This window comes from Monodelphis domestica, chromosome 4, assembly GCF_027887165.1.
Source record: "Monodelphis domestica isolate mMonDom1 chromosome 4, mMonDom1.pri, whole genome shotgun sequence".
NCBI lineage: Eukaryota > Metazoa > Chordata > Mammalia > Didelphimorphia > Didelphidae > Monodelphis > Monodelphis domestica.
Genome location: NC_077230.1, coordinates 161,146,636 through 161,218,724, shown reverse-complemented (window position 1 = coordinate 161,218,724; position 72,089 = coordinate 161,146,636).

Here is a 72,089-nt window from a genome sequence, read left to right as displayed (position 1 = left end):
TGGATTGGTAATTGGGAAGAATTAATCAAATGAGAGAAGAAGAACCTGCTGGGTGAGAATGGTAGCAACCAGGGAGAATAAAAGAATTTTGGAATGTTTTGACCTCTTGGAGGGGGAAGATGATAAAAAGATGAGTTAGTATAGTTAACTGCATTGTCTGAGAAACTGGTGGACTTGCTAGTTGTGTGATGGAGCCAAAAGTGTCATCCAGAAATCATCAATCAAGAAGTGTCTTTTAAATGCCTACTGTGTACAAGACATGTTCCCAAATGTCAACGCCTAGAGTATTTAGACCAAAGAATGAAACAATTCCTTTTCAAAATGAGTTTACATTAATGAAGAAGAGCTAGAAGTTGGAGAATAAATAAAATATACCATCCCCCTTATCACCGTATCTTGAGTAGCAGGAAGCAGCAAACCAAGCCCCTGTGCATGTAAGACAGACAGACAGAGAGGGAGACAGAGAGGGAGACAGACAGACAGACAGAGAGGGAGACAGACAGACAGACAGAGAGGGAGACAGACAAAGAGAGAGAGAGAGAGAGAGAGAGAGAGAGAGAGAGAGAGAGACAGAGAGAGAGAGAGACAGAGAGAGAGAGAGAGAGAGAGAGAGAGAGACAGAGAGAGAGAGAGAGAGAGAGAGAGAGAGAGAGAGAGAGAGAGAGAGAGAGAGAGAGAGAGAGAGAGAGAGAGAGAGAGAGAGAGAGAGAGAGAGAGAGAGAGAGAGAGAGAGAGAGAGAGAGAGAGAGAGAGAGAGAGAGAGAGAGAGAGAGAGAGAGAGAGAGAGAGAGAGAGAGAGAGAGAGATTTGTATTGGAGAAATGTGGCTTAGGATTTATATGTATCTTTAGAATAATGGCTGCTCATGAAAGATTTTCTTTATAATTTTCTTCTATGATATTGTAGTGTCTATGCTTGCACATGGAGAAATTGATTTTTGTATACTGGGGGAATACTAGGTATACATTTTCTCAAGTTTTCTAAGTGAGGATTAAGAGCCAGAAGAGAATAATAAAATCTCCTGAAGTATTCTTGGGATATGTGAGCTATGAGACAGTTCAGATATGACAAAACTACAGGTAGAAGAAAGATTTTCAGTCTTGATTTCGAGGTATCTTCAGAGTATTTCCAATTATTTCAAGGGAGTGTCTCTCAATTCTCCAAAACATAAAAATGAAAATGTAATTTGCTTTTATTTAAGGTGAATTTGGAAAGGGGCCTATGAGTGGTGTCAATAAATCAAGCTAAAGACAAGGTGTCATAACTCTGAAAATTTTGAGAATTATTGAGTTGGAAATAGAAGATAAAATCATGCAGCACCGGTTGAGCCCCAATACATAAAATTTATGGGTACATGTAACAAACTATATAGATTGAGAAAGTGAATATGTATCCAAACCTTTATAATATATGTTGACATGGAATATGTAAAAATTTTAAAAAGCTATATATTTAAAAAAAAAGGCAGAGAAATACATATGTAAAGGCTTGAGGTTTTTGGTATAAATAGAAAGCATGTCATCTTAAGAGTATACAGAGTTCAAGGATGCTGATGGCAAAAAGCACTTTTCAGGTAATGTCAGTAAAAATCCTTCATCCACAAAAGAGGTCCAAAAGGTCATTATCTTAAGGTCAACATTACCAGGGAGCAGGAAAGAAAATAAGAGCAGCATATTCTAAACAGAACTGAAGTCCATTTATGTTGGCATATCAGGGGTCATCAGGATTATTTATAGCAGACCATTTTTAGTGACTTTGTATGATGCCACTAGAGATCATAGAGCTAGTTTGCCTAGTGGATAGAGTGCTAGACCTGATGTCAGAAAGATTCATCTTCTTGAGTTCAAATCTGGCTTCAGACACTTATTAGCTCTGTGACATCAAGTAAGTCACTTAACACTGGTTATCTCAGTTTTCTTAGCTGTAAAATGATCTGGAGAAGGAAATGATAAACCACTCCAATATTTTTTGCCAAGAAAATCTCAAATGGGGTGATGAAGAACTGTACATAACTGAAAATGACTGAAGAACAACAAAATGACTCCACTAAAGCATAGGAGCACATTTTCTCTTTTGATAAAGAAAAGTAAAAAATCAGAGTCCACAGATACTGACAAACATATCGGATATTTATTCTATTCCTATACCTTATAGGTCTAAACTATTGGACACCAGGTTGGATGCCCCTCTTAGCTTCTGACTTTCTGAACATCAACACCATGCCTCTTCTATAGTCTCACCTTGCAATATACAATCTATCCAGGTGACCTTTTCAATTATCATTCTTCTCTGGCCCCTTTTTCCCATTGATGAATTCCTCTTGGGATCCCCATTTTGAAGAGGGATTCAGACCAGCCAATTTTCATTCCCCTGGCTGCGCTACTGATTTTCCAGACTTCAGCATCTTTTCTCTTGTGTAATCTCACTTTGGAACATTCATCCATCCCTGTAGCCTTCTCATCCTGGAACATTGTTATTCTATGTCAGTCCCCTTCTCCCTTTGGGTAGCTTCCCCTAGCTTAGGGTCTCCATTTTGGGGAGTGGTCCATGTTGGCTAACCTTCATTCCTCTCCTGTCTCTACTTCTGACTTTCTGTTCTTAAATACCATGCTTTACATGGGTACCTTTATTCACCCTCTCTCCTCCCCCTTCTAGCTCCTTTTTGAATATTGTCTTTCCCACTAGACCAAGAGAAGGCACTGTCTTTCTTTTTGCTTTTATTTGTATTTCTAGAACTCAACACAGTTCATGGCATGAAATATGCATTTAATAAATGTTTATTACCTTATCTTGACTATCAGATTTACTGTGAAATAATTGTACATTAGGAAAAAATTTAATAATAGATATGGATAGATTAGTGGTAATGGCCACTGATCTTTCTAAGCTCCCCATACCAAGATGCCATAGGAAACCTTGAAATTATGGATTGTCAGCTTGAGAGTAGAGGAGTTGCTGATGGAATTATCAAAGTATTAAATAGTTAGAGCTAGATGGAATCTAAGGGTTTATTAGTTTAACCTCCTCATTTTACAGATGAGGATACAGAGGTCAAGAGGGTTAAATAACTCACTAGGACACAAGTAGCAAATGGCAGAGCCAGGATTAAAACCCAGATTCTCTGACTCTAAACCCAATGCCCTTTCTTCTATGCCACAAGATAAAATAATATTTTTTATTTGAGGTAATTGACCCTAATAAAAATGGAGCCTACTGCTAAATATTCCATGATTTTCTATATATGGTTGACTTACTCTTAAGGTAACTGATGATGCTTATTTTGGCTCATTCCATAAATTGCTCCTTAGAGAGCCAAAAGAAAGTAGAGAGTGCATTTTAAATACAAGTTGGCTTTTACTGGAAATTTTTTTTTTACTGATTCATTGGAGAGGCCAAATTGTCAAAGGTTCATCTAGTACTTGTGCCAGGCTAAGTATGTACCCAGCAGATTGTGGAAATGTGGGTGTGCAAAATGTGAGTTTGTCCCAAAGTTATGGAGGCCTACCTAATTGAGAATTGTGAAAGTGATAAACATAAAAGGACCCTATCTCTACTGGAGTCTTTGAATGATAGAAGCTGCCATTTATTGACCCCTAAATTGTCATTTAGTGACACTCAAGGCTGCTTCTTACAAATTATTGCTTGAGTTAATTTAAAATGTCTTCCCCCATCTTGGATGACTGAATTGGCTTCCATTTCATGGAATCCTCTGGATATATTTACCTTAGTGAACTGTGGCCTGACCCAAGTAGTAGCATTTTGGTTATCTTTCCAGGTCACAGCTTGGACTACATTCTCCCCCTCGTCTCCATCCTTTTTGTCTGTAATTGCTATTAATAACTCATATTGTTATTTATCCCTTATTAACCCCATTCCCATAGGAGTGGGGATCCAACAGTGAGAATTACTAATTATACAAGAAAAAACTGGTTTCCTCCTTTTTTTGTTATAGCATTATAAATAGGTTTAATCTGAATGAGAATTTTTCCAAGACTGCTTCAGATTTCATTTTTACATTTTTCGCTATTAATTCCTCACCTCTCTAAGATGGATGATAATTTCAGTCATTTAAGAAGTAGAAATAGGCATGGAAAGGTAAAATGATTTCACTGAGTCAGTGAAAGGCAGGGGACTAATGGCACTAGAATCTGAATTCTTGGTCTATTGATTATAACATTGATCCCTTGGCCCAAGAATCTCCAGCTATTCTTATTAGCATTATAGAGTCTTTAAGCTGAAAGTTCCTCTAGAGCAAATCTAATTTAACCTCTCATCCAGTGTGAGACACCACTATCAGATAGATGGCCAACGAACATCTGCCTGAACACCTCCACCATTGGTGAACTTACTCCTTTATGACACATTTATTGTTGGATGATTCTACTTGTCTGTGGTCTTTTCCTCATATTGAGTTAAAATAATCTTCTCTATACCTTTAGAGTAAGAGGTCATTAGAAATTTCCTCCAGATTGATTTAGTTCATTTATCAATATTCATTGGGTATCAGTGAAATTGCATGTTGGTTATGGGAGGGGGTGGGAGCAGGAGAGAGAAAGAACATGAAACCATGGAAAAATGGTCTAAATTAATTGATTAAATAAAAAAATTAAGACTAAAAAATAGTTTGTTTTTCTGAAAAAAAAATATTCCTTGGGTATAATTGTTCAAAGTCATATATATAGAGGTAGTTAGATAGTATAGTGGATGGAGCACTTGACCTGGATTCAGGAAGATCTGAGTTCATATTCTGCATGAGAAACATATCAGCATCTTGATCCTTTATACTTAACCTCTGTCCACCCTTTTCTGTAAAATGCTCCCTTTCTGTAAAAATGCTATCATTAATCTCTTAGGGTTGTTGTGAAGACAAAATAAGATGATATTTGTAAAACACTTTACAAATCTTAAAGCCTTATATAAATGGTAGATATTATCATGTATTTAACAAAGAGTTATATAATACTTTAGTTTGGTGTTTTGGTTTAGTTTGTCCTCTCAACAGTCTTATATATCGCAAGTATTATTATCTTCATTTTAAAGATGAGAAAACTTAAGCTCCAAGAAGTCAAAGGGACTTGTCCAGTGTCTCAGAGCTAACCAGTACTATACTATGATCCAGTCCACATTTTTCTGTTTTGACTATTCAAATAGGAACAGGGTCCTTTAAACTATATATAAGGATCCCAGCACCTTGATTTTGACTTAAAAAAAAAACTTTACATTATCTATGTTCTATTATGTTATAATTTAGTTGGTTAAATATTTTCCAGTTTTACATTTTAGTTTGCCTTAGGCCATTCTCAGGATTCTCTGCTGGGCAGAGGGTTTAGACTGATCTGTGAGACTTTGCATATCTGGAGACAGTATAGTACCATAGAAAGAGTCGCTGGCTCTGAGTCGGGAGATTTTGGTTCAAATCTCACCTTTGATGTTTATTACCTTCATGACTTTATTGTCCCTGGGTCTCAGTAATCTTATCTGCAAAATGAGATAGTTGAGCTAGGTAACCTTTGAGATTCTTTCCAGCTCTATGATTTTTAACAAGATATATTAAGATGTCTTCAGTATTTTCCTGATCTTCCAGTCTAGTAAATGTATTTAAAAAGGAAATGTGATTTGTTCTCAGTGAGCCCATTCTACCTCTTAGTGATCTCCTCTGCATTATTTGTGATTATAGACTTGTAAAATATTAGATCTTACAGGAACCATGTGATTTAGTTCAATTTCCCCTTTTTATAGATGAAGGAATTAAGTCCTTAGAGAAATTTGAGGTGACACTCTTAGGGTCCAGCTACCTAGATAGTTACAATCTATTTTTTTTATCTTGTTATAGGAAAAAGGGCTAGGACTGAAAGGCTCTGGTAACTAGTAACTGAAGAGAAAAAAGAAATACTTTCGAGAAGAAAAAGAATACAGAAAGAAGTTGGAGATCCTTAAGGCATATTTTGCTTATTTTCTATTTTTTTCTTAGGTGCTTCTGTTTTGACTTTCACTAGTGTGTGGTGTTATTTAGCAATATACTGAGGCATCTTCCAGCCTTCTGTCCCCTCTCTTGTTCTATAGTATTCCTTGAAGGTAATGTACCTATCGCTCTCCTTGCACATTTACAAAATATTCCTGGGATGTGTTTTAATGGATTTGTAGACTTATCCATGTGGGTATTCCCTACTACTGTGGAATTCCTAGCCCATCTGTGACCTTGAATTCTGAGTTGCTCTTATCCTTCTAAAGTTCCCTTATAAAAAGAGTCTATTCAATGATTGGGGGAATGTTCTTTTAAATCTCTTGGCATTATACGCATGGTGGTAGAACACATAAGCTAAACCCTGTGTTATTCTTCATTCTTACAACATAAATACCCAACTCCTTTTCCAGTTGTACATTTCCTTGATAATATTGGTGATGCTTTTTCTCCTGTGTAGTTGTCACTGGTAATATGTTACAGCTTACTCACTTACACAATTCATCCTTCTATTGCCCTTTGGGTGAACTAGAACTTTAATTATTTGGAGATTTTGGTTTTGCATTCTTCATAGTCATTTGGCATGAGCTGAAGACCACTGATGTTAAAAAGGGGGGATTTTGTTTAAGGGAGAAGGTTGAAGTCATTGAAAGTGACACATCATTTCCCAAATAAATTCAACCTATTTTTTCTCCTATTCAATTCTGGTTCCAGTTTACATATCCAAGGCACTTATAGATAAGTTTCAAGGCTATTGACTGAACTATACATTAGACTGGTAGGCATTCTTCATCCATTAAGTTTTTTTCTGTGTGGATAAGTTAGGTTAAACTCATTTGAGTGATAATGGTCATCCTTTAAGAGGTAAAAACAACACAAAACTTAATGCAGTCAATATGGTGTCATTTACAAATATGAATATCTTAAAAATCTCAAGGAATCTATGGAGAATTTTAGAGTCATAACCAGGCTGGGGTAATGAGGGCTTTGGCCTAAGGGGTTAAAATGTAAAAGGTAATGATAACTCAAGGCTTCTATCATAGGATCATCTTGTTTAGTCAAGTCAGAGTTGATTTAATTGCATACCATATCCTTTCATTTTCATTTTTTTTCTAATTTGGTATTGATTGTAGTTTTTTTCTTTAACAATATGATAGTGTGACTATTTATAGTAAGAGATAATTTGGAAATGACTACCATATAGTCTGTGCCTCCTGACTCTCTTCTTGAAAAAGTATTTATAATATCTACAGATGTATTCTATAAGCTTTTGGTTCATTCATTTCAATATTTACTCCTGTGCCATATTTTTCTAGCATGTTTTTCATTGTCCTATTCTATAATTGCCTTTGCATTAAAATCACCAAGTATTAAAGTAAACTCAAGTGGGTCTGTGATCTAATCAATGTAGATGCTCCTTTCAGTAGATGATCACAACTATTCATTGCCTGTCTATCCTCTGTAATTCTTGTCCATGCCCTGACTTAAGTTCAGCACAACTGTCTAACCAACATTCTTGAAATTCTTCTATGCTTTCTTCTGACTCTGTCAGGATACTGGTAGAAAACACTGGCTGCCATCCTTGCCCTTACCACATGACCAATTCTTCTTTTCTTCCTATTATATGCCCTTTATTATTGTCTTTTGAAGTTCCTCAATGGAATTTGCTTTTAATTGGAGGACCTTACTGAGTTCTTCATGGAAATTGCATAACTCCTTATCTTTTACTATATATATTTATATTTATATACATATCATACATATATATTATGCAAGCTGCCAATTTTCATGGTAGTGTTTTTTCAAATATTTATCACAAGCATTACAATAAAAATAACCAAGTGTCCTATGAAAACATGCTTCATGCACGATAAAACCAAATATGACTGTTCTTGTATTTGCTTCTCTGGTGAGCTATCTTTTCCTTTAGCTACATGCTCCTTTTGTAATCTAATTTCATTCATAGCAAAAATTTATTTTTTCACTTTTGAACTGTTTTTATTTATATTTTTCCTATTCAATAATATTTTATTTTTCTAATTATTCCAATTCCAACAAATTTTAACATTAATTTTCTAACATTTTCAGTTTCAAATTCTTTCCCTCCTTCCTGCCCCTCCCCATTTCCTGAGATGGTAAGCAATTTGGTAGAGGCTACACCTAACATAGCAAGAATTTCAAGATCAATGTAATTCAGTTCTTCTAGCAGTCTGTTCACTTATTGGTCACTGTATAAATACCTAATATTTATAGTATCAGGAATTAAATTATCATTTATAGGTTTGACTTCTTTTAAAATGGTTAGCTATTCTTATTCTCTCACCTTTCTTGGGCTTCAATTTCCTTTTTCTACATTACCACATACTAATTTAGATAATATCACTCATGTTATGCTACTTTGGGAATGACAAAAGATGAACCAGTTTTTGAAACACATACATTTCCATCAAATATGTAGTTGGATGAGTTATGCATATGTGTATACATTAAAATTTGAAATAATAAGCATTTCCCCAAATGAGGCAAACAAAATTCTGCTCAACCTGGGCTGATCTAGAAGCCATGGAAATAAGCATTTTGTTATTTGAGTACATTCTATTCATAAGTTATATCTGGTGATTTCAAGCATTTCATTATCTCTGTGGTAAAGGGTAGGCTGGAAAATATGGTAAACTTTTTACTATATGACTTTGAATTGAAAGAAACTATCCATTTGAAAATTGGTAAATCCTTTCTAATATTCATATTTTTGTAGGTACAACTAACTAACTGCTTGTGATTTATACATATTCAGTTAGCAAGTAGAAATGTTGTAAAGACGCATCAAAATGTTATCTTTGTACAATATCATTTTATCTATCTTTATATTGATGTCTTTATATCATCTTGGATGATTTTACAGGTTGTGTTGGCAGAGGGAGGCTTTAAAATGGGAGTTTTCTATACTGTGGAAATCACAAATCTGTATTCTCATCTCAGCTTCATCAGGGTAGGGAGAAGATAAACATATGCAGATTAGATTATGCATATATCCTACTCAAACATTTGAAATAAATTGAATGATAGAGAAGGAAGAAAAAAGAGAGTTGGAGGAAAAAGGAAAAGAGAGAATTAGAAAGAAAGAACGCATGCAGAGGAAATATGAGAAAGAAGTAGAGAAGAGAAAGAAAGAGGAGGCAGCCAGAGAAAATGATGTGAGTTTTGGCAGGTATGGTACAAACCCTTAAAATATAGCCACTAGTAGAACTCATTTAGTCACAACAAAGCTGGGAAATAATGACTAGGAAGGCTGAATTGGGACAACATGCTTTTCCGTCAATGTGAAAAGGAATTAAAGGTATGCATCATTACAGTGGGTCTCTCCTCACAAAATCTTCAACCAAAGACTGAGATTGAGTATTATAATGAAGAGTCCCTCAGTTTCTAAGTCTGTAAAATGAAGCAGACTAAGTGACCTCTATGGTACTTCCTGCTCTAAATTTATAATCCTATTATGTTGAGTATCTTATAGAAGGGTTTCTTGTTTAAGTGTGGGCTGTATTAGATGCTCCTAAAGTCCCTCTTCACTCTGAGATGGTGTGATCCTACTTTGATTGTATATAGTTAAATAGAGATGAGAGTCTCTGTTTGGGGGCTACCAGAGTTCCTTTGCTAATATCAGAATTGACTGTTTTCCGTGTGACTATTTAAGGAAGATGACTGCTTGCTCTGCCAGGTTCATGTGCTGGTTGTTGTGAAATTACAGATGTACACAGGGATGGGTTTGTGCAAAGATGAACTTTCAGTGAAGAATAGCTCTAAAACTATTAGGAAACATGAGAAAAAAGCTCCTTCCCATTAATGGGAGAAGTGTCTGGCATCCTTTCCATTCTGAAACCTTAATTTTAAGGGTTTTTCAAATTTAGCTCTTGTAATTTCCAACAGGTTGGAAACTGGCAGCTGTTTCTCAGACCAGATGCAGTTTTCATTAAAGGAAATTTTGATTGAATATGGTTCTGTTTAAAAGTAACAAAAAAAAGGAGAGGGGAGGAGAAAAAGAGTTGTAATGACATTATTTGGTTGATATTTAAGTTAGGAAAAGGCTCATATATGGTTCCATTCCACTCAAACAAACATTTATTAAATGTATACTATGTGCAAGATATTAGGGATATATTAGGCAGGACAGTGGACAGCTCCAGGAATGCAAAGATAGGTCAGGAAGATCAGGGAGAGGTTTGGAAATAAAAGTCAAAGATGAAGCAAGGGCAGTTGGGGACAGCTGGATGGCTCAGTGGATTGAGAGCCAGGCCCAGAGACAGGAGGTCCTGGGTTCAAATCTAATCTCAGACACTTTCTAACTATGTGATGCTGGGCAAGTTACTTAATCCCCATTGCCTAGCCCTTACTGCTCTTCTGCCTTGAAATCATACACAGAATGGATGGATTCTAAGATGGAAGGTAAGGGTTAAAAAAAAAAAAGGAATTGGCTGGATCTGGGGAAGTATCCAGAGAACCTCTCTGAAGTCTGTAGCCAAGGTAAGGCTGATGAACAAGAATCAGGAGAAGAATTTATCATCTGTGCCCATGAGTGTATCAATCATTCAAACAACAAGCATTTATTCAATTATTATTATGGCCAGGAACTGGAATTGGCCTTGGGGAGAAAAAGCCAAAAAAAAGAAGAAAAGAAAAATGAAACATCCTTCATGCTTCAGAAACTTGCATTCCATTAGGTGAGACAATATGTGAGTTTACAAGTATACTTACAAAGCAGATATACAGAAAATAATGCCAAAAAATACAAAGTAGGTAGGAAGAATAGTTGATGGGATCAGAAAAACCTCTGGGCAGATAGTGATGCATGATTTGAATCTTGAAGTAAGAGATTTTATTCAGGTGTGGGTTGGGTTAGACACTCTTAAAGTCCTTTCAAAATCTGATATATTGTGATTCTGCTTTGATAGCACACAAATAGACAGTCTTCTCCCTTAAGGGGATAACAGAGTTCCTCTGCTAATATCAGCATTGACTATTTTACATGTGACTATTTAAGGCACATGACAGCTTGCTCTACTGTGGCATACTGGTTGGTGTGAAATCACAGAGGTACACAGGAATGGAGGTGAGGAGGGGGTACAATCTAGTTGTGGGGGAATAGCCAGTACATTGGAAGAGAGATGAAAGATGGAGTTTTGGCAATGAGAAACAGAAAGCCACTTTGACTGAACTTTTGATTTTGAGAAAGACTAATTTATAACGGGACTAGAGAGATAGGTAATACATATCTTTTTAAAATCTTTAAAAGTCAAAAGAGAATCCAATATTTTAATCAAGAAATCAATTAATAAACTTTTATCAAGCACCAGCTATATGCCAGGATTGGCAACCACTGGAATTTGTTGAGTAGGGAGATGAGATGGATAGACTTCTTCCTAAAGGAAAGCACATTGGCGACCATGTGAACAGTGAAAAGGGTACATAGATGTGTGAGATGTTATAGAAGTAGAAATGGCAAGATCTTGCAATTAATTATATGTGGGGAGAGGAAAAGTGAAGGGATGAGAATAGCTTTAAGGTTATAAACTGGGGAGACTGAAGGATGATGGTACCTTCAATAGAAATAGGGGCATTTCGTAGAGGACTGAGCCTGGGAGGAGATGGAGGAGATAAGTCCTATGTTAGAGGTATTGAATTTGAGATAATGATGGGATACTCAATTTGAAATATTGGACCATAAACTAGGGTCTTGTGTATGAACTCAGAGTATGGAAGACCAGAGAATGGACAAAGGGATAACTTCAGATTAAACATTCATTTGCTTCAATACTCTGTTGGGGTATTGAAACTACAAGGTTTTCTTGGAACTATTCCCTGTATCTATGGAATTTCCCCTCACTTCCTCATGAATGTCAGTCTTGGTTTTTGAACCAGTTTTGGCATATAAACTCAACATTCTGTCTCTTTATCATCACTTTGATGATACCTGTTGGTATTTGAGCTCTTTCAGTTATCACCATCCAGACTGACTCTGCATGGAGAACTGTACCTGCATCTTATGTTCATTCAGTGTCTCAGTCCTGCCCAAGTGTAATCTAAAGACCTGAACCCATTGTATAGATAGGATAGTTCTGATCCACTTCAGTGGACTGGAAGATCTCAAAGCTATACCTCTACCCCTGATGGAAAATATAATTTATAACTTTTTCCCCTTCTGACTGAGGACAATGTCATTTTAAGGTAAGATTCTTAACCTTTATTTTGTGTCATCCATCCCTTTGGTAATCTGGTGAAGCCTGTGAACCCTTCTCAATAATGTTTGTAAATAATTGAAGGAAATGGTAAATTTAAGTTAGAAGTAAGTAAATAGAAAGATGCAGTTATTTTTCTCATCCAAGTTCACATTTATCCTGAAATCTATTCACAGATCACCATATTAAGAGCCCTTATTCTAAGGGCACATTTCCAGTGTTTTACTTTTTCTCCAGAAAGCTAATGCCTCAGAAAAATTTGGCAGATTTGATTGGCAGACCTACTGATCCACTGCCTCACCCAAGTCCAGCTATGTATGTAATTATAACCAGTAAAATAACTGTTCAATCTAATTTAGAGTATAGAATTATTGAAGATTATAACTAGTTGAAATGACTTATAGGTTGAAATGAGATAAAGGAAGCTCCTTAGTTTGTCATTTAAAGCCCCTTCCCAATCTGGTCCCAGGTTACTTTTCCAGGTTTATTTGATACAACTTTCCTTCATATATTCTATATTCCAGACAGATTGATCTATTTGTTTTCCTCTGAACTCAGCCTTCCTCCCATCTTCTGCTATTCTCTCCCCATCTCTATCTCAGTATTCTCAACTACTTTTAAGGTTTAGCTCATGGGCCCCAGAAACCTGTCCTGATTCTCCCAGTATCAATGTTATCTTCTTCCTCCTGAAACAATCCTGTATAGATTATTTACCTGAGTATATGTTATATCTCCCAAGTAGAATGTGGGTTCTTAGAGGGTATAGATGGATTTTCAGCCTGTACCATCAAGGACTGGCATGGCACTTCGCATAAAGTAAGGGCATAACAAATGTTTGGTTGGTCTCTGAATAGCCATGTCTTCCATAAACTCAGCTTTTCCCAGCAGATCTCTCTTCCCCCATCTCAATCCCATTACCTATAGGTGAGATCAGGACAGGAGCACACATGATGCCTAAGTGAGAGAGATACAGACACAACACATGGCTGCCTTCCCACTTACCAACATGCTGGGGAAGACATATGGAGATGTACTCACATCTGGGAATTCTCTCAGGAAACCCAGACAACGCCGTCATTTCCTTCCCAAGATCTGGAAACGACACTAGGTCTTACCCTGACTCTAGAAACTAACAGATCCAACTAGGGGCAAAGTTGCAGCCAACATAATTATCTACCAACATCTGTTAAGGATGCTTCATTCTTCCTAATAATGTAGCTTCTGCATGTTAAGTAATATATTTCTTGGAATGTGAGCAATGTCATCATTTGCAATGCATGTCATCTGGTCCCTTCATGTCCAAGGGTTTTTTCATTTTATGGTACTAACAGTTGGCTTTAATGCAAGATGGTGTGGTGTAGTGGAAAAAATGATGGACCCAGAGTCAAGAAAGAATATTTGGGGGGCAGCTGGGTAGCTGAGTGGATTGAGAACCAGGTCTAGAAATGGGAGGTCCTAGGTTCAAATCTGGCCTCAGCCACTTCCTAGCTGTGTGACCCTGAGCAAATCACTTGACCCCCATTGCCTAGCCCTTACTGCTCTTCTGCCTTGGAGCCAATACACAGTATTGACTCAAAGATGGAAGGCAAGGGTTTTTTTAAAAATAAAAGAAAGAAGATTTGAATTCAACCATTCACACTGCATGTCCATGGGTGAGTCATTTAACCACTCACTTTCAGGTTTTGTCATCCGAAAAATGAAGACAATAGTACCTATAAGAACTTCTTCTAATGGGTGCTTCCAGGATTAAAGTAGATAATGCATCTAAAGGGCTTTGAAGATAAGTGCCATGTAAACATCAGGCTTAAATTATTATTATTATTTCCTGGTCTTTACTTGGTTTAAATTTCAAAATCAGCTCATACTCAGTTTATAGAACCAGGTAGTGGGTCAGTGCCCTATTCTGAAAATTCAAGTTTCAGTTGCTGTATGAGTTGAGACTTATTTGCCTAATACTCTAAGAATACTTCATGCTACTCTGTTCAACCTCAGGATCTAGCCATCATTTGGGAATTAAAATAGAGTCACTCATCTATAGGGGAGAGATCCTGACCAATAGGTAGATACTTTCCTTTTGTTCTTTGACATTAGTTAAGTCCTAGTCTAGTAGTGATTTTATTTTTGAGTATACAGACTCAAATATTTTCAGATCTTGAGATGACTGATAGACCTGTCAAATAAGATCATTTATATGATTTCCTAATCCACAACAGTTTAAAAACAAATTAAATATAAGGATGAAGAAGGCTCCTGAAGGCATGTATGTGGACAATAAGTAGGGAACAAAAATTGAAAGTATAGTAGTGAAGACCCAAAAACTACGAAAACTAGGCATAAGAGATCAAAAAGGCCAACAGTTAGGAACAAAATGAGTAGAAGAAAATAGTCTGATTACTGAAATAGGGCCCAAGGACATTATTGTTATATGATGTTATATGACGAGGGTCAGGTGAAGTAAGGAAGGTTTTCAGTGAGTATAGAGAGGGGCAGGGAAGTGGCCTGAGCACTCTGCTCCTCTCTAGCTCTGCCACCTGTGAGCCACCCACCTTACCCACTGTACACTCCCATTGGGATGCTGGGCAGAGGAAAAATGGCATCAGGCATGGTGGAGAGGGGGGAAGTGGAGGAGGTGTCCATGTGCCCACATAGAGCTCTCTGTGTGCCATCTTTGGCACTCATGCCATAGTTTCACCATCACTGCCCTAGAGAGAAAAAAATAAACCTCCATCAATAGGTTGACAACTGCTCTGAAACCTGGAGTCTAGAAAGCCTGCTGTCTGGGCTACAGAGAGATTTACTGGTGTCCCCAGGGTCACATAATGTCAAAGAAGTGACTGAGTACTTTATTACTACAAAAACTGACATTTTTAGGAATGGCACCCAGGGAATTCTTATTTCCCATCTAGCTACTTTCCTGGACTTCATGACCTACAGAAACACATCATTCTGTAAGATGAAGTCAACTCAGGAACTCAGATCTCCTCAAATCATTTCCCCTATTAGCTGCATGACTTCATCATGCCCCTCCCTTGTCATCTTCTTTTTATATGTTGCTTCCTCCATTAGATTGTGGGCACTTTAAGGGCATGAATTGTCTTTTGGCTTTCTTTGTATCCTAAACTCTTAGCACAGTACCTGGTACATAGGAGGCACATATAAATGTTTCTTGACTGATTCTGATTCAGGGTCCAGCCATCCTTTCTTCCTTGTGCTTTCTTTGTACATAGTATGAATCAATAAATGAATGAATTAAAAAATATTTAATAAGATATTGCTGCCTGCTAGGAATAGAAATGCAAATGCTAATATAATTCCTGTTCTCAAAAAGCATACATTCTAATATAGAAAACAACACACATAGGGGAATAGTAGTTAAGGAGGAATATTTTGCTTGGAAGAGTTGCAGGGATGAGGAATGGAGTCACAGTGAAGTAGACAGATTCATATTTTCTAGTAGCAATGATATATATGTATATATGCATATATATTTTAAGTTTTCAAAGCATAAAGTGGGTGCAGTGAGGAATTGAGGGTATAGAGGATAGCAAGGTTGCTGCTGAGAAGATAGCTGGGGAACAAAGTGAAACATGACTTGAGCCAGCTTATTTATAGTGTGTCATGGCTGCTGCTGACTAGTTAGAAGAGTGGATCCTCAAAGTGGGAGTTCTGGATGAGAAAGAGTTAACTCCTTCAGGGCATGGTTTCTGATCTGGGCTTCATGTTAGATGTTTAATAAATATTTGCTGAATGAATGAATGGAGTGACTTGGCAAAGGTCTCATTGCTAGTTAGCTGCAGTGCAGATGCTTGAAGCCAAGTCTCCTGACTCTTAATTCAATATTCTGTCTAGCACACTGGACTGTCTCTCCACTGTTCTTTATTTCTTGGCTAAGAGTCTGGCTGACTAAGGACTTCTGCATATTTTGTCATGTTTGTGATGGGTTCATTGCCCTCAAAGCTATTAGAAGCAAGAGACTCCCCTTCTCTGCCAGGACATCACTTTGCACAAGGGGAATTTTTAATCCTCTTACATTTTGATCCTGGTGGAAGTTTCTTTTTAATGGAGGGGCCAGGTCATATTGTAGTGCTCTGGAAAAAAAAAGAGCTTAGCTTTGTTTTCTAGAGTCATGTCCTCAGTTTCTCTGACTGTAAAGAAGAAAACTGGAAAATGAAAGGAACCAACAATATAGTTGTGCTGGAGGTAAGGGATTAGTTTTGAATGGAAGCCATATGTTCTAGTTCTTTGTTTTCTATTCTTAGAAAGAAGAAATAATTAAATCTGATCAAATGATATTTTGTTCAGAAATTTTAAGTTTTTTGGGCATCAACTTTGCCTTTATGTGCCATCAACATTTTCAGGTCATGATGTATTATCATAGGCTCACAGGAATCATAAATTTAGAGCTAGAAGGAGTCTGAAAAGACATTCAGTCCAATCCCTTCATTTTTAAAGATGAGAAGTTTGAGGCTGAAGATTACTTAATTGATTTGCTATGTTTACAGAGCTAGTAAAGATCAGAGGTAGGATTTGAACCCAAGTTTCTCTGAGTTGGATTTGGAAATTAAGAGGTCAATGGAAAGAACTTTAAGCTCAGTGATGAAGTCAAAGTCAGACTGTAAAGAGGTGAAAAGTGAGTGGGAGATGAGAAAATGGAGACAACATAAATGGAGTTTGCTTTTTAAAGGAGTTTGACTATGAAAGGAAGAAGAGATCTTGGATGATTAACTTGAGGGAATGGAAGGATCAATTTTTTTTTTTTTGAGAATGAGTGAGATGTGAGGATGTTTTTAGATAAAAAGGAAGGGGACAATAGGTGCACAGTCACTGAAACATGAGCATGAGAAGAAGGAAGTGATAGAATCAAGGTCACGGAGCCCCTCTAAGGAGATAGGTATTAAGTTAAAAATGCTATGTGGTCATCAGTACCTATTACTAATGCAAGGTCTGAGATCTCACTGATCAACCACAACTCAGACCTCTCTCTTGTTACATAACCTTTTTTTCATCACCTTTTTCTATTGATATTTTTTCTATTTCTCTGATCTTTTACTTTTTGGTCATTTTTTTGGGTGTAATCTAAAAGTTCTAAGTTTGCTACCTGCCAACAAAACCAGTCAAATAAAAATTGAGATATTCATACAAAATAAACTCTAAATTATTTTTAATTTGTTAAAATATATAAATTTTAATGAAATAGAAAACGTTTTCCCATGTCACTTGTTGATCTTTTTTATTCTATTTAAAAAGTGTCACTATTTATATTCATAACAAATATGATGAATTATAATGAATATAATAATGTATATTAAGACAATAGTCATTATCATTATTTATATGATCAATGTACATTATTTTGTACATTATTTTTCTGATTCTCCTTGCTTCACTGTATGTAACTTCATATGAATTTTCTTGAACTTCTTGCATTTATCATGTTATCAGTTATGATATAATAATATCCTATCATGTTTGTATAACTGTTTAGTTATTCTCCAATTTTTTAATATTAGAAGGCAAGTTCCTTGAGGTCAAGGGCTACTTTTTTTTACATAGTAAGCATATAGCAAACACTAGATTTATTGACATATAATTTGTGGCTAGGGTTTTTCTATGACAAATAAAGCTGCTATGAATATTTCTGCACAGCTAGATTATTCTCCAATTTTAATAATATCATCAGGTTATAATTCTAGTAGTAGAATTCCTGGGTCAAAAAGTATAGTCAGGTTTTATATTTTATTATATATTGCCACATTGATTTCCAAAGAAAAAGATTTCACCAATTCCTAGCTCCATCAGTTGTTTAATATTGTGCCTTTCTACTCAGCCAACACTTATAAGTTGTTTTTTTCATTTTTAACCATCTTTGCCATTTGTATAAATATAAGTTGTTACATCATTTTTGTTTTAATTTATATTCCTACGATTATTAGAAAACTCAAGCAATTTTCAGATGAAACTCAAAGAAAAACTTGATTTTGGATGACAGATTTATATTAGATATACGTACTACAGATTCTTTCTAGACTTTTTCATTATTTATGTCTAGTTATTTTCTTTCTTTTGTCATTTCCTACATTTTTCTCTTTTGTACTCAGAGTTAAATAGTCATTTGTTCATATTCTCCACTGAATTATTAGGGTGAGCCATCATCTAAACCTATCATCAGTAAGAGAATCTACTTAAAAGAAAGCAACTTATTGGCTGAGGAGCAAAACAAATATGCCAAAATAAGTATTATCTTGTAGTATGAAGACCAATCATTTTAGTAATTATTGTACATTTCCTCAAAATGCTATAATGCTTATATGTCCTTTGTTGATTATCATAAAGCTTTCAATTTGGTTCTGAAGTTATAGCTTATTTATGGGTTGCAAATGTATAAAATGGGCCTAAAGCTAGTGACAAACCAAGAGTATTTGATTTCCACAGAGAAAACTGTTTTCCATTTAGAACATGCTAGCAATATAATAATGTCAAGAAAATTTGATATAGGGTCGATTATAGTTTTGTCTAGCCTTAAATGATAATTACTTCTAAACAGAATTAAATTTGGCTTTCAAATTAAAAAGAGAATAGAACAAAAGCATCTTATTAGTCATTGGTTATACATAGATGAAATCAAGTTATATGACTTCACCACAAAACACATTAAAAAGCTCCTTCATCTCAGGGAATCTTTCTTTGATAACATCAAAATGTCACTTGGACACCATAAATGTAAATTCCTAATATATTTCAAGGAAAGATAGAGGTCGAAGACTTCAAATTTGACTTTAGAGATCAAATTGTATAATTATTAATATCTTCGTTTCATCCATTCAAGAGACATTGAATGTATCGATATTAAAAAGAAGGTTGTGAATGAACAATAAATGATTTACTGGCATCCTGTAATCGATGCTGAATAGGAAGACTATAAAGTAACTATCTGCACATTACCAGTCTCAATGTACACTTATGGAATAGTTAAATGGACCATAAGGATTTTTAGGAAGCATCTTAAGAAAAAAAACAAACAAAAACCAAAACTGAACAATGTCAATGAAACAATTATATGAAGATTAGCACTTCTTCACCAAGAAAGAGAAAGAGGATTCATAGGCATTCTCAAGTATGTAACAGAAATTCTTGTGGAACAAAACAGCTTCACCTTACCATGCAATAATAGTAAAAGCTTATAAAAGGTTCATGCCACTAGATTTACTGAATATAAGAAAAAAATGATTTGTCTTCAGATGGGGCATATAAAATTGCCAAGGTCCAAGGAAGAAAGAAATCCTCCATGGACCACATCCACATTTGTCAGTGAAGTGGCACAGTAGATAGAGTGTTGGACCTTGAATCAGAGAGACATGGATTCAAATCCTCTCAGACATTTAGTAAAAAAAAAAGGAAGAAAGAAAGAAAATAAAGAAAATAAAAAAGCAACAGAGCTAGATTGCTCTGACATGCTAAGGCTCTTAGGTAGCACAGTGCATTGGCAATAAAAATTATAGAGAGGTTATCTTTAAGGAACCCGGACTTAGTGATCAATATAGACTATGCAAAAAAAATGGTCCTGTCTGCACAGCATCATTATAAACTATAAAAAATTAGCGCTTACTGGATATTTGCCATATGTGACCTGGTGGTAATAATTATACATGGCTGACATAAGAAATCCCCTTACTACAAATACAGACCTCAAAATGGCCTAGAAAATTTAACAACAGTTTGTTCTAGAACTGGACCATAATCATAGACTGAACACACTTGTCTGGGAAAGCCAAAGACATTTAAAATAGATTTCCACAAATAATTATAGCTTCTACAATTATGGTCCCTTTCTACCTTTCCAGTCTTCTTGTACTTTACTCTCTCCAACATTTTCTGATGCACTAAAACCATCCTCTTTCCTGTTCCTTGCACAAGATACTCCATCTTCTGGTTTTGAGCATTTTCACTGACTGTCTCCTATCCTCTGAAAGCTCTTTCTCCTAATATTTATCTCAGTTTTTGTTAAAATCTTATCTTTTGTTAGAAGCCTTTCCCAATTCCCCTTAGTACTATGGCCTCCCTTCTACCATTATTTCCAATATTCTTGAACATGCATTATTTGTGCCTAGTGGTTTACATATTATCTCTCCCTTTAATTACACTGAAATCCCTTAAAAATTTTTTTATTAACATGCAAAACATGTTGTAAGAGTCTCCCACATAACCAAAACCCAAACATAAAACCAAAGATACACTGATGTGAAAGATGACTCCAGCAGTTCTTTCTCTGGAGGTGGATAGCTGGATAGCACTCCCCTTCAAAAGTCTTTCAGGATTGTCCCAGATTATCACATTGCTGAGAGTAGCCAAGTTTTCACAAATGATAATCATCCAATATTGCTATTATTGTGTCAATGTTCTCCCAATTCTGTTTATTTCACTCTACATTGGTTCCCACAGATCTCTCCAGCTTTTTCTGAAATTATTTTGCTTATCATTTCAAATAGCACAATAATATTTCATTACCAACATATACCACAATTTCTTCAGCCATTCCCCAAAGGATGGACAGCCCCTTAGTTTCCAATTATTAGCCACCACAAAAAGAGCAACTATATTTTTATACAAAAGAATAATCACATGACAGTGACTTTGTGCCTGGATGCTTATATCTGAATCCCATCAAGATAAGAAGAACTAAATAATGATCATAACAACAGTAATGAGTGAGCAGAGGATGAGACAATAACAATAGTTTCAAAATAGTATTTTATATATTATATAATATTTATGTAATGCTTAAACGTTTGCAAAGTTCTTTACACATATTTTCTCCTTTGAGTGTCACAACAACCTTGTGAAGTAGATATTAGAGATATTATCCACATTTACAAGATGAAGAGAAGTTATGTGACATGATCATAGTCACACAATACTTCCTAGCTAATGGTGTCAGAGGCTGGATTTGAAATCATATCTTCCTAACTCAAATACCAGAACTTCATCTACTACACTACCTATTGAGTAACTCATACATATACTTTGTTAACTGCAACAATATTTGATTTCTTCTATCAGCCTCTTCTTCCTCACTGGATGACTGCAATGGTATAGATGGTTTTGTGGATGCTACAACATTTTAGAGCAGAATTGGTGACCTGTCATTGATGACTTTTGCATGAGATCATTGGGAATTGTCATAGTATCTCTCTCTTTCTCTCTCTTTCTGTCTCTCTCACATACACTCTTAATAATTATATTTCCTTGTTTCTTTTTTAAATTATTTATTTGCTTGTATGTTAAATTAACATACTCAATTAACTCCATTAGAGAAGCCATCATTTAACAAAAAGACACGTCTTACTTATTTCTATTTATCAGTTCTTTTTCTGGAGGTGGATTTAGACAAATCATTTTGTAAATAATATTTCTGTTGCTGTATACAGTGTTCTTTTATTCTCATTTCTCTTCATAATTTCACGTAGGTCTTTCCATGTTTTCCCCAAATTAATTGGTTTTTCATTTCTTATTGCACAGTATATTCCTTCACAATTATATGCCACAACTTAATAGCCATTTCCCAATTGATGGGCATTTCTTCAATTTCCAGTTCTTTGCCACCACAAAGAAAGTCACTATGAATATTTTAGAACATATAGGTTCTTTTCAATCTGATCACCCTAGGAAACAAACACAATAGTGGTATTGCGTCAAAAGATTTGTAACTCTTTGGACACAATTCCAGATTGCTCTCCAGAATGGTTGGATCAGTTCACAGTTCCACCAATAGTGCATTGGTGTCCCTGTTTCTCCACACCTCTCCAACATTTGTCATTTTATCACTGTTTCTTAAAGATAATTTTTTAGAATACATTAGAGTAGATCATTAAGAAGCATGTTACCCGTGTGCCATACAAATTATTTTCTGTTTCACTACTTGTTATGATGTTCATTTGAAGGCTTTGTATGAGAACATTATTTTCAAATATATTTACTGGATATTTGCTAGGACTTTGAATTGTTTCTGATTTTAACAGTCTTTTTAAAAAAGAATACTTATAATATATTTTGATTTCCTTTAAACTTGATGTGGCTGTATTTAATGAATTCTTCAATACCAGTGAAAAACTTTTGATAATTTCAGAAATTAAACATTTTTAGCTTTTGATACCAAGCAAAAAATATTCATTCACCTTTGCCTGTATTGCATTTGCATCTGTGACTCATCTTCACCCGGGCATGGGTCCAAGAGTACTGGCCTCGAAGATATGTTTTGTATTAGTTAGCAAGAGCTTTATGGGTGAAGAACTTTAAGAGATTTTAATCAAGTAATGAATTAAGCAAAATATCCTTTAAACTTTCCCTTATAAGACACAATTAAGAAAGAAAATGGGATTCAGAGATTTACATAACTATAAATGAGAAATTTCTAATGCAAAGTGATGAGAATAAAAAAATCAGATATCGGGTTTCTGCTTTTGTTAAATAACAGGCTGTTAAATATTGCAGCTAATAAATATTCTTCCATGGATCTATGATTTTATTGATTTCGGTACTCCATTCAATGATGAAACCATAACCCATCTGATTTTTATGCTTATTGTGGTTAACTTGTTCATGCTCAAAAGGATAGGGATCAACCCAAAAAAGTAATACTAGCTAGAATTTATATAGCACATAAAACACTTAACCGATATTAACCCATTTGATTTTTACAAAAACCCTGGGAACTGGGTGCTGTTTTTATCTCTACTTTACAGATGAGAAAATCGAGGCAAACAGAGATTAAGCGACTTGTTTAAACTCATTCAGCTAGTAAGTGAGGTCAGATTTGCACTGAGCTCTTCTGGATGTCAGACCCAGTATTCTAACTACTGTGCCAACTAGCTGCCAACTTGGCAGGAGCCTTTTTCTACTGCTCTTGACAATGTCAAAAAACTAATGGAGCTTGGGGGCTGACCATCAATTATTCTGTATGCTTGCTTTCACTATGTGCCTACCTCCTTTCTTTCATTTAGCTAGACCTCTGACATCCTTTATGCTGCTTCTTTTAAACGATTCCTCATTTGTAATATGTTGTAGCCCACTCGCATTCCACCTCACCATTGTCCTTTGGGTCACTCTCAGCTTGAGTTTTCTGGAGACTGTATATCCTATGACTGACAGATAGATGATATCAGTGGAGGTGATGAAAAACTGTTATCTAGGTTTGCCAATGCTGTCAAGCCTGCTTTCCTCCTTTCCAGTTCTGGACTCAGTTCATTTGGAATGTTTGATTAAGATATATGAGTTAATGGACAAACGATGGATGACTCATACAAACGCATATAAAATTCTGGATAGCAGTAATTCTTCATTCATTTTTTTTCCATTCTGAGAAGATAGGTCAAATTCTTCCCGATGATTATGCATCTTATTTAGGGATATCTAACACTCTGAGATTGATGCTGTTAGTACAACATAATCCACAATAGGAGCAAATTTTGATGGTTCAATGGATAGAGCTGGGTTTGGAATTGGGAAGATCTGAATTTAAATATGGCTTCAGACCATAGTGTGTGTGCCCATAGGCAAGTCACTTAACCTTTATTTGCATCAATCCATTGGAGAAGGAAATGCCAAATCACTACAAGATCTTTGCCAAGCGAACCCTCTAGAGAGGGGACCAGGGGGTCACAAAGAGATAAACAAGACTGAGCAACAACAACAATCCACAACAAGAGCATCTGGAGGACCTCATTACCTGTAAAGATGACTCTTTGATTGGACTTGATGCTGGAAATCCTTCATGGTGGTGGCGAAAACCTTGGGTGAACTTGTATCCCTTTGTCTTTTATGTGAATTGGTATTAATTTTCAGGCCATTGAACACAGTTATGTCTCTTGTTCCATCTTTCAAGGACACTGTTGGGATTTTAATAGAAACCCAGGAGATACCTTTTGGAGGATAATTTTTATGACTCTTTCTCTATACTAAAAGTATTTCCTTAAAAACTCAAAATAACCCTGTCAACAAATAATAAGTATATAAAATCTTTTTTTTCTCTACATACTTTAGTCAACTGTGTGACTATAAACAAGTTGCCCCAAATAGATTGTTGATTACAAAAGTCTGTTCTCTTCTCATACTTTCACTAAGTGTGCCTGCAGTGCTTGCATTGGTTATTCTCATTAAATGAAGTAGAGATGGGAAAGTAGTCAAATGAGTAGGTAGTTATTGATAGTCTTTTAGTCATCTTTTTTTAAAAGTAAAAATAAAGTTCAAGATATTTTCTACACTTTTGATATATGTGCCTTTTTTCAGATATGATAATAATTACTTTCCCCAAAACTCTCAATATTGTGTCATTTGCAATACAGATTTCCATGTATACTTTGCCTAGTTTAATTGCTCTTTCCATCTTCATTTCCTTTAATGCTAATTAGAGGCTCCTTCCATGTTATAGATCTATAATCCTTTAAAAATTAATTTTCTGTGAAAATTAATTTTTTATTTGTTTTTTACTGTTCTTTTTAAAATTTGAGTTCCAGATTCTCTCCCTCCCACTGTCTCCTCCCCCATCCACTGACAAGGCAAACAGAATATCAATTATACATGAAAAATCATGCAAAACTTATTTCCACATTAGCCATATGACAGAAAAAGCCATCCCCACCCCCCCCAAAAGAAAGCTAGAAAATTATACTTCAGGTTGTACCTAGAGTTTACTAGTTCTCTTTCTGAAGCTGAATAGTATTTTTTCATCCTATGTCCTTTGTAATTTTCTTGGATCATTGTATTGATCTGAGTAACTGTCTTTCACAACTGATCATCATTAGACATTGCTGTTGCTGTACACAATGAACTAGTTCTTCTCACTTCACTTTGCATCAGTTCATAAATATATTGCCATATTTTCCTGAAACTAACTTCCCTCATCAGTTTGAAGATTTTTCTTTTTTTAATTAATTTTAAGTTATTATTTTCTTTAGTATTTTTATGCCATTTATGTCATTTCTTACAAAGCTGTTAATTTCTCTTTTCATATTTTCCTTGCAGGATTCTTATTTCTAATCCCAATATTTCCTGGACCACTCATCTGGTGTGTCTGACACCCTTAATGTCTCTGGGCTGAGCTCTCCTGAAGTTGTTGTTCCTGCTGCTATTACACATGTTTCCAACACCCTGATGCTGAGGGTGCTCTGAGATGTCCCCGCCCCATGTCACTGACCTCTACAGCTGATCTGATCTTCTAAGTTGTCTTATACTGAAAAATTTCTACCTCTGACTTTTTGTTGGCTCTGCTGCTCCAAAATTTGAAGAGATATTTTCAAATTGTTTTGAAAGGGAATGCTGGAAGAAATTGGTTGTTTTGCTGCCTTGAATTTGCCAGCATGAATTGACTTCCCTTTGCTTTTAAATTCTTTTTCATTTTTCATCCATCTGAAAGTTCTTAGTGAGGGTAGAACCGCCCCCAAACAGGCTATTATGATTTTGTACAGCTCTGGCTGATAGTAATATTTCCTTTTAGATAAGATGAAATCCACTTTCCCCCCCATATTTCCAGTAGCCTTTTATGTGTTTCCCCCTCCCTATGGAATGTAAGCTTCTTTGAGGCTATGAATTGTCTTTTTTGCTTCTATTTCATAAATGTGTTCTCTTTTTTAATCTCTTTTATCTTTATTTTAATTTCATTCTCAACTAGTCTCTCACCAAAATGTTCTTTGTTTCTCACTTATGGATCATATGGATCAAAACATTCTTCAACATATAATTGTACCAATGAGTTTATATTCTAAACCAACTCTACCTATAGTTGATATCTCTTAGCATCTCAAGGAGATCAAATATGTGCTGGATGAGGCAGGTACTACTACTTCTTTCCTTTTACTTACATAGTACTTTAAGCTTTTCACAGAACTTTACAACTATTTTTGTTTTCATTAAAACAACTCTGATAGTTAGATACTATAGCCTTTCCCAATTTCATGAATGGGGAAACTGAAGCAGAAAAAGACTAAGTGACTTGCTTAGTCACACAACTAGGAAGTATTTGAGTTTGGTTTTGAATTCGTGACTTCCTGACTCCAGAGCCATAGCTCTATCCATTTTGCCACCTAGCTTCTTGTACTAGGCTATTTTCTTGTTATTTTAGCAATTTGTTTATATTGATTAAATTTCTTTAGGAATCAGTGCTATTTTTGTCTATTTGTCCAACTATCTCCCAAAATTTGGCATAAAATGTGTTTAGATCAATTATTTGAAGTTGTTACAATTGAATATCTTTTCCTCATTTTTATTTTTCCCCTATAATTTTGTATTAATTTAGGTTGTTCTAAGAAATCAATAGTTTGTCCACACACAGACAACTGATCCAGAAATGAGCAATGTTTCATATTTTCAAATGTTACCAATTTCTTTTTTAATTATAACAGAGATAAAGTGGTATAGTGGATAGAAAGATGGCTTCAGAGTTAAGGAAGCCTGGGTTCAAATTCTACATCTAACATATAATGACTCTATGACACTATGGAAGTCACTTCTCAGTGCTCTCAGTAAGTCCCTAAGACTATAAGTTGCAGAAAAAATGACCTGCATTGGTAAAGGGAGACTCTTCATTCATACTTTTCCCATGTTAATGAAATGGTTCTTTTCATGTTCTGCACCCCTGACATTTTTTTGAAGCTAATACTCATGATCTATAGGCATGATGCATATTGCATATGTATAATGAAGATAATTATTATTTTCCTTAGGACAAAAGTTTTTGGGATATTGGAGCATCATTTTAACATTGGCTAGTATTTATAGTAAAAAAAACCCTAGATAATGGGCTATAATGCTGGAAGTAGGACTGGACCAATTTTAGGCAGAATTAACACTGGCATGGTATGATTTCTGTGTTAGTGAAAGATTTGCCTGTGCCCAAATGTTTCTTTGTTTTTTTATAGCATCAGTTATTCTCACCACTAGCTAATCCTTTGGATTACTACATTAAAACCCTCCTAAAATATCATATATAAGGGGTGTCACATTAAACCAGCATTAACCATTAGTACATAAAAACCAATTAGATTATCATATTATCCAGTCAGTTAGCTAACAAGGTACTGAGTGGATGAGGACAGGTACATTTTGATGGGTGATATTCTGAGTAGACACAGACAAAATTCAAGGAATAAAACGTCTAGGAAAAGAGGCACTGAAAAAAGGAGGTATAAAATACTTTTTATAGAGAAAGGAGTATTCCAGAAACAATCTTTATCTACATCACAGTGTTTCCTAGTGTCAGCCTTGGCTTACTAGTTGGCAAGTTGGCTATTTGAGCAACAATTTCAGATCTTTGAATAGTTCAGTAGCCTAGGCTAGGTCTAGTTTAAAGATGAGCCAGTAAAAATAATGTATTGCACCAGAGTCCTTATGCTTCTATTTTGAATTTTGTGCAATCCATGCCTTCACTTCCAGATTGGGGATTGGTAATAGACTTGATCATATGCTAAATGCATCTATAGAGATTTGCACATGGAACCACAATATTAGCACCACTTAGAACACCATGAACTATCTGATTCAATAAATCTTCCCCTAGAGTCAGTGCAACTAGTCAAGAACCCTAGGTTTGTTTTATTCTAAAGTCTAATAGAAGAAGGATATGGGCTTTTTGTCATGATGTTAGGAGACAGACAGAGAGACAGAGGCAGAAAGAAACAGAGAGATAGACAGAAATAGAGGCAGAAAGGAATATAGATAGTCAGATAGACACTCTCAACTAAGAGTTTTTGCTTTTTGGAGGGAGCTGTGTCTAGGGATCAACTGGAAGGCATAGTCTATATTACATAGGAGTAATGTTTCTGTATGTATAACCTTTCTGTCTAATCAAAAAACTGCTTACTAAGATAATGCCACTCATATAGAGGTTATTGGTTGACAGTGTGCTAGAAAGGAAAGCAAGGAGTATCTAGTTGTTGGGAGGACATGTTGAGAGATCGATTAACAAGCATATCCCTAGAAAACACAAGTGCTTAGGAAACAACACAAAGAGGAGAATCAGTGGATGATTAATATCCAGCATATGCCTGAGTCCTTCTGACATCTTTAGAGGACCAAATAGTTGACTGTACAATCCCATAGCATCAATAATGGTTACATTGTTTTGCTATTCTGCTCTAATTAAATGTTTTACTATTTGATTCATGGTTCCTGCCTAGTATATTGGTAGGGAGTGCAATGGATGGGGGCTCTTATTTAAAGAACTATAATCATTGAGCTAGATGGCTCAGTGGATACAGAGTTGAGCCTGGAGTCAGGAAGACTTGAGTTTAAATCCACACTCAGACACTCACTGTGTGACTCTGCACAAGTCATTTAACCTCTGTTTGCCTAGTCCACTGGAGAAGGAAATGGCAAACCACTTTAGTGTCTTTGCTAAGAAAATCCCCTATGACATCATGACTCAACAACTCAACAACAACCAACAAATTATTAAAAAAAAAAACATTCACACACAATCTAGAGTAGAAAAGGATTTCATAGTCAAATGGAATTCTTGTGGTATTAGTCACATATTTTCTACAGCCTGGAATTGTAATACTTTATAGTAAGATACCCAGTACTTCCTGAAATCCACACATGGTAAAACAGATAAAGTCCTATTTGTACAATGAAGCCATGAATGACCAAAGGTAACTGAAAATATTTCAATTTTCATACATCTTGAATTTGGTAGCAGGGATCCAGACTTAGCCAACATTTTCACAAGCTAATATCTGAAATCAACATTCTTAGCAAATGAAATATAAGATCACATTTAAGCCAAAAAATGATGAATTGATGAATTCTAATGAATGAATTTGATAATCATTCCTTTCTGCTTATGGCATTAGCCATCACTCAAATTGTGAAGTATATAAGGTTATCTGGGTATTGAAATGATCTTGTTTGCAAAGTATTTTTTTAGCTTTTTTGAAGAAAGGAGCTATGAAAAGACCAACCATCATTTGTAGTAATTTAAGAGGATTTTTTTTATTGTCAAGCTCATTAATATTGCATTGCAGTTATTTTGAGCACAGCTATTATTCTAAGTGAGGCTCAGGCGGCAGCAGGATGGAGCATATTGGAGACAACCAAGATCATGAGTCTAGGTAGATGATTGGAGGTGGGTAGAACTGGTGTGGATGTAGTGGGTGGTTGATGCTAATAATAGGTTTATGATCAGGGAATAGTTAATCTAGGTATATGGTAATTTGAATTTAGGAAGAGAACTGAAGATCGGGAGATCAATCCAAGGGGAAAAGACAAGTAGGATCTAGGTTCATTCACTGAGGTAGAATCAAAAACTACAGTTGGGGAAATCATGGCAGTCAGGGCAGAGTCAGTTAGGAGAGATGGAAATATCTGAGTCAGCATCAGCTGGCTTTAACTGTATGTGTCAGAAATCCACAAACTGGGATTCTGGACAAATTGAGTAATGGACATACCCAGTGTTTGGATAAAAGGATTGAATACTAGAAATTGGGTCATTGAAGACACAGCAAGACTAGCAGCAAAACAGACTCAATGATAGTCAGGATATTAACTGAGGTAGGGTTGCCAATGTCTTTTCTTCACCCCTTTTACTCTAAATGTTAGGGTGAGGATTAGCTCCAGTATCTGAAATATGGTTGAGTCAGCAGATGGTGTTACCTATGCCAAGGCTAGAGGGTTTGACTATTAAATAAGATGAGACTACATTTATATTCATTTTTGTTCAATTATTTACAAAAGAAATTATTCTACTTCATTTAGGAAAACAGTGTGATATGTGGAAAAAGCATTGACCTTGGAGTTCAGTTTCAGACCTAGCTCTGCTGCATATATATGACTTTGAAAAGTTGTTTCATCATTTTGAACTTCAGTTTCCTCATATGCAAAATGGGGACAATGATGACTGTCCAACTATCCAACAAGGTTTGTTGCATGGAGCAAATGAAATAATATATGTGAAAATACTTTGTAATGTGCTATGCAAATATCAGGTATTACTATTTAAATTTTAATCTTATGATATGGTCTTTTGGGAACACCTTGGATAATTTCCTTTTTTTCTCATCTTGAATCCAATTAACCAAAACATATAAAATATTGACTTACTTTCTTGATTTTTTTCCGCCTAACATTCCTGTTTCTATAGATGGCACCACCATCTTTCTAGTTGTGTAGGTTCAAAACTGTGGAGTCATCTTTACTCTCACTTACCATTTTTTTCTCCAAACCAATCAATTATCACATCTTATTGATTCTATCTTTATAATATTTCTTAGTTCTATTCTATTTTCTATACTTACTCTGACGCTATCTTAGTTTTTAGCTCCACATCACTTCTTGTTGAAGTTATCAGCACTCCTAATAGTGCCTCAGATTGTTCCCATTTTTCTCCAGTCTTTTACTCAGTTTCCATATAGTCTTTCCAAAATACATGTCTGACTCAGTCACTGCACTACTTTGAAACTTCCATTGGCTTCCTATTACCAATAGAATGAATTATAATTTCTTTGGCATTTAAGATTTTCTACAATTTATCTTCCACCCACTGTCCAGTCTTATTTTACAGCACCCTCCATCATATGCTCTATGTTATAGCCACATTAGATTGGTAGTTCTTTCCCAATTTTGTCACATATTCCTTCACCCCTCTGTATTCTTATGGGCCATTTGCCATGCCTCAGAGTCACTTACTTTTCATCATTACTTGTTGAACCTCTTTCTTCCTTTGAGGCTTAAAGCAGAAGCCACCTCTTAAGTAAAGTCTTTCTGGATTCTTCAACTAAAAAGAACTCTTTTTAAAACTTTTTTCTGAGTTTTTCTGAGAATATTTGGTATGGATCTCTCCTTCACCTCATCACATTTTACCTAGCACTATGTACTATATTTGTGTACATTACTATCTCCCACATCCAATATATTTGTAAGCTCCTTGTGGTTTTTTTCAACTTCATATCTTTAGTACATAGCACAGTGCTTTGTTCATAATGGATTATTAACAAATATTTGTTGAATTAAATTGAATTTCACAAGGTAAAGAAAATGAATAGGGAGATTGCTACTCTGGAACTGGTACTGATCAACAAGGAGAAAGAAATTGTTTGATGAAGTGGAAGTGATAATAACCTTTGGAGAAAGTATCTCTATCATCTTAGCATTTGTGATAGGCAGGGGTGGTGATGTTGGGACCTTCAGAGAAAAGCCAGTCATGATTTCATGGTCTGAGATACTAAACAGGAAAATAATGAGAAGCCCATAGGAAAGAATTTCTGATCATGAAGTCCTGAATAATGCCAGTGAAGGAGCAAAGGGGAAGGCATTTAAAAAGAATAAAGATGTTTTCTAAAACTGGGACTCAGGGGGCATATACAAGTTAGGAGGATAAGGGCAGGTTGAGGCACACACATGAGGTGAAGAGGGAAAATCTAAGCTATAAGAAAATAGAATGATTTTGAACAAAATGTCATTTCCCCCCAAATTCCTGCATTTCTACTCTTTCATTTTCATGATTCCATTTGCTTGAATTTTCATGGGTAACTGTCCCATCTCCTGTCCCAACCTTTGGTCTTGGATATAGATATCTTGCAGGCTTTTCTGGTAGGACCAACTTGACCTTTGAATTACTTATTGTTTCCTTATGTTTTAATCTTACCTTCTACTCCCTTCCACTCCCATAGTTACTGAACCCTCTTAGGTAGGGATTTCCCAGATTACTGGCATGCACCAAGGCTATGTATGATAGATGTGGCCACAAATGGAGGTGATCAATAAGCTCAGACTTTAAAAGGACACATACAAAAATTGGGAAGGAGAACTGATTTCACAAGAGTGGGGCAGCTTTATAAGAAAAGAATAAAAAGCCTAGAATGAACTAAAGCTTAAAAAATGTTCTAAGGACAACAAAATGGGATCTTTTCTTATCAAGTCCCTTTCGATCTGACCCAAATTAGTTTAATATAGTTTAATTGGTACAAATTGGTCCAGTCCAATCAGGTCCAATTCAACCAAGTCGAATTGGTCCTTGGTATTCTCACCTTATCAGTATACTCTGGTATACCGTACTATACTATATGGGAGAGCTGGAAGGCAAAGTAAAAAAGTCCTTCCAAAGTCTATATTGAAAGAGGACTCCCAGGACAGCTATCTTTTCATGTATCAACAAGATCACTCGTTTTATTCTACTCCTTTATGTCCCTAAGAAACCTCATCATTAGGAAACTCATCATCCTTCCATATTACAGCAACTTTGGGATTCACATCTCATTAGTATCCTTAGTATACTTTAGTTCTTTGGAGTGCAGAGCACTGGAGTGCAGGGTAAGGAACTCTTTCCAAAGCTGGCATTTCTTTCCAGGTGAATCATCTGTTCATACATATTGTATGCATGTCCAGCTGGTAGCTGGTACAGTGGACAGAGGTCTGGGCCTGGAATCAGGAAAACCTGGGTTCAACTCTAGTCACATATACTTACTAGCTGTTTGACCATGGGCAAGCCAATTAACCTCAGTCTGTCTTAGTTTCCTCAACTAAAAATGGGGATAATAGCATCTATGTTCCAGGGTTATTGTAAGGATCAAAAGAGAGAATATTTGTAGAATATTTATCTGGCAAATAGTAGGCACTTAATAAGTGCTTGTTTCCTTCTTCCTTTCTTTCTTACAAAGCCAGTAAGCATTTCTGAAGCCATTGCTATGTCCAAGGTACTGTGCTAGGTACTAGAGAACTGAAGAGGAAATGAAAAACAGTCCTTGTCCTGAAGGAACTTAGTTCTACTAGATGAATCTGGAGTGTAAACAAAGAAATACATGACATTTTGAGGAGGGTGAAGAAAGCGCTAACAATGAAGGAGATGAGAAAAGACTTCCTTTGGGTGGTGGCACATGACCCTCACCTTCAAGAAAGAGGGAGTGTAAGAGGTAGAAGTGAGAAGGGAATGGATTCCAGACATGGTAGACAGCATGTGCAAGAACCTAGGCTTGAGAGACTACAAACTTTCTGTGGAATAACTGTTAGTAGACTATTGTCTCTAACAATGTATGCTAGAGACATATGTATGTTTCTATGTAAAGGGGAATAATGAACAAATGAAAGAAAATAAGCCTATTTACTATGTACTTACTATGTACTAAGTGAGGAATTTAAAACAAAAAAAAATAAAAAGCAAAACCAGAAACTGCCCTGGAGGAGGTTATTTTTATAATAGGAGAGACAACACAAATAGCAGGGTGGATGTATTGCTTAAAATGCTATTGGGGGCAAGGATCCAGGACAACTCCAAGGGACTCATGACCAGAAAGGATATCTATCACCATAGACAGAACAGATGGAATCTGAATGCAGACTGAAACATACTATTTTCCCCTTTATTTCCTCCATGAACTTTTCTCTAGAATAAGCAATATATGTCTTATTTTGTGACATAATAAATGGAAATATGTGTTACATGACTATATATATGTGTATATATATATATATATATATATATATATAACCTATATTATATTAACTGTCTGCTTGGGGGGAGGAGATGGGTGGGGGGCAAAAGAATGAGACATTTCTGGATATAACTAATTTGAGAGTTTGTTTCTTTTGGCTAAGCATATTTATTATAATTATTACACATTTATAACAAATCATAGGTATATTGTTACATATATTATCTATAAAGATTGAAACAAAAATAAAATAAAGTATTGGGATATTGAGTACAGTCATAAATTAATTGACACTCCAATGGAGTAGCAATGATAGTTTTGGTTTGAGGATGCTTGATTCCAGAATTAGAAGGAAAGAGAGATAGAGGAGGGTAGAAGTAGAAAGAGGATTTGAGGGTATAAGCTTGGATATGAGGTGACAGTTGACGAAAATGTCCAGGGAGTAAATTGAAGCATTCTTTATGTCTGCTTTGATGTCAAAGGCCATGAGAGACACCCCTCAATTGGAACAGCTAGGTTCTAAGCAAAGGTCAGTAATGGCACGGTCAAGTTTTCAGTAGTATACATCATGTCTGAGTCTTTCCAAGGAAGAGAGGCATGGACTGAACCTGCTTATATGTAGTGGGCCATATTTTAATTCTTTTTTCTTTTTTCACAATATTATGAGATTGAATAATAAAAGCAATGTGGTAAACTTGATAGGTTTGAATTTTAACAAGTCAATTGATAAAAGTCTTTCACGATAACTTTGTGAATATGATAGAAGAAAGTTGGCTAGATCACTAGATTGGAACTGGTTGGATGACTGGCATGTAAAATGTCATTCACTTCTCTGGACCAGTTTCCTCATCATTAAATGAGCAGGTTGGACCAGGTCAGTGTTTCCTCAAACTTTTCTGCAGATATTTTAAAATAACTATATCATTGAGGATGAGAATCACTCAACCCTTCAGTCATAGTAAGCATCTTTCTGAGCTTCAAAGGGATGATATATAGAAGCCAGGGAGGATGCCAGTGTTGAGGATGAGAGGAGTAGAATACAGGGAGAAGGAGGAGGAAACGTCAGTGATTTTTTTTAACCCTTACCTTCTGTCTGTATATTGGCTCCAAGGCAGAAGAGTGGCAAGGGCTAGGCAATGGGGGTCAAGTGACTTGCCCAGGGTCACACAGCTGGGAAGTGTCCGAGGCCAGATTTGAACCTAGGACCTCCAGTCTCTAGGCCTGACTCTCAATCCACTGTGCTACCCAGCTGCCCCCTAGTGATTTTTTAAAAAGCATATAGGTTTTAGGATGTAAGGTTGTACCTTTGGGGGCATGAGTTTTACTGACTAGTAAATTAATATAGGCAGTAAGGAAATAAAAAAAAATTGAGTACTTTTCTGAGGCCCCTTCCAGCTCTGAAATTCTATGATTGGCTGCTAAGATTCCATCTAACTTTAAAATTCTTAATTTCTGAATCTTCTATGATCCTGCTTTATTATGAATTTTTCTTAACCAAAACCTGACTCTTCCACTGGTGTAGTGTACCAAAACTTTAAACCTCTATACTCATACTTGAAAACTCAATATGTACAGTTGTCCCTCACTATATCACCCTTCATTCAGCACAGCTTCACTGTATCTCAGGTTTTAAAAAAATAAACTAATTCTGTATTGTGGAGTTTTTGCTATATGGCAGGATTTTGCAGATGAATACCATACTGTACATAATGAAAATGCAGTATGCCACTACCACTTGATCAAGTCTGCCAACTTGAGATTGTACATGACACACTATTGGCTGGTGGAATTAAAGGTGACCAACCACTGTGTGCTGTGCTGCGTGCTGTATCCTGGGTACTGATTGGCTCAGTGTTTATAGGAATGTGGAAAGGTTAATAAAAGTGTGGAAAAGGTTTATAGGAGAGTGGGAAGGGTTTATAAAGCCTTAAAATAGATGTAAATAATAAAATAAATATAACACTGCTACTTTGCAGATTTTCACTTTATCGCAGGGATCTCTGGAATGTAATTCCTGTGATAGGTGAGGCATCACTGTATGTGCTGCTATACCTTCATAATACCCTGGCTTTCCAACTGATCATCCTTCTGAACGCCTATTACTTATATCTTCACTCAGCCATCTATGGAGATGCTTATACCTCAGAAGTCACCATCATGAATACCTGCTACCTCTTTAGTAATGAACTATCAATGAAGTGCAAATGGAAACTTCAGAGTGGTTCAGATAAAGAGCAACAGTGCCACACAGGGATTGCAGTTAAGAAAAATTTATAGCTTACTCACAAGGGGAGGAGGAAAGCATATGCCAATAGGGAACAGTCTATGTATAGTCTTCATTGCTCTTAGTCCATTGGTAACACACCCTAGTGTGACTTCAGATATGCATTTAGAATTTTAAATAAAGAACCAATATAGCAGGAATAGGAGTCTGATCCTGCATAAGGGAGTGAAATTGTCTGGAATATTTTCTGAATTGATTAACAAGGAATGAGCAATGAGAGGCAGAAATCCAGAAGCAAATGCCAGTAGGGTGTTGTATGGATGCCTGGTCCCTGGGTCCACTGAGCCTTAGCATGCATACGTGGGGTGGGGGCTGAACTACTCAACAGATTTTCACCAGGTTGTAGTGAAATTCCCCTTTCTAATTATGCCCTTTTCTTCCACCTGTTTCACTTCCAAATGTGTTCTTTGTTTTCGCTGCAACCTTCAGTTCCTTCATTCAACTTTGGTTTTCTTCACTCTGTCCTCACAGTCTTGACTATACATTGCCCTTCATCACTTAATCTCTTGCCTCTTGCCTTAATGCTGTACATGTCTTGCCTTTGCTCAATCCTGTATCACCTTCCCTATTGGCCTTCTTCAGTTCTCCTCTCAAGTTCTTTAATGAAGCTAGAGAAAGTTATTGCACCACACTGACTGAAAAGGAACATTATACAGAAGGCAATGGAGGGGTACATGGTGGGTGTAAGTTGCATTATGTAACCAATAAGGAAGTTTGAAGAAGAACAGGAATATACGATCTCATTAGGGAAATGTGCAATATGGGCAAATCACATGGCAAAAGCAAGGGATGACAGGTGCACATACTAAGTGTTTGCTCCTCACAATTTCAGGAAAAATCAAGAAAAACCTCCAACACATTTGATAGAGCCCTGTGAGAAAGTATGGATAAGAAATGTATGGATGGGTTGTGATTATCATTGTTAGAGAGAAAATCAAAATCAATGAGATCACAGATGATCCATTTGACTATTTAAGTATGTCAGAAGTCTTGGATCTTATATTTTTTAATCAAACAGTTCTACATTTACTCCCCTTCCTCCAAAAACAAACAAAAAAACAAATGCATAAGTATAGAATGGGAGAAATGTGTCTAGACAGTGGTTCATGTAAAAAACACCTGGGGTTTTTAATGGACTGAAAACTCAATATATGTCAATAGTGTGACATGCCTACAAAGAAAACAAATGTGGTCTTTGGCTACATTAATAGAAATACAGTGCTTAGAAAAATTGGAATGGTAGCACAATTCTATTCTGCATTGGTGAAACCATGTTAAAGTATTTTATCCAGATATTATCATATGGAAAAGAGCATATGTAAGAGGAAGATGAATAATATGTTAAATGATTAAAAATCATTCTATATGAAGATTGGTTGGAGGGAATAGATCTTTTATGCTGGAGAACAGAAGACAGAGAAACCATTAAGACTAACTTAAAATATTTGGAGGGCTACTAATAGAAGGAGAATTATACTTATTCTGCAAGTTTCCAAAGGAGGACATATGGATCCAAATGGTGAAAATTATATGGAGTTGGGTCTTGGCTCAGTATAAGGATGAACTTCCTAGAAATTGGAGTTGTCTAAAAAATGTATTGTGAAAATCATATCATTGGAATGCTTCAAATAGAAGCTAGATGACAATATCTGGGAATGATGATACATTATGAAGTTAGTCCATTAGACAGAAGTCTAGCTTTCATTTCTAACTATAACTATGTAGAAGTCCTCAGTGAAAAAGAATGAAGTGAATTCTTGTTTTGGTTAGATCATTTAGATGCATTTTTCTCTTTATTTTTATTTTTTGGTGGGAGTGGTAATATGTAACTACTCGATGTTGAACTTGGATTCTTAGTCATTATTTTCATACTTAATGTATACAGCTTTCCCTTATATTTGAATATAAAAACTTTTTGCTTCTGTGTTCATCCAAGCCACAGAGGAAGGCATGCTGTTGTTTCTATTTCTTTGTGTTAGTTTCAAAGTCTACAAATGGCCAATAAGTACTGGGGAATATAGTTTAAAATAAATGGTTACCTAGGTAGACTAGGAAGAATTCCAAGAATGTCTTCCATAACAACAACCAACCCTGAAATTAGGGGAAAAAATCATGCTTTAATTTTCTTCTTGAATAGATCTATTATAACTAAGTAAAAATATGGACAATATAGTGATTTGTTCATGGAGTTTTAGTAGACTCTGACTTGGTTTCTAGAATTCTTAGAGAATATCTCTGCCCTATGCACTGACAATGTTATGCTGCTCTACTGGACAATCAAGTCATGACTTACAAAGCATTTCAGATAGCATTTAACAGAGTTCCGCATCAGAAGCTAATGTCTAAGGTGCAGAACTGTGGAATAGAATGGGAGATGACAGCTTGGACTGAAAACTGGTTAAGGGCACAAGTAAAGGGTAGCAACAAATGGGAAAAAAATTTAAGCTGGACAAAGCATACAAGTGAGAGACCTTGGGGAAGAGGATTGGACTGTGATTTGTTATTTACAGAAAGGACTCATCTACTAATGTAGTATGTAAATCAAATTTCTAAATCTTTTAAGCTCACAGTGCTGTTGAACCAGGAGAAAGTCTCGATCATTTAAAATAAGTTTAGTTTGATGATTTAAAGTAACTGGTAGATTTGAAAAATAGTATCCTTGCTGCAGGATGTTACGTTATATATGATATGGTTAAATGGGAAAATAGTAAAGAAAGCTTATTTGTAAAAATTGGGTAAATTTATAAAATTTTCTGATAGCTTTCCATACTGATAGTGCTTATGTATACATGTAAATCAAGCAGTCATTTCTATTTGCCATCTTGCTCTGTGCTAAAATCACATATTATGAATCAACACCATTATTGTTTCGCCAATTATATCAAAACTAATTTTGTGTAGTGGATTAGAAGTCAGAATGTCAATGAAGCAGTGTCTGGAATCGAAGTGATTAAAAGGGCCTTAAAGCTGGCAGAAAACAACATTCACTACCAACAAGGTCAGTTGAGGGGCAAGGAGGAGTAAAGACAAGGGGGTGTCTGTCAGGGAGAGGGAAGGCAAGACCCAACTCATGTCAAATTTTTTCACTTAAGCAGTCGAAATAGTACGAACTGGTTTCCAGATGCTCACATAGAACTTGGGTTAACAAAGGGTCCAAGGATTGCATTTTACCACTATAGGAACTAGAAATCCAGATGCAGGAAGGGAGAAAGCCTACTGTATATATTGACAAGGCTAAGGAGGTAAATCCTATTTTCCACATAGACAGGTTAGATTAGACCGAGGGAAGGAAGATACAATGCTAAATCTCTGAGATGAGAGATTAGAACAAATTTAAATATTAGGTTTAATTCTTTCTAAAGAAGTAGGTGTTGTGTTCATTTGTGTTCTTAATGAAATCAAGAGATTTGAAAATGAAATTACAATTTTTTTGAAGTTTAATTCTTTGGAGGGACAAATGAAAAATAAGGTGATAGAATGTAAAACACAAAAACAAACTAAAAACAGAACAGTAAATTGGATTTCACCATACAGGGGTGAAATAAACCAAAGTTGAATAATCAGATTTTTTCCGAGGATGTAATCTCTAATTAGGATTATTTAAAGCAATAGCACCCTGAATGAAAGATTTTATGTGTTGAATTTTCTGGACTCTACTCCATTTCACTTTCAACTATAAATTCCCTGGGATGTAGGCAGGTCAGGGGGAGTTGGTGCCTTTTTGCCTCTCCCCTGACTTTTCAAGGTGTTTTGCAAACAGTCCTAGGTAATTTTAATAACTTAGTTCAGGAAGAGAGTGAGGAGTATGCCACTCATCTAGAGGACCAAGTGTGAAGGGCTGAGCAGTAGGAGACAAATCACATAATGTTCTAGAGAGGGAAAAGGCAAAAACAATGACTTACCATTAGCTTACATGGACTGCAAGGCAGTCCATTTGTGTGGGGCAATTAATAATAGCAATAATAATTATGATAATGATAGCTAACATTTATGTAGTACTTCACTACATGATAGGCACTGTGCTAAAGGCTTTATATATATACATATATAAAAATGAGATAACATATTTATACATATATGATCTCATTTTATCTTTACAAAAACCCTGGGAGGTAGGTACTATTTTTCCCCCTATTTTATAGATGAGGAAACTGACTCAAACAGTGGTTTAGTAACTTGATCAAAGTGTGAGATGAAGCAGATTTGGTTTGATCCTAGGTTTCTTCTTGACTCCAGGCCAGACTCTTTATCCCCTGTGCCACCTAACTGCCTCGAAATAGAACTGATGTGTATATAAAACTTTGGAATTTAAGAATTATCCTGAGAAATGGGATAGAATATTATTTAATGTGTTAAATAAAAACTGCTTGGAAAACCAGTATAAAATGAGTTTGGGTCTATACTAGATATAATAACATGTAACTAGATCAGTGATGTAAAAATAAAAATATTTAAACATCTAAATATCGAAAAGATATTTAACAAATTGCAGGTAACCTAGTCATAATGCTCTCCTTATTGGTAGAATCTTATTACTCAATGGTCCTTGCAAAGTGAATGGGAGCTTGGGGGGGAGAGATCTTGGGTTTTTGCCTTTCCATTTAGAGAGAAGACTTATGGTTCCAAATTCTCTTCAGGAAGAGGTTCCTTACAGCAGAGAAAGTATGGGAAGAAGCTGATGTGGAAGAGTCAGTTCCTTGCTCTCCCCAGCTTCCTACACACTAGAGACATTGGATTTGCCTGTGCATGAATCTCTCTTGGCTAGTATGAGATATTTTGCTCCCAGTGGAAGAGCTTATTCACTTTGTGTATTATCTGGTTTATTCTCATCTGTGTAACTTCTTTCATTTCTGTTTGCTGTTGGCTTGGATAAATGAATTTATTTGCTGTTCACTATGTGTGGTCTTTGTATAACTGACATTTGGTGGGAAAGGAATCAAGTCTTGTATATATAGCTTGGAGCATTCTTTCCCTGTTAAGGGATAGTAATCAGACATAGAGCTGAAACTAAAATTTATTTACCCTAGACTAACAATATTTAAGGAATTAGATAGTGATAATTTAGCCTAGTACCCCTGTAACCACACTGACTCAGCATTATCACTGTTATAAATATTACCATAATATTACCTCATTATGACTCAATATTGCCAGCTGTGTGACTTGGGTAAGTCACTAAATGCTTATCGCCTAGTCCTTGCCTTTTAGTCCTAGAGTTTTTACTAGGACTGAAAGTAAGGGTTTAAGTTAAAAATAATATGTACTTCCCAAGGGAAAAATATAAGTGATAAATTGCTATATGAACAATTGTTCAAATATCTGAATAATCAGAGTAAGGCAAATAAGGATATGTTCATCAAAATTATAAAAATAGAGAAAAATGAAAAAGTTCAATGTCAGTGGTTCTGTAGATAAATAGGTTTTCTGATATGCCATTGGTGAAATATGTCTTATTTTGAATTATTATTTTGTATTTTCTAGTCTTCAATAAGAAAATTTTCAAATGCTTATTATGTACCAGACTATGATAAATTCTGGGGGGATACAAAGAAAGGCAAAAACACTGCCCTCAGGAAACTCAGGTATATTGAAGATACGTACCAAGTAGAAGGAAGGCATTAGTAGGTAGAGGAACTGGGAAATGCCTTCTGCAGAAGGTATGGTTTGATATGAGTCTTTAAGGATTCAGAGAAAGTAAAAGATTGAGATGAGGATGAAAAGTATTTGTAAAATAATGAATTTGTTGTTAAAATTGTTCAATAATATATTTAAAAATTATCATTTGTTGACAAAAAGCATTAAAAGAATTGTCCAATGATTACAAATGCAATTATTTTTAGTGTAAGTTGTTAAGTACATTGAATTTTGGTGCATTTTGGAAATTTATACATTCTTTACCTTTATTTTTCATATGTAATATAATTAATCTATAATTTTCTACATTAGAAAAGAGTAATGATTTAATGGATAATCATAAGTGATGGAAAGCAAAAAAAATTTGCACATATTTAGTTTTGGATTAATTTTTACTTACATTTGCTTTGCTTCCTAATTATTGTTGATTTAAACTAATTTCATGTCTTCAAGCATGTATGATGACATAATCAAGACATTCTAGAATTAGCAATTTTCTGTAGATAATCTATATCCTAAGAATTATGAGACTTTCTAACAGACAGAATACTTTTTTCTAAATTTACCTGCTTAAAAAACTAGAGATCATTAGACTGAATTCTTTGTTGGGCAATGTAATTCATAATACCTTTGGAAGCTATTGTTTTATTATCTCCTCATGCCCCATCCATTTTTGGGCACCTCTTTCTCTTTCCTCATTAGAATATAAGTTCCATTAGGGCAGGGACTGTTTTGTTAGCCTGCCATTGTATCCTTGGCATTTAGTACAGTGCCTGGCACATAGTGAGTTCTTAATAAATGCTTTGTCAATGTCAGTATTTAAAATAGATCTATTGAGAGGACAGGAAGATAAGTCATACAAGATATGATAAAATTGGGAAGAAATGTCAAGATTTTGTAAGAGTGAAGCCCCCAGATTTCATAATCATCAGTGTGATAATATAAGTACAGATATACTTTGAATATTTTTCCGTTTGGCAGAGATTTTTTTCTTTTGTATGAAATTTAATTATGTGGAAATTTACCATATCAGAATTGGAAAAGCAGGAAATTAATTGAGCATTAAAGACTCACATCGATCAGATTCTTTGGAGTTGTTTACAAAAGTAGCTTCCCAGATGTTTGCATTTCTCAGTTATAGCTGTGAAATGTGAACAGGTGATGCATTGATCTGCCAAGCCATCCCTCTGATAAGAGAGAATGGAGCAGGCAATTGGAAGGATAGGAGCCTCATGAACCACTAAGAATTAAGTGCCTTCTAGGCATTTCCTCACTTGGGCAGACCAACCTGGTAGTATTATTGACTTTAATATTGACAGAACAATCTAGGAGCAGTGGACACATTGACCATAATGAAGGTTACTCAGTCTGCCAGCCTGCCAGTCATTCAAACAAGAACATTAAACACTTTTTATGTGCTAGACTCTGTCCTAGGTGCTAGGGGTATAAAGGCTAAAAGAGTGCCAGTTCTGAAGGAACCCCCGTTCTAAGGAGGAGATAACATGTGGATAATTAAGATGTACACAGTGTAAATGGGAGATAATCTCATAGGGAATACATTAGAATTAAGGGGGATTAGGAAGGGTCTTGTTACAGAAGGAAGATTAAAGTTGAGTCTTAATGGAAGTTTGGAAGTGGAGGTAGAAAGGACAATATTTTTGGTATGTCAGAGAGCCAATGTCAAGGCATGAAACATGCATTATTCTGACATTCCTTTAGAAGTATGGAAAATATACTTATAGTGGGCAGCTAGGTGTCTCAGTGAATTGAGAGCCAGGCCTAGAAACAAGATATCCTGGGTTCAAATCCAGTCTCAGACACTTCCTAATTGTATGACCATTTGCAAGTCATGCAACCCCCATTGCCTAGCCCTTACTGCTCTTTTGCCTTGGAATCAATACGCAATATCAATTCTAAGATGGAAGGTCAGCATTTTTAAAAATTACCTAAAATATAGCTATGATTCTCACATGTTTTTGATTTATGGATCATTTGTGTATCCCAAAAGGACCCACAGACCACAGAGTCCAATGATTTTGATGTCTTACAATGAGACATGGGAAAAGGGTAAAAGTATTTATACAGTGTCTACTATATGCCAGGCACTAGGCTCAATCAATAGACACTTGTTCATCACCTAGCATGTGCTAAGCAGTGTATTAAACTCTATAGATACAAAAAGAGACAAAAGATAGTCCTACCCTACAAGGAACTCATAATCAAAAGGAGACAAGAAACAAAGATATATACAAATGAAGTACATACAGGATAAATAGGAAATAATTAAGAGAGAGAAGATACTAAAATTAAGCAAGATTGAAAAAGGATTCCTGGAAAGAATTGGATTTTGGTTGGGACTTACAGGAAGCTAGGGAAGCCAGTAGGCATAGAAAAAGATGGAGAGCATTCCAGGAATGGAGGTCAACTAGAGAAAATGCTCAGACCACAACATAGAGGGAATATCTTGTTCAGGGAGGTCGGTGTCACTGGATTGAGGAGTACCTGTCTTGAAGTAAGATTTAAGGAAATTGGAATGGTAGGAAGAGGCTAGGACATGAAAAGTTTTGAACCCCCAATAGGATTTTCTATTTGATTCTGGGGACAATAGGGAGTCTCTTGAGTTTATGGAATAGAGAGGCAACATGATTGAACCTGAACTTTAGGAAAATCACTTCAGTGGCTAAATGGAGGATGGATTAGAGTGGGGAGAGACTTGAAACAGGCAACCTACCAATACTGTATTTAAATAATCCAGGTGTGAAATGATAAGAGCCTTTACCCAAGTGCTGCATTGTCAGGGGAGAAAAAAGGGGAATAGACAAGAGATTGCAAAGGTGAAGTTAGGCCTTGAAAACAAACTGGATATGGGGGTTGGATGAGAGACAATGGGCAGTAGATGATGACAGTTGGTTTGAACTAAAGGGAGTGGAAGGGTGGTATTGTTCTATATAAACACAGAGGGAGCATTTAGGGGAGAAATTAATGAGCTCCATTTTGAATTTGTTGAGTTTAAGATGTCAACTGGATATTCAGTTTGAGATGCCTGAAAGGCAGTTGGAGATGTAAGAATGGATGGCAAAGAGAAAGGACAGGATAGGCATATTTGAGACTCATCAACATAGAGATGATAATTTCAAGGAGTTTAGTTGTAAAGGGCTAAAGAGATACATGATAATGTAGGATAGAAGGATTAAGTGAGGGTTTTTTTTTAGGATTGGGGAGACATGGGCATGTTTGTGGGAAGCAGAGAATGAGTTAGTGGACAAGAGTCTGAAAAATAAGTAAAAGAGTTGGAGGAGAGAAGATGGGATGAGATTGCTTAAATGGATAGAGGGGTTAGCCCTGGCAAGGAATAAGATCATCTCTTCCTCATGTGACACAGAGAAAAGGAGGATATGGAGGTAGATGGCATCTGAGTGACATTAAATGAAGACAAGGGGAAAAGATGGAGTTCATGGTCTTGTTTTTTTTTTCCCTGTGAAATATGAGTTAAAGTTCTCAGTGAGAGGGCCTGGATAGATGAAGTATTTGAGGTTTATGGAGGAAGACTTGCCTAGTAGCAAGTGGGGGCTAGTTCAGGTTTTGTACCATAAATTTATTGTGAATGCAGTCAGAATAGTTGAATGATTTCTTCACTTTTGTCCATTAGCATATATTTAGGGTTGAAGGTGATAAATCTTAGGAGTGATCCAAAATTAAGAATTGTCGGGGTGCAGTTGGAAAAATGATAAAGGGTCTAGGGTATCAAGAAAGGAAGATTGTTGAATTGAATTGGTTCACTAAGAGGTCAAGATGTGGAAATAGGGGAGAGTGGCTAATTCAGTGGAGATAGGTTTGGAGAGAATTGAAGGGTACATATCATGGTATGGATAAAAGATAGATTTTTGAAAGGGAATGCAGAGGGTAAGGGAGAAAGACATTAGGTTATAATCAGATAAAGGGATTTCAGAATTCTTGACTGTAGAGGTGGTACATTTGTGGATGATAAGATCAAGGATATTGCCATTTTTTTGCACATCTAATGTCATGTAGAAGAGGGAAATGAGTAATTTGAAAGTGATAAGATCAAGGAAATGAATGGGTAGGTTGACGGAGTATTAGTATGTGTGTTGAAGTTCCCTAATATGAGGGCAAAAGTTGGGGGAGGGAGTAAAATTGCGAGTTATGTACCAAACTCATTAAAAGATGAAAGGGGCTGACCTAAGAAATGATAGCTACCAGAATTATGATGGATATAGTAGATATGAGTAGCATGAACCTCAAAGTAGGAGAGGTTACTGATTGATGGCAGTGGGAGGAGAATGTGGACGTGGCAATGGGGAACAAGGAGTATTCTAATTCTTCCACCTCTACTGGTGATCTGAGGGAAATGAATGAAGTAACTAGTACTGGAAGGGATTGCACTGAGGCGGTGTCATTTGGGGTAACCAGTTTTCAATAATAGCTAGTAGATAGAAGAAGTGGGAGAGGGAAAGATTTAGGATAAAGGGATTCCCCCCCCCCCCATGGAATAGGAATTCCATAGGGCACAGTGAAGAGTGGGTGATGTTTGGATGTTTGGTTGGAACTTTGGGGTAGGAGGATTGAAAGGGAAGGGAATAATGAATCAAGTGGCAGAGGTTGTGGAATGATATTTGCTTGATAAAACTACAGGGATTCAAAATACCTGGGATGTATAGAATATGACCATATGAGAGACTGTTCATCATTGAGTGGAGGGTGCTGTTCTTTAAAAAGAAAATTAGATTGGGCTGGAGACAAGTATAGTATGAGATTTTCAGATAGAAAGTCTTGCTTTGGAAGGGCCTTGTGGAAGTTACCTTGTGCTGGCACAGATGAAAATTGTTGCTTTGGGGCAGATGGAATACACCTGTCAACCCTTTGCTTTCCCTCAGGAGAAGGACGATGCAAGACACAAGGTTAGTGGAATGTCTGGCTTCTCCATTGAGTCAAAATTAAGGACTGAACACTTTACAAATACTATCTTACTTTTATATTAACAACAACTTTTACAACCCAATGTAGATTTTATAGTTATTCTAATTTTAAAGTCAAGGAAATGGAGACAAACAGCAATTACTTGCCCAAAGTGACAAAGTAAGTGTCTGAGGCTGTATTTGGACTGAGGTCTTCCTGATTCCAGGTCCAGCGCTCCATCCCAGTACCACCTAACTGCTTTTCCTTATTGGAAAGAAGTATTTCAGAATTAAATGGAGAAAATAATTTAAGATTAGTGCCATTTTGGATAAATCACTAATGAAGTGATATTAACTTTTTACTAAAGGTCAGATTCATGCTGGAAAAAATAGATATTGTCACACCTGCCCAATATTCTCATAGGAAATGTAGGAGTTGTGCATTACATACTGAGATTCATGGGATCAGTATACAGTGTAGAACAAAAGAAGGAATTCTACTTATTGCACCTTCTCCTCATCCTCTTCTCTCTTGGAGACAAAGGTGACACTAAGTTGTGTCGTTTGAATACTTGAGCCAATTTTCCCCAACCTCTTTCAGTATCTCACTTCATCAATCATTCTTATTGTTGTTCTTTTTCCATCTTAAACCTCTCTCCCTTCACTACAAATGCATTCAGGTCTACATCAACTAAATAAAAAATGCACATGCAATGAAATATTTACTTGTTTCTTACTATATTAAGCTCATGTCTTTTTTCTCCCTTTCATTCTTTCAACAAACAATTTAAGCACAACATAAGATGTTACACTGGGTGCTGTTGATAAAAAATCAAAATGAAAATAATCCCTTCCCTCAAGAAGCTTACATTCTAGTGGAAAACAGAGAGACATAGATACCATATACAATGTAAATATTAAGGAAGGAGATATGACTAAGGAACAGAGTGGCATCTGAGCTAAACCTTGAATAAAATGAAGTTTTTAAAAGATAGTGGTAAGAGGGCCTTCCAGATATGTGAAACAATCAATGAGAAAGTATGGAGGCAAGAGATGGAATATAGAGTTTAGGTAATAGCACATGACCACTTTGAGTGCAAGATGGGATGCAATAAGGAAAGTAATATAAAATAAGTTTGAAAAGATATTCTGGAGGCTACGTTTCATTGGAAAATTAAAAAAATAGTATATATATATTGCTTGCCACCATTTTCTTATCAACCAGTTACTTTTTTTTAATCCTTACCTTTTGCCTTAGAATGCATTCTAAGACAGAAGAATAGCAAGGGATAGATATTTGGCTAAGTGATTTGTCCATGGTCATATAGCAAGAAAGTAACTGAAGCTGGATTTGAATCCATGTCCTCCTGACTCCAGGCCTGGTGTCCTATTGTGCTACCTAGTTGCATCAGCCACTTATTTCTTATCTACTTGTAACGTGGCTGTAAAGAAACTGCTCTCAGAGATGGTTCAGTGGCCTTTTCAAAGTCTTCCTATACCTTGGCCTCTCTGCAGCACCTGAAACCATTTACCTTCTTAAAATGCTTGTCTCCATCATCTCCCAAGATTACTCATTTGTTGAGTCTCCTCTTATCTCTTCCATCACTTTTCATTCATTTCCTTTTTTGTCTGTTTTTCTTTCCATTCCCTAAATGTGTATAATTCCCAATATGATGACCTCACTCATTTTCTCTTTCCTATAAAATTATCTCTCCACAATATTATTTATTTTCAGTCTCAACAGACATTGATGCAAAATATTCTCAAATCTATCCAGTTCTATCCTGTCTACCTACCATCAATTTCTTATTTCTAATCACCTGTTCCTCATTTCCTGGAAGTCTTATTAGCATATTAGACTCAATATACCTGAAACACAATACTTCATCTTCTCTGTTTCTCAACCAATTTCTCTGCATGTTCCTGTTCATGTAAATAATAATAACAATAATAATAATAATAATAATAATATGATTCCAGGCATCTGGACTTGAAATATTTTCTTCTTTTTATGCCACATCAAAGTAGTCACTGAGTCTTATCTTTTCTTGTTAAAAGTACATCTTGTATCTATCTATCCCTTCACAGTCTCCCTGCTGTCTTACTAGTCGAGTGTATTAAAAAGTCATTGTGGTTTCTTATACCTTCAATTAGAGCGTTGTATTTGTTTTCTTCTCATCTACTAGAGGAAACAGATATCTTGTCTTTTATGCCTTGCATAATGCTTTGAGCATAGTAGATGATCAATAAATGCTTGTAGAAAGTCAAAGAAAGAAAAGGAATTAAAGGAATAAAGATAGGAAAAGAACAAAAATGAATCTACTAGTGTATTATTTGCTGAAATAAAAAGAATTCAGATTAAAATGCAGTTTTTGCAGAGTAGAGAGAACCTTGGAGTCAACCAATTTGGTTTCTATCACTTCCTAACACTAGCTGTGACCATGGGCAAGTCAGTTAACATATATGAATCCAGTTTCCTTCTCAGTAAAATGGGAATAATAATAATAATAATAATGATTGTGGTATCTACTGTATGAGGTTGTTGTGAGGATCAAATGAGGCAATATAAACATTTAAGTTCTAAGCAAATGTCAGTTATTAGTTTGAAATTTTTTTCGACACAGAGTTTTCCTTTTCCAGTCATGATGGAAAGTATTTTTAGTTCATTGGAAAAGATGTTGTATTTAGGGTTAAAGGACTTGGGTTTGAATTTTGGCTCAAAAACTTACCACATAAAATTTTGAATTTACCTCTTTGGGTTTCTGTTTCCTAATATCTAATATGAGAGGTTATGGATACCATAAGTCTTAAAGACCATCCCATCTATGATCCTAAGTCTTTTTATACAGTGCATATTGTATCACAACTCTGCTGCTGTATTTCATCAGTAGAATTTAAGCTACAAATTGTTTAGCAGAAAAAGAAATCTGTAACCTCTTCCAAACTTGATTTCAGTGTTTTATAATATTCATTTCCTTGATGAACTTTTATTGGAATAATCTTGATTCCTGGATGAGCTAAGTCTCTGACAGGGCTGTTTCCTAGAATATAAGAATTTCTGATTTATTATTGCTTTGGTTAGTGATTTGCATGCAGTGGATAGCTCCTGATCATGGTAATTTCCAAGAAACAGTTACTTGAATAACAAAATAATATTGTATGTCTCACTTAAAAATTTCCAAAGCAAATTATAACAATTCAGTAGTTCTGATTGGGTATATGTATTGCATTGATAGCACTAAAGGAGTTTATGTATGCTTCTTTGAGTAATTGACAATTTTTCATTGTCGGATTGATTGTGATTATGCCAGTAATAAATAGTACCAATGTACATGGTAAACAGCTGTTGTCTTATCCATTATTTTAGTTTTCAATATTAACAATAATACATTTATCATAAAATCATTAAAATGATGTTGCAGCATATGCACTAACATCTGTTGAAGAAAGTAAACAGGTAAAGTAATTCTGTGCCTTACTCATAATACCTTCCAAATGAAATCCACATATATTCTAATACTTGATGGCTTCAATACAGAGATGAAGCATAGAGGATAGTGGCAAAAATATATTAGAAAATATATTTCAGTCTCAAGAAACAAAAGAGATCAAGGACTTATGGACTGTAAAGAAGCCTCACACATATGTGTCATGAATAATTTCTACAAAGTAATAAATAGTCAGGTCTGTGGGCATAGTAAGAACCAGATGTAATCACAAAAAAATGAAATTCGCCTTAACATACAGGAAAAAGTTATTTTTCCAAGGTATGAGTCCTTTCTTAGTTGACTGAGTTTAGTCAATCTATAAACTTGTTAGATCAAATATCAAAGTCAATGCCACATGAGAAGGAATATAAATAAAAATATATTACATAAAACCAAAAAGACTTAAACTCAAACTATTTAATCCAACCATCACTGAAAAAAATCCCACAAAAATGAAATGGATAAAAGAATAGATACTAACACGGGTCCATTAATTTCCTAAGAAAATTTAACTAATTTAAAGTAACTACAATAATGAGAACAACAAAGAAGTCAATAAATCATCTTAGCTAGCAAAACTTGCTTTTCTTTGCCATGAAGACTTTTAGAGTCTAAAATAATATTTAAAATCATATAAAGGAGGATAGGAAAAGAGTATGAGAAATATTAGCTCATATAATATTGAGAGAGAGAGTGAAGACAAAATTAGTCATTAGAAAACATAACATGAGATCCTATTAAGCTAGATTTTTCTGAGACTAAGGAGGAAATTTGTAGGCAACAGGAGAAAAGTGGAAAAAAATCTGTCAAAATTTTTATAATAAACTCTTTTCTTTGTCAATGACAGTGGCACCATATTAATACCATACTCCCTGTTATGTTGCATGAAGAAAAAATAAAGATGGGAGAAACAGCTAAACCAAAGCAAATATATACATATATATAGAAAATTTTGATTCTGAAGATAACAGAATTTTGATACTACCTAGTGATCAATTTTCAAGATATTTGAAATAAATTATACAGAACAATTTGAAAAATCAAATTATTGCTTAAAAAGGGTTAAGAAGACATCAATAACTATCAAGCCTAATATTTACATTTTTTCTTTATAAAAATTTTATAACAATAATTTACACACAGATAGAGGATATTCTTGTTAAAAACGTAAAGTGGGAACAGATATTTTTACAAATTATATTTTACAATAGATTACATTTTTGATATTTATCCTATTGACTGAAAAGCATCCAATTTATTGAAAATATACAAGATTTCACTGTACAACATTTGTTGACTACAAAAAAAATTGATTATATAGAACAAAATGCTACCTAAAGTTTTCCCCAATACTCTTCTAAGTATGTGTTAAGATAAGCATTTTTTCATTTTCATCATTATAAACTTGACAAATATCAACTCACATACATGTTTCCATATTCAAAGAATAAAGACTATGTAAAAACTACCATATATAGGTTTCAAAAAAAAAGGAAAATAATTTTAAATGGTATTTTCAGTGTTATGTTGTGTGAGAGAATGAATATGTAGTACACAGGGAAACATGGGAAGACTATGTGAACAGATACTGAGAGAAGTAAACATAGCCAAGAAAAGAATATACCTAATGACTATAACAGTATAAATGAAAAAAACAAACAGCAACTATCAACCAATAAAAAGTGAATGTTGAAGAATGATAAAGAAGAGATATCAGAAGATACTTTTCCCCATTCCCATCACGCCATATCTTTGCAGAGTTGATGAGTCCACAGGTATGGAATTTTGCATATTTTTCAGTGTTTTTTAGTGAACTGATTGGATTTTGTTGATTTTTTCTACTCTTTTTTCCTTTTAAAATATTCTTTGTGATATAGAATGACTCTCAGAGAGAGGAAAGGAGTAATAATAAATTTAGGTGATATTAAAATGAAAGATAAAATTCATTTAAAAATGAAAATTGTGAAATTATAAAGAAAAGACTGCATCAATAAAGAGATATGAGAAGATACTTCCTTCACTCTTCTGAATTTGGGAGTCCTTGGATGTAATGCATTGCATATGAAATCAGATTTTTTTTTTCCTAATGTATTGAACAATTTTAGGATTTTTTTTTCCTTTCATTATTGTTTGTTTTAAGGTAATTTTTTTTTGAGGAGGAAGGGAGATATACAGGGAGAAGTGGAGGCAATGGAAAGACAGAAGTTGTGAACAAAAACTATTTGAAGAGGGAAAATGGTAATTCTAATATTACCTTACTTTTTTCTGTGTCTCCTGAAATTCCATCTGCTTTCTGCTATATATTTCTGGCTTACATAGCTATATGTATATTTATATCTATCTGTCTATCTTCTTCTTTACATCATAATCATTATCCTATCATATCACACCTCTTTCCTCCATTTAATCTTCATTAATTTATTATCTGTGATTTGGAACATTTTTTCACTACTCTTATTAGTGAGCTTGCCTTTCTTTTTTAAAGAACTTTTCATAGTCTCTGAACATTTACTTATTGAGAAATAGCTCTTGTTCTCATATAATTAATACCTCATATATCTTGTAAATGAAATCTTTATTGGAAAAATTCATGCTAAAGTTTTTTACTCCTGAAGTTATTTTCTTTCTTTTTAATTTTTTCTGCATTAGTTTTAATTACATTAAAATAAATTTATTTTATGTAATGGAAACTGTTTTTATCTCTTTTGATCCTCTTCATTTCTTGTTTGGTTAATATTATTTTTCCTTTTTTTAGAGTTATGAAGGCATTTCCTTTCCCATTTCTATAATTTGCTTATAACCATCTTCTCATTTAAGCCATGTATCCTTGTAGTTGGAATTCCTGGGCTTATTAAACATTCTTTGTTACTATATTTGGTTGTTTTGGTACCAAATAGTTTTGATGATTATTCTTCTGTAGAACAGTTTGAGAGTTGGTACTTAGAGATCCCATTATTTGTTTTTTTTTCCATTATTTCCTTTGATATTCTTGACCCATTGCTCTTCCAGATAAGTTTTATTATTATTATGAGTTCTATATATCATACTCTGATATTTAGAATGGCTTAACACTGCATTGAAAAATTAATGTGAACAATATTGCCATTTTTACTATATTAGCATGTGGCAACTATGACCATTAATATTTCTCTAATGAATTGTCTATCTTTATATCAATAAAGATTGTTTTATATTTGAATTTGTAAAATTCTTATGTGGTAGGTAGATTCTCAAATATTTATGTTCTTTAGTTATTTTGAATGGCATTTCTTTTTTGTGAGTTTATTTTTTATCCTGCTTTTTTCTGAATGTTGTCACTTACTTAATTTTTAGCTGAATTTTTATGGTCTTCTAAGTAAAATACCATAGTACCAGAAAAAAGTGTTAATTGGTTCTCATTTTGCCTATGTTCATGCCTTTGCCTTATGTTCCTTGTTTTATTGCTAGAGACAGCATTTCTAAAGCTATATAAAATATTATTGGTGCCCATAGATGTGTTGCTTTTTTAAACTTTTACTTTTTGTCTAAACTAATACTGTGTATTGGTTCTAAGGTGGAAGAGCAGTAATGGCTAGGCAATAGGGTTTAAGTGACTTGCCCAGGGTCACCCAGCTAGGAAGTGTCTGAGGCCAGGTTTGACCCAAGGACCTTCTGTCTCTAGGACTGGCTCTCAATCCACTGAGCCACCTGGCTGCCCCTATGTTACTTTACTCGATGTCATTGGAAAGACCTCTTACATTTCTCCACGATAGGTAATATACTACCATTTTATTTTTTAAAATGCTATTTACCATATTAGAGAATGGTGCATTTAACCCTCTGTTTAAAATTTTTTTAAACATAAAGAAGTTTTTAATTTTTTCAGTCTTTTTCTGAATATATTAATATAATTGTATGACTGTTGTTCTTTATTCAGATATGGTTTATTGTGTTTATGATTTCCCTGATATTGAGTTATATTATATGTATAAATTCACCATAGAAACAGTTTATGTTCTTTTAACTATTTCTATTTGCTAATATCTCATCCACTTTTATATCAATATTCTTTATAGCTATTTGTCTATGGTTTTCATTTCTGTTATTTTTGAAAAAGGCACATTGAGGTAACCAACTATTATAGTTTTATTAGCTATTTCTCCCTGCATTCAAGTGGCTTTTTCCTTTAAGTAACCAGATGCTATTCAATTTAGTGTATTATATGTCTTTAAGTGTCATACATATATAAGTTTACATAAATATTACTATTATTTCATTAACTCTTATTTTTAAGAATAATGTAGGTTCCCTAATTCCATATCTTTTTATGCCATCTTATGCCATTTTTTCTTTTGCATTACCTGTGATCATAATTATTTTTTATGTTTGCTTGAAGCATAAGTTCTGCCTCAGACTCTTTACCCATTCTTATTTATCCTTACAATGATTAATTTTGTATTTTCTTCCTCATATTTTCCCTCTTTTTTCATTGTTCCTCTCTTTCTAAGGAAGATGGAGGAAGAACAAATCTGATCATATTAGCAATCCATACTAATTTCATAGTATTCTAAATCTGCTCCACTGAAATGGTTTATTTCTTTATCTCTGATCCTATTCCCCTCACCAAGTCCAATCCCCATGATCTCCACTACTTGTATTTTCTTTTTCTCTTTTTGTTCTCTCTCACTTCATCTCCAGTATGATTGATCCTCCAAATATGAAGTTTGCTTTGCTTGTGACTACTCCCTCCCCAACACTACCCTTTTAAACATTCCTCTTCTCCCTTCCGTAACCTTTCTTGTTTCCCTATTGTCTTTAATATATTCTATATCGTCCGGTTAAGATGGCGGCTTAGAGAAAGCTGAAGTTCAGATCTCCGGAAAACCCTTCCCGACCGATCTCAAACTAGAAGCTCCTAAGGCGCCGAAATTCAAAACGATCAACAGCACAGACCCTGGGAACCCTCCTCCTGGACCTGGACCCGGTTCAAAAGGTACGGCTCCCCTTAAAAGCCAGAACCCGAGATCCCTCGGACCTCAGGGGTAGGAGCGCAGAGTCCAAGGCTCCCGGAAGCGGCAGCCGCGCCGGGCTCAGAGAGCAGGGTCTGAGGAACAACAACCCTCAGGGTCTTCTACCCAAGTCCCAGTCCGGGTGAAAGTTACTGCCTGGGGCTTCCGCTGCAGAGAGCCGGTAGGTCCGGGTGAAAGTTACTGCCTGGGGCCTCCGCTGCAGAGAGCTGGTCAAAACAACAGCAACCCTCAGGGCGGGCAAGACAGCCTCACGGGCTGGATCCTGCTATCCAAGTCTCAGTGAAAGTCTGTGCTCTCGGAGCTTGGGGAAGCGGCAGCCCATCCCCCCGCAGGCCGACGAAACAGCCTCACGGCCAGGGATTCTGAAGGCAACTTCCGGAAATCGAGCCAGGGGGAGAGTGTGGCCTCGTGGTCCGACCCTTCCATTCCAGTTCCAGTGAGGCATATTCAGTTTAACCCAGGGAACGCTCATAGAACCAACATCTGCCCAGGACTAAAGCCTCTGATCACCAGACAAAGACAAGAAAAGCCAATCCTCCACGTTCAGAGATGACAAACTCTACAGAAGCACAGAAGCCCCAAAATACCAAGAAAAATAAGAAGAAAGGGGCGACTCTGGACACATTCTATGGAGCCAAAATACAAAATACAGAGCAGATAGAAGAAGATATACAAGAAAATTCTCCAAAATCTTCCAAAGGAAATAGAAACTCTCCACAAACACATGAAGAATTTGAATCAGAAAGGACCAAAAAGATGGAAGCCCTCTGGGAGGAAAAGTGGGAAATGATGCAAAAGAAATTCACGCATCTACAAAACCAGTTTGACCAAACTGTAAAAGAAAACCAGGCTTTAAAGCAAGAACTAATAAAGCAAAGCCAAAACACCAAGAAATTAGAAGAGAACATAAAATATCTCACCAACAAGGTGATAGATCTGGAAAACAGGGGGAGAAGAGAAAATTTAAGAATAATTGGACTCCCAGAAAAGCCAGAAATAAACACCAAACTGGACATGGTGATACAAGATATAATCAAAGAAAATTGCCCAGAGATTCTAGAACAAGGGGGCAATACATCCACTGACAGAGCTCACAGAACACCTTCTACACTAAACCCCCAAAAGACAACTCCCAGGAATGTAATTACCAAATTCCAAAGCTATCAAACAAAAGAAAAAATCCTACAGGAAGCCAGAAAAAGACAATTTAGATATAAAGGAATGCCAATCAGGGTCACACAAGACCTTGCAAGTTCTACGCTGAATGATCGTAAGGCATGGAACATGATCTTCAGAAAGGCAAGAGAGCTGGGTCTCCAACCAAGAATCAGCTACCCAGCAAAACTGACTATATACTTCCAAGGGAAAGTATGGGCATTCAACAAAATAGAAGACTTCCAACTTTTTGCAAAGAAAAGACCAGAGCTCTGTGGAAAGTTTGATACCGAAAATCAAAGAGCAAGGAATACCTGAAAAGGTAAATATTAAGGAAAGGGGAAAAATGTTATCTTCTTTTACTCAAACTCTCTTCTATAAGGACTACATTTATATCAACCTATGTATACTAATATGTGGGGAAAATGTAATGTATAAATAGGGGGTAAAGAAAGACCAAATAGAATAATGGTTCTCACACAAAGATTCACAGGGGAAGGGGAGGGGAAGAAAACTCCTATAAGAAGGAGAGGAAGAGAGGGGGGGGGTTTACTTAAACCTCAATCTCAGGGAAATCAACTCTGAGAGGGAAAAACATCCAGATCCATTGGGATCTTGAATTCTATCTTACCCAACAAGGGTAAGGAGAAGGGAAAACCAAGGGGGGGAGGGGGAGAGGGAGAACAAAAAGGGAGGGAAAGAGAGGGGGGAGGGGGAGGGAACAAAAAGGGAGGGACTAAAAAGGGAAACATCAAGGGAGGGGACAAGGGGGACTGATTCAAAGTAAATCACTGGACTAAAAGGTAGAGCCGAAGAAGAAAAGGTTAGAATTAGGGAAGGCAATCAAAATGCCAGGGAGTCCACAAATGACAATCATAACTTTGAACGTGAATGGGATGAACTCACCCATAAAACGTAGACGAATAGCTGAATGGATTAGAATCCAAAACCCCACCATATGTTGTCTTCAAGAAACACACATGAGGCGGGTTGACACCCACAAGGTCAGAATTAAAGGATGGAGTAAGACCTTCTGGGCCTCAACTGATAGAAAGAAGGCAGGAGTGGTAATCATGATATCTGATAAAGCCAATGCAAAAATAGACCTGATCAAAAGGGATAGGGAAGGTAATTATATTTTGTTAAAAGGGACTCTAGACAATGAGGAAATATCATTAATCAACATGTATGCACCAAACAATATAGCACCCAAATTTCTAATGGAGAAACTAGGAGAATTGAAGGAAGAAATAGACAATAAAACCATACTAGTGGGAGACTTAAACCAACCATTATCAAATTTAGATAAATCAAATCAAAAAATAAATAAGAAAGAGGTAAAAGAAGTGAATGAAATCTTAGAAAAATTAGAATTAATAGACATATGGAGAAAAATAAATAGGGATAAAAAGGAATACACCTTCTTCTCAGCACCACATGGCACATTCACAAAAATTGACCATACATTAGGTCACAGAAACATAGCACACAAATGCAAAAAAGCAGAAATAATGAATGCAGCCTTCTCAGATCACAAGGCAATAAAAATAATGATTAGTAATGGTACAGGGAAAACCAAATCTAAAACCAATTGGAAATTAAACAATATGATACTCCAAAACCGTTTAGCTAAAGAAGAAATCATAGAAACAATTAATAATTTCATCAAGGAAAATGACAATGGCGAAACATCCTTTCAAACCTTTTGGGATGCAGCCAAAGCGGTAATCAGAGGCAAATTCATATCCCTGAAAGCTCATATTAACAAACAAGGGAGAGCAGAGATCAATCAATTGGAAATGCAATTGAAAAAACTCGAAAGCGATCAAATTAAAAACCCCCAGCAGAAAACCAAATTTGAAATCCTAAAAATTAAGGGAGAAATTAATAAAATCGAAAGTGATAGAACTATTGATTTAATAAATAAGACAAGAAGCTGGTACTTTGAAAAAACAAACAAAATAGACAAAGTACTGGTCAATCTAATTAAAAAAAGGAAGGAAGAAAAGCAAATTCACAGCATTAAAGATGAAAAGGGGGACAGCACCTCCAATGAGGAGGAAATTAAGGCAATCATTAGAAATTACTTTGCCCAATTATATGGCAATAAATACACCAATTTAGGAGAAATGGATGAATATATACAAAAATACAAACTGCCTAGACTAACAGAAGAGGAAATAGAATTCTTAAATAATCCCATATCAGAAATTGAAATCCATCAAGCCATCAAAGAACTTCCTAAGAAAAAATCCCCAGGGCCTGATGGATTCACCTGTGAATTCTATCAAACATTCAGAGAACAGTTAACCCCAATACTATACAAACTATTTGACATAATAAGCAAAGAGGGAGTTCTACCAAACTCCTTTTACGACACAAACATGGTACTGATTCCAAAACCAGGCAGGTCAAAAACAGAGAAAGAAAACTATAGACCAATCTCCCTAATGAATATAGATGCAAAAATTTTAAATAGGATACTAGCAAAAAGACTCCAGCAAGTGATCAGAAGGATCATTCACCATGATCAAGTAGGATTCATACCAGGGATGCAGGGCTGGTTCAACATTAGAAAAACCATCCACATAATTAACCACATCAACAAGCAAACTAGCAAGAACCACATGATTATCTCAATAGATGCAGAAAAAGCCTTTGATAAAATACAACACCCATTCCTATTAAAAACACTAGAAAGCATAGGAATAGAAGGGTCATTCCTAAAAATAATAAACAGTATATATCTAAAACCAACAGCTAATATCATCTGCAATGGGGATAAATTAGATGCATTCCCAATAAGATCAGGAGTGAAACAAGGATGCCCATTATCACCTCTACTATTTGACATTGTACTAGAAACACTAGCAGTAGCAATTAGAGAAGATAAAGAAATTGAAGGCATCAGAATAGGCAAGGAGGAGACCAAGTTATCACTCTTTGCGGATGACATGATGGTCTACTTAAAGAATCCTAGAGATTCAACCAAAAAGCTAATTGAAATAATCAACAACTTTAGCAAAGTTGCAGGATACAAAATAAACCCACATAAATCATCAGCTTTTCTATATATCTCCAACACAGCTCAGCAGCAAGAACTAGAAAGAGAAATCCCATTCAAAATCACCTTAGACAAAATAAAATACCTAGGAATCTATCTCCCAAGACAAACACAGGAACTATATGAACACAACTACAAAACACTCGCCACACAACTAAAACTAGACTTGAACAATTGGAAAAACATTAACTGCTCATGGATAGGACGAGCCAATATAATAAAAATGACCATCCTACCCAAACTTATTTATCTATTTAGTGCCATACCCATTGAACTACCAAAATACTTCTTCACTGATTTAGAAAAAACCATAACAAAGTTCATTTGGAAGAACAAAAGATCAAGGATATCCAGGGAAATAATGAAAAAAAACACATATGATGGGGGCCTTGCAGTTCCAGACCTCAAACTATATTACAAAGCAGCAGTCATCAAAACAATTTGGTACTGGCTAAGAAACAGAAAGGAAGATCAGTGGAATAGACTGGGGGAAAACGACCTCAGCAAGACAGTATACGATAAACCCAAAGATCCCAGCTTTTGGGACAAAAATCCACTATTCGATAAAAACTGCTGGGAAAATTGGAAGACAGTGTGGGAGAGACTAGGAATAGATCAACACCTCACACCCTACACCAAGATAAATTCAAAATGGGTGAGTGACTTAAACATAAAGAAGGAAACCATAAGTAAATTGGGTAAACACAGAATAGTATACATGTCAGACCTTTGGGAGGGGAAAGGCTTTAAAACCAAGCAAGATATAGAAAGAATCACAAAATCTAAAATAAATAATTTTGACTACATCAAACTAAAAAGCTTTTGTACAAACAAAACCAATATAACTAAAATCAGAAGGGAAACAACAAATTGGGAAAAAATCTTCATAGAAACCTCTGACAAAGGTTTAATTACTCATATTTATAATGAGCTAAATCATTTGTACAAAAAATCAAGCCATTCTCCAATTGATAAATGGGCAAGGGAAATGGATAGGCAGTTCTCAGATAAAGAAATCAAAACTATTAACAAGCACATGAAGAAGTGTTCTACATCTCTTATAATCAGAGAGATGCAAATCAAAACAACTCTGAGGTATCACCTCACACCTAGCAGATTGGCTAACATAACAGCAAAGGAAAGTAATGAATGCTGGAGGGGATGTGGCAAAGTAGGGACATTAATTCATTGCTGGTGGAGTTGTGAACTGATCCAACCATTCTGGAGGGCAATTTGGAACTATGCCCAAAGGGCGACAAAAGAATATCTACCCTTTGACCCAGCCATAGCACTGCTGGGTCTGTACCCCAAAGAGATAATGGACACAAAGACTTGTACAAAAATATTCATAGCTGCACTCTTTGTGGTGGCCCAAAACTGGAAAACGAGGGGATGCCCATCAATTGGGGAATGGCTGAACAAACTGTGGTATATGTTGGTGATGGAATACTATTGTGCTCAAAGGAATAATAAAGTGGAGAAGTTCCATGGAGACTGGAACAACCTCCAGGAAGTGATGCAGAGCGAGAGGAGCAGAACCAGGAGAACATTGTACACAGAGACTAATACACTGTGGTATAATCGAACGTAATGGACTTCTCCATTAGGGGCGGTGTAATGTCCCTGAACAACTTTCAGGGATCCAGGAGAAAAAAAACACCATTCATAAGCAAAGGATAAACTATGGGAGTGGAAACACCGAGAAAAAGCAACTGCCTGAATACAGAGGTTGAGGGGACATGACAGAGGACAGACTTTAAATGAACACTCTAATGCAAATACTATCAACAAAGCAATGGGTTCAAATCAAGAAAACATCTAATGCCCAGTGGACTTACGCGTCGGCTATGGGGGGTGGGGGGGAGGAAAAGAAAATGATCTATGTCTTTAACGAATAATGCTTGGAAATGATCAAATAAAATATATTTAAAAAAAAAAAGCAATGGAGCAAATATTAGTAATCTAGATAATTTCTCATCTATAAAATGGAGAGAAAGAGTTGGTTTTGACTAAAAGTACTGCGTTAAATATAAAGTGCTATGCCAAAGTGAAAACAAAAAAAAAATATATATATTCTATATCATGCATGTATGGTCGACATTTTTGTATGCAGTTAAGAGTGAGTTCATGTGATACCAACTCCTCAATATTTTCTTCCATGTTTGTATACACTTTTCCTCCCATATGCCAGTGTTTTGAAATAGTACGTTCCTCTTCTTCCTCATGTTTGCCCCAGTTTATTCCATTTCCTCTCTTTCTTCTTTTAAAATGCACAAAACAGAACAAAACCGTACCCATGCATTTGTAATTATCCAATTAAATTCCTTTTGTGTCCATTGAAGATGGTGGGATTTTGAAAGGATGCTAGTGTCTTCTCCTCCATTAGAGTACAACCATAATGTAGCCCCTTTCACTTGTTCAAATGCTTATTTTTCTAGGTTTCACTTGACTGTCCTATTTGCCTTTGAAGGTTTCTAATCAGACCTGATTTTTTCATTAGGAATGCATTAGTATTCTCAATTCTACTAAAAGTAGTTTTTCTATCCTGGGACCTTTCAATTCTATTAAAGTTTCCTTTTCTATTATGCTCAGTTTTTAAGAATAAGTTACTTTTAGTTGTAAGCCTTTATTGTATCACAAGATTTCCTTTTCTTTATGGAAGTTGCTACTTAGTTTTGGTTGATCCTGCCAATGGTTCTCTGGTATTTGAGATTTTTTTGTTCTGGTTCTTGGAGTAATTTTTCTTTAATGTGGAAGATCTGGATTTTAGTTCTAATATTTCTAGGAGTTCTAAATTTTAGGTTTCTTTCAGAAAAGAATCTCTGATTTAATTTTATTTTCATTTTGTCATCTACTTCTAATAGCATTGGGCAGTGCATTTTTTTTCTTGAAATATACCTATCTTTTGGGGGTTATTATCATGTTATTTAGTCTGATGATTTTTAAATTATATCTCCTTGACCTGTTTCCCAGGTCAGTTTTTTTTATAAGCATAACCTGTCTTACAGAACCAGCAGACCCAAGGTCTATTTATTGAAGTTTTTACTGGCTTACTTGTGCAGTATCTCTTTCAAGTTATGCTGTTTCTCAGTCATCCTTTCAGTTCTGAACTAGATGGAAGAATTCATATCTCCTTTTCAGTGTTTTTTTTTAATCATTGATCTTTCTAGGGCTTTTTTCCATATACTTGTTGGGAAATATGTGGGAGAAGTGGTGTCCTTTAGAGCTTTTTAAATGGAAGCCAATGTGTAAAGAGCATATCAGATTGATTTTGTGAGTGAAGATTTTTTTTTACAAACTTCTCCATCTCCCAAATCTAAAAAAAAAAAGGTAAACATGCATCAGCTATCTAGTAATCATCACAGTTGAATCCAAAGGACAAGAAGTTAGAAGATAAAGTACTCTCTCCCTAATTTACTTTATAATTAAAAATATGAAATGAATGTAAAAATATAGTGTTTTATACAAATAATGTATACAATGTACTTTACTGGGATGACAAACTGGTAGGTGAAAGACTTTTCTCTTCTTTTCATCCCTCTTCTACCTTCTAAACCCATCATGAATAACTTCTCCCTAAATCTGGTGAATTATTAGGCACTATTTTGTTCCATAATAGACTTTGAACTATGGCATAAGAATAGAAAAGATTTGGTCCCTTTCTGCAAAATCCTATTTTGATGAGAATTAAATACATGTAGATAAAGATTTAGAGGCATATTTTTGCAGAAATACAAATTAGTTGAGTTGAAATGAGTGAATTTATATTTTATTGCTCTGTGGGGTATGGTGAGTATTGAGGGAATGGGATTTGAGCTACGGTTTTGTGGATATGTGGGATACAGCAAGATGTAAGAGAGCAGAAGCTGTTTTTAGATATGGAAGATCTAAAAGAAAAGTGTTTAATCTTTTATCAAGGAGGAGTTGACACAGAAAATGGCAAGTAGTCAGATCATGTTGAGATAATGTGTAAAAAGTGCTTTGCAAACCTTAAAGCACTATACAAATGTCAGCTATTATTATTATTACTTGAACTGCCTACATCCCAAGGTTTGGGGGAGAAAAATGCAATAAAAATGAGGAAAGTGCTATTTTTATTGTGCTCAGTGCCTCCTCTACTCTTATACCCCGTCATCCTCTGTCAAATTGGGTGGTTATAATGTCAGCTAACAGTTTTTACTGCCATTTCTACTAGATCAGGAGTTTCAAGAGTACAGTTGTATATTTGAATGGCATATCATGATGCATCTATTAGACCCCCCTTCCAATTTGTTGTTTTAAAAATGTAAATATATTTTGCATTATATATTAATATTCATTAGTATACTTATTTCCACTTTCTCCCCCTGTCCTCTTCACTACCATGTACCTAGCTAACTAGATAATTTTATTTCTATTTTGTGAATGTGAAAATTGATATGCACTGAGATTAAAAGGTTTATTCAGGATTTCTGACTCTGGAGTTCTATTCTCCCTTTTAAATAGGTTTGACCATGCTCCCCTTAATACTGCATCTCTAGTTGCTAATATTGACAGCTTTTGATATTGAAATAGCTTTTAAAAAATAACCAATTCTGAATCCTTGTCATGTGTACCTTCAATAGTCAGCACATTCTGGGAATTTTATCATTGTTTTGGTTTATTCATCCTCTCTAAATCTTTCCCTACTGGATCAACTGGTATATTTTTGTTAGATTTTAATGTTAGGCTAAGTAAAACATAATTAGGAAAGTAAATTTATAGGAAAATAATACCAAGTCAAAAGTAAATGATTTTTGCTTTATGTACATCACTGTTTTGCATATATTTACCCTTCTGTTAAAATGGGCACTTGAAAAATATGATGGTTCATGAGATGCTCCAATATTCTTACTCCTACCTTCTGTGAAAGAACCAATTTTGTTTATTAATGAGCTAGAGTTCCAGAATTCCCAATACAGTCTTAATATTTTATTTTTACCTTCCAAATTATATATTTCTCTTATTTATTCTTTACTAGTGTAAGACAACATTTCTGTTCACTTAATGAGTTTTATATCCTTAAAAAATATCAGTTGCACCTGATATTTATCTTGATTTGCTTGTCATTCATAGTTTTTGCAATGAGAAAGATTTTCTATATCCTCATCTAATTTCTAAAATATATCACTGCCATGAAACTGGTACACCCTTGGTTTAATGAAACATATTGTGAATATTATATAAGATGAATAAATGTATTTTTCTTCTCAAGAATTAATCTGAAAATATAGAGAAAGTAGTTAGATATAGATGTTTAGTAGTTAGATGTACTCTACTTACCTAGATAATGGGAGTAGCCTCATTCTGCTGTTTTGAATATAATGATTTTTTTGCAACCATCATAAAAAGTGCTATAGGTGGTAATTTAACAAATCAGTTTATGATCTACATATTCATGCAAAGCAAAATTCCAAAATCAAAATACTACACAGATGGGGTCTTCAAAGACAGTGATTTTGTTGTAGCACACGTAGTGCATTCAAATATGCATTAACTTTTCATACTGTTTTTTTGATGATTAAAGCTTAGGTAAGTGAAAATACAAGGGGAAAATTCACAACTTTGGGGCTGTGTAGTTGGTATAGAAAAAAAAACCCCGATAATTATAGTGTATTCCAATATAAAAATATGGATTTTTCAGGAATCCTGTAACCTCTATATTTCCCCTCATTGCTAATCCCCCATGCAAATCTCTGGACATTGTTTATTTGGGCAGAAAATTCTATTTTCTTCCATTTATAAATTTACCTTTAGCTTCTTACTTTGAGTTATCAATGATTAAAGATTATTTGAAGACAATTGCTTTTGTTGCCTACATTCAAGAACTTACAGAATTTGAGAGATGAAAGGAACCCAGTCCGATCTACATCTTAGAGGAATCCCTACACTACCAATATTTGACAAGTGGTCATCCAATCTCTGCTTGAAGGCCTCCAAAGTGAGGGAACTCACCAGTTAGTCAGCTTATTTTACTTTGGGAAAACTAAATTTTCAGAACCTTTTCTTGACATTGAGCCCAAATTGTCCTCTTTGCAGTTTCCACTCCTGATTGCTCTGGGATCGATCTATCTTTTTTTATATTAGTGTAATGCCATAACTATAAATATGACCAATGGAATGCTAAATAGTATTAAATCAGAGTTATTCTTAAAAAATTAAAAAGAAGAATTGTGTTATTGATACTTAAAGTGCTTGTAAAGTTTTTATATGAAACGACCCTTAGGAAGTTGTAAACCTTGTAATAAGTTTCTGTTTTGGTCAATTTCATTTAACCAAATTTAGTGCACTTGTTTGAGCTAAGGGTCATATGATCGTTTCATTTAGATAGTTTGTTCATTTCTACTTTGAAGCTGTATCTTAGCTAAGAACCCCCCTAATAGCAATGAAGCTTTATCTTGATTGATCTTCTTGAGCTACCCTGGTTCAGGGTCTTATCACCTTACACCAGGACTATTGCAGTAACCTTCTGGTTGGTCTTTCTCTGTTTGAAATTTCTCCCTATTCCAGTCCATTGCCCACTCAGTCACCAAAGTGATTTTTCTAAAGTGTTGGCCTCTACATATCACAGGCCCTTTCCCTTCCCAAATATATTCTGGTGTCTCTTTCATCTTCAGGATTAAATATAAAATCCTCTTCTTTTTAAAGCCATTCATAGCCTAACCCACACCTCTTTTCAGTCTTCTCATACCCTAACCCTCTTCTGGTATTCTGTGATTTAATGATCTTTATTTCCCATCAGCTGACCTGCTTGATTTTGACTCCACTATCATTATGCCCCAAGGCTAGGGCATTCCCTCACCTCACCCCCTTCTTTGTATGCATTATCTTTCTCCATTTGATTATAAATGACTTGAGGTCAAGGATTGCTTTCTTATTTTTATTCTTAGCTTTCAGCACAGTACTTGGCACATAGTAGGTGATTAATAAAGGTTTATTGTATTGTATTTTTGGTTTATATAATGATACTGAACTCTTTGCTATTCCTAGAATAAAGCACTGGATCTCCAGCCTGTGGGAGTTTTTATTGATTGTTCCTTATGCCTGGAATACTCTCCCTCCTCATTTCTACTTCTTTCTTTTCTAACCTTCTTCAAATGTTAGAAAAAACAAACAAACAAACAAACTTTTACACTTTCTGCAAGAAGCTTTTCCCCATTCCCTCTTAGAGCTAGTCCCTTCTCCAGAGATCATATCCAATTCATCATCTGGATATCATTTTTTGTGCAGTTATTTTCATGTTATCTCCCCCATCAGACTGGGAGCTCATTGAGAGAACAAGTACTCATTTTCTTTGTCCTTTCTTCATAACTCTAGAATTTAGCACAGTGCCTGGCACCTAGTAGGTGCATAGCAAATGCTTTTTGACTGAATTACTGGGTGATTTATTGGGTGAAGGAGAGAAGATTCGTGAAATTATTGAATATAATGTCAGAACTCTAGGAGACATCAAAGATATTGTTTTTATTGTGTTCTTTTTCTCAGGGATTAGCAGTGGAAAAGATGTCAAAACTATGGCCATTGTTCTTTTTGTAAGGTGGGAGTGGGAGAATATTTCTGTTTTTTAAAAATTGCCTTTCGAGACAAAATACTTACTAAACATTAGCAATAAGATTCTTATCATGAAGTCACTGCAATATAGAATTCTGATGACTCCTTTAGAGAAGAGAGAAACACTTTGATTTAGAAAATACAAATAATTATATTCTCTCTATAGATTCTTTCCTCTCTGAATTCTGTCTTGTTTGTGAGTCTTGGAAAGAAAATTGGATTTGAGTCAGAAGATTTGAGTTCAAATCTCAGCTCTGCCACTTGTGTGAACATAAAGTGAGTAATATTACTCCTCTGGAACTATGCCCTTATATTAAAGATTTAAAACTAAAAGATGTCTGACCATCTGGTTCAAACTCCTCATTTTGTAGATAGGGAAACCAAGGCCCATGAGAGTTAACTAACTTTGTCTAGGCCATACAATTGGTGTCACAGTAGGATTTGAATCCAGGTCCCTGGACAATGCCTTTTTCACTTAGACTAACTGATAAAGTCCTTTCTGGTTCTAAACCCTTTGCTTTAACTTGTTTGTAGTATCTGGGATTGCATCATAAGTCCCATAGTTATTCTAGTACTGAAGAGATTGATAATTTTTAAAAGATGAAATCATTGTAGGACACCACATTATACTGAAGACATTAAGGACTGAGGGTAGCTGATAAGAAGAGAAAGAAAGGGTCTAGGAGTGGAGAATACTTTATGTCTTGGTGATCCCAAGAATATTCTTTGCCTTTGACTATTACTTTTTGTATTGTATTGCATTGGATTTTTGCATTGTACTGTGACACTAATCTTCTTTTGATGGAGATGTGTCTTTTTGATGATTTCTATCATTTCCTGGAAGAATTGTGCTTAAAAATGAAAATAAGACATGGTGATCATAAAGAGTCTCATAAAAAAAATTAGCTTCATTTTCAGCTTCTTTAACAGTTTCTGGTGCCATAATGTGTGTTGATTAAAACCTCTAAGTGAATTATTATGGAGGAAAAAAAAGCAAACCCAAGTGAATTCTTTTCAATTTTCCCCCAGTTTATTTTGGAGATGATGGCTAGTTTATGAAGACTATGAAGTCCTTTCATTATAGAAAGGATTAAAGATAGGCCATATACTCTTGTTGTTTTTGTTATTCAGTCTTTTCACTTGTGTCTGACTCTTTCTGACCCCATTTAGGGATTTTCTTGGAAAAGATAGTACAGTGATTTTCCATTTCCTTCTCTAGGTCATTTTATAGATGTGAAAACTGAGGCAAAAAGGTTATGCGATTTGCCCAGGGTCAAATAGCTAGGAATTATCTGAGGTCAAATTTGAACTCAGAACTTCTCCATTCCAGGCCTGGAACACTAATGTGCCACCTAACTATATTTATTAAATCTTATATCAGTTTATCCCATTTTCGACTAGGAAATTTATTGATGTTTCTAGATTAGCATTATATAACTTGTTTTACAGAAATATTAATCAGCTAAATGCAAGAGGATGTGTTTTGAAATCACAGTATGTTTGATTGATTAAAAGTTTGGATAGCATAACATGCTTCCCATTTTAAAAAAGTGCATTTATAGTGGTAGTATTTAATTGGGAGGGGGCATAAGTGTTTGTTTTTTTTCCCCTTCAACATGCTGACAATGACTTCTCTTATACATTAGCAACCATGGTTATAGATACACTTATGGGAAATACAGCTGGGACTCAGCAGATTTTGCAAATACTAATTTATTTTGTCTTCTATCCATTTTTTTAAAATGTTAAAGAGTTAAAAACTCCAACAATAAACAATTTTTGTTTTTCAAAGAGAAGTAAAATTAAAGGTCAGAAATGATTCTATTTTGCTTATTCTATCTAATTTCAGGAAACTAGTTATGAAAAGCACTTTTGGAAAACTCCCAACCTGGTAATTTCACCATTTTCCCCCATGAAAAGAGAAGGAAACACATTGGTCAGTCAGACCCTAGTAAATGCTTACCTTTTCCCTTAAATAACATTTGCTTTTGGGGAAGTACGGAATCAGAAAAAATCAATATCTGAAGGAAGAGATTTGGGGTTATTTTATTAGAAAAATGAGAAATTTCACTCCTATTAAATGAACCAGGTTATTTTTTCCCTTTAGATTAGATGCCTGGGATCCTCTGATGACTCAGAATAAATCCAGGTCAGTGGAGAAATTAAAGGTGGAATGGAGGGTGGGAAACAAAACCATAAGAGTCAAAGGAACAAGTTTTACACACCCAGAAACTAAAGGGAGAGACATAAGAATACTAATGAGAATTTTTTTTTCATTTTTTTATTGCTTTCCCCATAGTTTCCATCACCTATATACTTAAAATGATCATTTCTCTATTTGAAGCATTCTTTCCCTTTTTTGAAGTTCCTTTTATTTTTTCAATTACATGAGGAAACATTTTTTAAACAATTGTTTTATGACATTTTGCAATTCAGATTCACTCCCTAAGGTGGTAAATAGTCTGATATAGAGTATATCAGTGCTTTCATGCAATTCATATTTCCATATTCCCCAAATTGTGACAGAAGACATATATCAGACATACAATAAGAAACTCAAGAAGGAAACAAAGTAAAAGATAGTGTGCAATCAGATTCCAACAGTTCCATTGTTGACTGTGGATAGTATTTTTTTTTACCACGACTCCCTTGGGGTTATCTTGGGACCTTGTTTTGTTTTCTCTTTGGGAAACAGATCTAGTAATGGTATTGCTGGGTCAAAAGACTGTGCATAGTTTTATAACCCTTTAGGCATGATTCTATATAGCTCTCATTTGCAGTTCCTCCAACAGTCTATTAGTGTTTTAATTTTCCCCCATTCCCTCCAACACTTATCATTTTCCTTTTTGGTTATGTTAGCCAATCTGATAGGTGTGAGGAAGTATCTCAAAACATTATTTTCTTTTTAAATTTCAAATTCCAAATTCTCTTCCTCCCTCTTAATCCCTTTCCCACCCACTGAAAAAGCAAGCAAAATGATAACAATTTTACATGTGAAATCATGCAAAACATATTTCCACATTAGTCATATCACTTTATACTTCAATTTGCACTCAGAATTCACCAGTTTTTTCTCTGGAGGTAGATAGCACTGTTTCATCATGAGTTCTTTTGAATCATCTTGGACAATTGTATGGATCAGAGTAGTCAAGTTTTTCACAGTTGATCATCATTAAAATACTGCTCTTACTGTTACCCAGTGATCTCTTGGTTCTTCTCACTTCACTTTATGTCAACTGGTAGAGATCTTGTCATACTTCTTTTTCTGAAACCACCCTCCCCATATCATTTCTTCTAGAACAATAGTACCGTATTCCATCACCATCATATGTCACGACTTGTTCAGCCATTTACCAATTGATGAGTATTTCCTCAATTTTCAATTCTTTGAAAACACAAACAAGAGCAGCTTTAAATATTTTTGTATGTATTGATCCTTTTCCTTTTTCTTTGTTCCCCTTGGGGTACAGATCTAGCAGTGGTATTATTGTGTCAAAGGATATGTATGCACAGTTTTATAGTCTTTTTGGCAAAGCTCCAAATTGTTCTCCAGAATGATTGGACTAGTTCACAATTCCATTGTTTATTAGTCTACCTAGTTTCCCTCATTCCCTCCAGCATTACTAGTTATATTACTAGTTAGAAGTTATTCTGTTTTAACCACCATTCTTCTTTGAAAAGACAGATGAGCACTTTCCAATTCATTAAGGACCTGGTAGTCTTTTACACATATTTGTACACTATAATAATAAGATAACATTTTCCTTATGCATTTAGCTGACATTATTTACACTGGAAGAATAAGAGTTCTGATTTAGAGAGGAAGGCAAATGGATGGTAAATTCTTTGGAGGGAAGATGATATAGGGTACTAGTAGGGGACTTGGGACTAAATGCTATCCCTTCCATATCATGGGGGTTAGAGGTATGGTTGGTGTTCCTGTGATCTGGAAAATCCTCATAAATTTTTTGGCTTTCACATTTTTCACAAACTTTAATTTTTATTTATTTTAACTTTAAAAAAGAAATTGTGCATATTTATGGTTTCAAAAGAAAAACCATGTTATTATATGATACTATACATATATTTTTTATGCATTTCTGAATTTCTAAACTTCTTTTCCTATATCATCTGCTGTCCTTCACATGTAGGCTGTAGACTCCACAAAACTCTCATAATTTCCATTCTAATTTCTTTTGCTGACCCATAATATATCAAAACCTTAATGAGGGAAGCTATGATGTAGAAGGGTTACTTGTACTGAATACCTGGAAGCCTAGAGAGAGAAACAGTAGGAGTTGGTAAGAAAAAAAAGGGAGGTGGAAAGTTGGTGAAGACAAACATTTGTAAAAAATAAATTTTTATTATTTGTATTTTGCATAACCATAATTTCTTTCAGTGCTTCCTCTTTCACTTTCCTGAGAGCTTTGCCTATATAACAAGGAGTATTAAAAAAAGAAAAGAAAAAAAGGACGAAGAGGAAAAATAACCAAAAACAAATAAGCCAAGCAATGAACCAAAAAGGTCTTTGAAAATGCAGTGTTAGACATTCATCAGTCTTCCACCTTTGTAAAAGAGTTGGGTGAAGGTGGAGTGTGGTGGTAAATGTTTAACAAGTGACTCTGGAGAAAATGTCTGCAGCACACGTTTTAACATTTAATATACATTATTAATGTGTTCTCACTTTTTAAGATTTAGATGACTAAAACAACAATAAACCCAGCAATTTTTTTTCCCATATCCCAATTTCCAGGTTGTAAGAGCTCACATTGAAAATTTAATAATTAGCTTTCTCTAGTTTTTTTTTTTAAACAGATTCTGGGGTAAGATGTTTACTCATTGCTTTGGAGCCATTTTTATTCTTTATAATTTTATAATATTATCTTATTGTTTTGTGTCATACAATGTTGGCATTTCAATGTGTATGTTATTTTCTTGGCCCTGTTTACTTAATTATACATGAATTTATACATGATCTCTACATTAGGACATGTAAAATTCTCCACATTTCTCTGTATTCATTGTATTCATCATTCCTTACAACATGATAACATTCCATTTCATTCATGTGCTACAATTTGGTTTGCCATTCCCCAGTCAATGGGCATCAACTTTGTTTCCATTTCTTTGCTACCACGAAAAAGTGCTATCATGGTCTACTATGGGGACTCTCTTCTTATCAACGAACTTCTTAGGATGACCAAATTTAAGATTTGTCCATGATGAACCCTGGGTCTAGGAAAGTGGAGGGCATTGTTCTTTCTTTTCTTTCCTCTCTTGCACTACTTGGGCCACCTTTAAGATGCACAATTCAGTCTGTTACTAATAGTATGAATTAAGCTTCACTGCTTTGCCTGGCCTTTAGC